General features: G+C 50.6%; 2 protein-coding genes across 5 annotated transcripts; both read left to right on the forward strand.

Moving 5' to 3' along the window:
- Positions 1-5236: 5236 nt before the first annotated feature.
- RBM18 (RNA binding motif protein 18) lies at positions 5237-20721 on the forward strand (the record flags this gene model as incomplete). Of its 3 annotated transcripts, none has more annotated exons than XM_084237160.1 (5): positions 5237-5349; positions 11546-11672; positions 15255-15341; positions 17021-17106; positions 20562-20721. In XM_084237160.1, 5 exons carry the CDS (start codon positions 5237-5239, stop codon positions 20719-20721), a joined length of 573 nt encoding a protein of 190 aa, XP_084093286.1. The 3 variants fall into 3 exon arrangements, with proteins under 3 accessions (XP_084093286.1, XP_084093287.1, XP_084093288.1); XM_084237161.1 differs by having other exon boundaries at positions 11546-11582; XM_084237162.1 differs by lacking the exon at positions 11546-11672 and having other exon boundaries at positions 5317-5349.
- A 12147-nt stretch (positions 20722-32868) lies between these two features.
- On the forward strand, positions 32869-53900 carry LHX6 (LIM homeobox 6; the record flags this gene model as incomplete). Of its 2 annotated transcripts, XM_084236574.1 has the most annotated exons (10): positions 32869-32952; positions 34088-34159; positions 34552-34734; positions 35102-35223; positions 43343-43563; positions 45897-45997; positions 46209-46304; positions 46491-46665; positions 49727-49830; positions 53821-53841. In XM_084236574.1, the coding sequence occupies 10 exons, from the start codon at positions 32869-32871 to the stop codon at positions 53839-53841; spliced, it is 1179 nt and encodes a 392-aa protein (XP_084092700.1). The 2 variants fall into 2 exon arrangements, with proteins under 2 accessions (XP_084092700.1, XP_084092701.1); XM_084236575.1 differs by lacking the exon at positions 49727-49830 and having other exon boundaries at positions 53821-53900.
- Between the last annotated feature and the right edge of the window lie 3977 nt (positions 53901-57877).

Raw genomic sequence — 57877 nt, forward strand, 5'->3', positions numbered from 1 at the left:
CTACCATCCATATTTTACGAAAGTAAACTGATCACTTCCTTAAATACTCCAGTTCTGGCATCTTCAGTCATACCAATGAATCTGCTTGGCTCTTCCCCACCTTTCTAACAAACTACTGCAGCTCCAATTTTTCTTTCAGATTTCAGCTTAAGCATCACATCTTCAAAGGATGCCTTCCTTCCTTTGCCTTCTCCTTCAGCCCAACTTGGCCTAGTGTCCTAGTCCACTTTTCTAACCGCCCATACCTTTTCAGAGCACTTATTTTAACAATGCCAGTTAATATTTGTAATCTGTGCGGCTATTTTGATTATTGCCTAATTCTCTCCAAAAAATGAGCACTAATCTGTGGTTGTCTGGATCACTGCTAAATCCCCAGTGCCTAAGCACAATCCCATAATACTAATGGTGCTGAATAAATGTGATGAACCTGTGAATGAAAGTCCAGAAAAATTAAGTGCTTGCTCAAGGTCATCCTGCTTCCAGATTTGGAATCTAAGCTCAGATAGTAGGTCCTGGGTTCTACTTCCCAGCACCACTTCCACTGTCTCTTGGTTCACCAGATATTCACTTAGAGATGGAATAGCATGTCCTCTAAATTTTGTGCAATAAAAAGTATTTGTGGCGGGCCTCCCTAGTGGCACAAGGGGTTAAGCACCGCACTATGAATCAATCCACAGCCTCTGCAGCACAAGAGTTCGATAAGCGGCAGGCCAGGGAGAAACCCACATGGCCTCTCCTGCCTCGTCCACTGCTCCCCTCAGCAGTGTATTTTAGTCAGCCTGCCTGTTCTGCTCCCCACTCTGTCTCTGGTGGATCCTCTCACCACCCCCCCACCACCTGCATCTCTGGCCTGTACCTCAGCTCTTGTATGGGTAAATAAATCAACCTTTAAAAAAAAAAAGTATTTGTGGCATCTGACTTTACACAGAGCCATATTCCTGACACAGCCAAAGACCTCCCAGGATGATAGACTTTAACAGGTGGAGAAAGGGCTTTTGCCTAAGAGCTAGGAGGTGTGGGTTACAATATCCCTATCTCATCACTCCCAGTCAGTCACCTTTGGGTTCACAACCACTTCCTACTGAAAAAGCATGTGCGGCAGCTCTACCACTGACTTGTGACTTAAATCATTTCTCCTACCCGGGTTTTTTTCCCCACCCCAGCTATAAAATGAAGGGCCAAACAAAATTTTCATTCTTTCCAACTGCAAAGCTCTCCAGGATGCTGGGAAATGCAAACATGAGGTCAAAGGGAAAAAGGGCACCAAACTTCGAGAAGACCTGGGAATGAGTTCTGGCTCCAGCACTGCTTAGAGACGGGACCTCGGGTCAAACTCTCTGCACCTCAATCTCACCTGCAAAATGTACGTGACAACACTATTTGTTAGGGTTACCGGAAGACTGAATGAGATAAGGACTGCGAATTCACTGTGTAAAAGAGAAAGGATATTGAAATGACAACTGTTTTGCCACTGGACGGCACAGACAGAGGTTGAATAATAAGGTTTGAGGATGGAAACTCCGTCCACTGCTCGCCGTGAGACCCTAGCAATTATTCGTCCAAGCTTTCGTTTCTTCATCATGGTGGCTCAATAGTCCCATGCCCGTGGGATGGCTCTGCAAATTAAGTGTTCCTGCCAAGTACTGCGCCACTAAAGCAGCGGCTACTATTTATTGCTCGCAGCCCTAACCCCCCCCACGCGAGGTTCCCAGTGGCGGGGACGACCCCGACCCCGCCCCCACCCCCACCCCGAGACACGCTCCGGGGCGACGGGCCCCGCCCCATCTGAAAGGTCAAGCCGGACTCGACTGGGGCGCGTCGGGGGACGGCGATCAGGCCCCCAGAAGCGCGCCCCGGACGTCCCTGCGTGGAGCTCTCCGGCACCCCGGGCCCAGCGCGCCCGATGGCCGGCCCCACACCACTCACCCGCTACCGCTCAGGGTACTGGGGAAAGATTCGTGCGACCGCGACGGAGCGACGTCGTGACGTCACGGGGTGGCGCGGCGGCGCGGGCGTAGTGCGTCACGGCGGCCTGGCTGCGGCGGCGTTGAGGCGGACGCGTCAGGAAGGCCGTGGGGCCGCGGAGTCGGGGCCTGCCGTGGGGCATGAGCCGAGGGGACGACGCCGGAGTCACGAGGTGAGTCCGGCCGCGAAGCGCCCCGGCCCCTCGGGGCGGCCCCGCGAGCGACGGCGGCCCAGGCCGCCCCGGCGAGACGGCCTCCCAGGCCCCGCCCCGGATTGTCCGGCCGCTGGCCCGGAAATAACAATCCGGGTTTTGACCCTTCGCGGCTGGGAATTCTCGGCCCGGAGTCGGGAGGCCGGGGTTCCGGGCCGGACCGGCCGTTACCGTTCGCTTGTGGGCACAAATGCCTTTGCTTGTCCGGGCTTCGGTGCCCCCAGATGACGGCCCCTGGCGCCCCGGGTCGTTGCGGTGCAGCTGGGAGGGTAGATGTAAAAGCGATTTTGCAGCTGGTACGCTGCGAGGTTATCACCGTTGCAAGCCCGAGGGACTTGTGCTGTGCAAGCCTTTTTGCTCTCTTATTACACTTTGCTGCTCCTCAAAAAGCCCTGTGCTGAGCTCTTCCAAATATTGTCTGATTTAAGCCTCGTAACGACCAGGGTGCGGGGGAGGGGTTCAGGATATTTCTGTCCTTTCTGGAAAGGAAGATGAGACTTAGCTCCCTGGAGAAATGGCTCTTCATTCATTCATTCATTCTGTGCATATTGAATACCAGTCTTGAGCTAGTCACAGGACTAGTGAGTGTTCAAGATGCACAAGGCCCTGCTCTCTAGGAGTTTACATTCTAGGAGGCCAACAAGATAGAAGAGTACGCGACACATTGAAATTAGAATGATGTAGAAAGAAAAACTGACTGTGATGGAAACCAACAAGGTGCTGCTTTCTTAGAGAAAGCTTTTAAGGGATCATGACTTACTAAATTCATGCAGTAACTGGGTGCAGAAGTCAGGATTTGCAGCCAAACCTTCTGGCCCCATGACCTACACGCTTCCCACTAAAAATGGCACCTTCCCATAATATTGGTATTATTGCAGTTTTGGGGCAAGAGAAAACAGAAGATTCTATCATTCGAGTCCCATCTCAAATATCATCTCCTTTATAGACCGTCTCTCCACTAATTCTAAAATGGTCCAGTCAAGCCCCCAAATCACCTTGCTTAATAATGTTCACAGCACTAATCAGTAATTTTGTTTATTTCTTTGCTTTTGTGTGGTCCCACTTCCAAATAGATAAATATCTTTAGGACAGAAGCTTTTACTTGTTCATTCATCTGTCCCCAGTTCCTCCACCCCAGTGCTTAGAATACAGAATTCAGTTCAAAAAAATTTTTGAGGGGGCCTCCCTGGTGGTACAAGGGGTTAAGTCATAGCACCGTGAAGCTATTCACAGCCACAAGTTTGATCCCTGGTGGTCCAGGGAGCTGACCCACATATGGCGCAGCAGACCTCTGCTGTCTTGCCCGCTGCTCCCCTCAGCAGTGTGTTTCAGTCAGTCTGCTTTTGTTCCCCACTCTGTCTCTGGTGAATCCTCTCACCCCTCCCCCCCCAACTCTGGCCTGTACCCCAGTTCTCGTATGCATAAATAAATAAACCTTTAAACAGTTTTCTTTTTAATTATCTGTAGGAAAGTAGGAGGAAAGCAGGGAGAGGACAAAATGTTTCTTCTCCCTTGTTTTCACTCCTTTCTCTCTTGAGGTAAGAGCTAGGGCTTACTCATTTCTTTATTTTTAGTACAGAGCCCAGCATTTAGCAGTTAGTAGTTATTTTGTCACACGTTACTGAACAGGTTGAACACGTGAGTGAGAATAATGCCCATATGTGGAGGCAGACACATGCTAGACTTTATAGGCTGACCTGAGATGAATAAGAGGTAATGGCAGTGTTCAATAGTGTCAGGTGTGGTTATTACCACTCAGTTCCTGCAGCACTGACCTCTGAGTGTTTTGGGTTACATAGGACACATGTTTTCTCTGGCAGGGAGTTCTGAAATCAGGCACAGCCTGCCATTTTCTGAACCCTTCAGCCTTTTCTTTCTCTACCATACTATATATTTATTAAGGCTTTGTTTTACATCTGTCTTCTTATTTTTGGTTCTTTCAGCAACCCCAAATTGATATGGTTTATTATATATGAAAAATATATTTTGTAGAGATGAGGAAACAGAAGCTTAGAGAAAAGTAACTTCCAGTAGAAATCCCAAAATAAGAAACTGGGTCTTGTGACCACACAGTTTTGTTCTTTCCATTACTATTTCCATCATAACCCTCATCTTCCTTTTATGTCTGTGAGATGAATCATTTCAGGGTCTGAGACTAGTAATAATTGAAGCTAACATTAATTGGAAGCTTCTTAGGTACCATACATTGTCCTTAATGCATAAGATGTGTTAACTCACTTAATCTGTACTACTCTAAAAGGCATTACCCCCATTTTAAAGGTGAGAAAACTGAGACATAGAGTGGTTAAGTCACTTGCCCAAGATTACATTGATGGTAAATGGTGGATCTGGGATGACTAAGAAGGAAATTAGTTTCTTCTTCCCAGTCTGTCTCAAAATATTAAACATGATAATAGTTAACATTTATCGATTACTGTTGTCAGATGCAGTGTGTAATGCTTTCTCATCCATTATCTTTGATTTCACAATAGTCCTATAGAGTAGGAACTGTCATCTCCACTTATATCTGAGGAAACATACCTAGAAAGTTCACATAACTCACCACGTCACAACCTTCATCCAAGCCCAGTTCTGACTCCAAAGTCTATGGTCTTAAATTTCCTTTATTACCCTCTTCGATGAGAAAAAACAGGTATATGCTGTTCTTCCTCACCCATCCCCTTCATTGCCATTAAGACTCTGGTAGTTTCCATAACTTATTTTGGGTGACAGTTGAACGTGTCATGTAGTAATAGAAACTTTGGACTCCTGCCCAGTTAGCCTCTGGCTTCAGAAGAGGGAAGCTAGTTTCTACACACGTAACCACACCCCTTTCACCTTAAATGGAAGCTTTTGGGTTCTGGCTGCCAGAGAAGCTGCCCCAAGGGGACTCGTGCTAGAGCCCTGGTTGTGGAATAACTGCAGCCTTTGAGGGACTGCCCAGAGCATGCCCTCCTTGAATAAATGTTTGTTGAATCAAATTTGAAGTTTCTCATTCACACAGTGCTGTTCTTCTCCTGCCTGAATACTTACATTTTCTTTAGCATTTCATAGAGATTGATGGAAGCAGAAACCAAAACTCTTCCCCTGGAGAACGCATCCATCCTTTCAGAGGGTTCCCTACAGGAAGGGCACCGGTTATGGATTGGCAATTTGGACCCCAAAATCACCGAGTAAGTCTCAGTCATCTTAATTTATTATTTACAAAATTGGGATGTTTGTGATGATGATGTTCAGACAATTTGAAGGGGTGTAGGATATGTTTTGGCCCTTTCATTATGTTTTAATTATCTTTGAAGGAGATGTGATGATATTGGCTTGCTATCTTGTCACTTTTCTTACTTGAGGACTCTTCTACTGCAGGCACGCAGACTTAGCTGTCCTTTAAAACAAACACATTTTTTTCCTGCTTGCCAAAGATGTTCTGTGTGGTATTTGCAACTATTTGATTCCTTGTATTCCATGACTATAGGAAATTATTTTCACAATCAGCCTTGAGTGTCTCTTCCTCAAATTGAAGGAACAAGCAGAAGTCTTAGTACCTTTGCAGACAGAGAGCTGCCACTTGACTGTAATTCATGTCAAGCAGTCATGGGAGGGTCATTCCTAAAAGCAGTCATAGAGATCATCCTGGTCCCTTTGATTTTCATTTATTCATTAAATGATCTGAGCGCCTGCCGTGTGCCAAATGCCATGCTATGTTGTTTTCAAACTTTAAGTCTGAGGAACCTTATCTTAAAGTAATTGAAAACTATAAATAAAATAAAAACCCAGAGCTATTCTGATTAAGGTGGGGAAGAGTACATCTAGAAGCTTCTGGCAACTGCCACCCTTTCTTTGGCAATCACTTAGAGGCTCCATGCAGTATATTTGAACACTTTTGTTATGATCAGCTCTCTTATCCTACAATAGAAACTGAGGTCCAGGAGACCGAAAAACTATCAATAGTTGAATTGCTCTGACTCCCCTCTCGCCATCATGGCCATTACGATAGAAAGGAACTTCTTAGCAGAGGGAATTAAGAGGATTTTCCTCCCTCCATTGTGGAAAAGGTGACTGGAGAGTTAAGATTAAGTGAATTAAGCTGTTTGCAGGGGTGGGGGAATGCGGATCGGGTGTGGATGGAGGGATCAGTGTTTAAAGCAATCATGGAGCAGATCAGCAGTCCTAGAAGGTACACCCTTTGGAATAGGATTACAGGCGAAGGGAGAGGAAACAGGTAACCTACTTGATTAAGTCTGGAATGAGAGGAAATATATGTAAGGAGTTGGGGTTGGAGAGAGGAGAAGGAATGTAAATCAAGGAAACAAGATTGTGATGGAAAGTTTAGTTCCTTTGGCCTGCTCAAGCTCAAATTACTGTTGATATTTAAGAAGTGTTGCCCCCCCCCCACCCCATATCATGTTATCTTGATGACAGGCCCTAGAATATAGACAGTGCATTTAGTTTGGTTCTCTTTATGATTCATGATTTTGGTGATGAATGTGTGATTCTGTCCAACCTCTCAATTAATGTCTATTGATCAGAATAACTACTTCCATCGTCTAAAATTCAAGCTGTGAGAGGAGGCTCCCAAGAGTGGTTTCCATCCCCACCTCTGCTTATCTTAATGGAAATCTGGAGGGTGGAAACACTTCTTTGGGCTCCAATTCCCTGCGATGAGACTCTTGTTCTAATTATGTCCCATACTTGACAGGAGAGTTCAAATAGACATCTTGCACCTCAGCGTATGTCATAAGAGTATGTGAATGTTTTCTTCAGCTAGAGCTGTTAGTGGGAACCCTGAATCAGCTTCCCCACTGATAACCCTGTGCTCTTTACATCGCATCACAGAGTGAGCTGCGCACCAGGGCCTTGACGGCCTCCCATGTCTGTCTCACCAGAGTGCATTTTCATTTTCTCCTGTGGAGTCCTTATCTTAAAACATTTCCTTTTTTAAGCAAAACTAATTAAGTAGTAACTAATTAAACAACTAAGTAGTAGCAAACTAAATAGCAATATAACTGTCAGTCATAACCTTTGGTCAGCATGAGATTTCCTTGGAACAAAGCAACCTAACATTCTAGTAGGGTAGTTCTTATTTTGTGAAAATATGTGTTTTCCTTCCAATTTTTCAATTTCTGGATCCCTTTCTTCTCTATTAGGTAACTATGGGCCCAGACTAATTACTGAGATAGAGTAATGGCCAAACATTGAAGGATTTTTTGATATAATTTATGTGAACATTTAGTACCTGGCTTGAAGTCCAATCTTAAGGTATTATTTGAACCTAGATCTCTAAACTTCTAATGACTCTTGATAGAAGTTTGCCAATCACCCTCCAGTTTTCGTGATTAAACTAACACCCACCTACACATTGCTGCCAGTTCCTGCTGTTTCACCGTCATGTACTCATTACCCTCCTATTCCTGATCTGCTGTATAAGCTGATTTGAATGCCCCTCCTGATTTGAATGTTCTCACCTCTGGCTAGAAGACAAATTGTGCTACCTACTGTCATGAGTGGTTACTGGAATATGTAAAACAGTGGCAATTTTTAAAACATTAATTTCATAATTAACTCTAGTAATCTTGTGCGTGTATGCCTAGCTTTAATGCTGAAGTTATAGTAGAATTATTCCTCAGTCTCCTCTTAACAGAATATGCATTGCTGATATCTAGCACTCTGATATTTTGCTCCTTGCTTATTTGTGTTCACTTTGTAATTGCAATAGTGACCATTTTGTAACTAACAATGTCTGAATATTTGGATGACTGAGTAGGTCTTAGAGACTTGGGTTTAGGGGAATGGTGACATACTCTAATTTGTGCTGATAGCAGCTTGCAAACATGACATTGAAAGTGATAGCTGAATAGATAGAATTCCATTAGATTAAGGTATGTCTTTAAATCTATTCAGCCACACTTGAATTTCATGCAGAGGAGTTTATTGTGGGTGTTTAGCAGGAACTTCACTTCATAAAAGTAATGTCTTATTAGGGAAATCAAACATCCAATCCATAGGATGATATATAGGGGCAAAGACTAAAATGAAGAATAACTAGGAGAGACTGCCGTCATCACCACCTGCCATTAATACCACCTAGATAGACACCGTAAATTTGCAGACCTATGGGTGAGTCTGAGATGAAGAAGGTGACTGAAGAATGGAGAGTTAAAGGTGACCCAAATGTTTCTGCCTAAGAAATGTAAAAAAAATCATGTCCACACTGACCGTGGGGTAGCTGGAAAAAGACGGTTTGCTTGGGGCGGGGAGGGAGGCCAGTTAAAGGGTCAGTTTTGAGGTTTATTCAGTGAACTGAAAAGCAGTGGAAAGCCGTCCAGGTGGGAATGGCCTTCTGATGTGGCTTTCTGGGTACACTGTAACGCAGGGAAGAACAGATGCATGAGCCGACCCTGAAAGTACCCGTTTCGCTTTTAGCCCATTTCTTATTTTTCCTTCATTGCCTGTGCTTCTTTTCATGCCTTGGTTTCCATGAAATAACTTTTCTTATTTGCTCTCTTAAATTTGAATCACAATGTGATAACAAAGAGCACATAGACCCTAAAGTTACCTGTGGTACTAATTTCTGTAAGTTTATAAAAAGAATTTTCTCTAAAATTGTGCAATGAAAATAATCTTAAATGTCATTTCATTGGCTTCCCATTGCCTGCGGCATCAAATTAAAATTCCCTTACTAAGCAAACATCCTTCACAATCTGCCCCCTGCTGCCTTTCAGCCTCTTATGCCCACACCCACACTATTCCAGTGGATCAGACTTTCTCACCTTTATGTCTTTGCACTTACACTGAGGCGCTCCCTCAGTGTATCCCTCAGATACACCCTTTCAAGAAACTTTTCTTAACCACCACCTTCCCTGCACAATTGGCCCTCTTCATCTGTGTGCTCTTGTTCATGCCTCTGTGTGCAAGTATCGCACTGTTTTGTAATTGTATGATTACAAGTCTCTGCTCTCTAACCAAAATGTGAAGTCCTTGAAGGCAGGGACCTAGTTGTATTCGTCTGGATAGCCAGATACCTGATAAAACTCCTGCCACTTAGTGGGGTTATGTTTTGACACTTGGATAGATGAGTTATTTTTTTTCTGCCATTAGACAGGAAGGCCATTTTAAAGACCCATTTCGTAAAGCACTGATTAAGTTGCAGAAATATGTGCGGAACTGGTACACTAACTCTCTAGCTCCCCGGGGGCTGCAAGGCCCACATTGCATTGAGTGAAGCAAGGCTCTGATGAGTGGTGAGCTCTCCACTACTTCAGCAGCAGATGAAAGTGTTTGCAGATGTGAAAGCAAGATTCTCCAGGCTTTTTTCACTATCAGAGCTTGCAGTCCCCATCTCCAGGAAGCAAAATAGTAAACATTTCATTCCTTTTGTTTCGGTGTTCCGATAATTTCAAGAAATTATCAAACAAGAAAAGAAATGCCGGAGAAGTTGAAAGACACAGACCTAAGCAGATGTTCTTGGAATCTTAAGGTCGCACTTCTGGGCAGAACGCATTTGTTAGCTTTTCAAAGAATAATCTGTTGGCTTTTTTTTCCTGAGTAAATTAAAATTCATTTCCTAGGAAATGCCGATCGCCTTACCTTCCTGCTATCAAGCAGAATGGAACTAATGAAAAGATGACCAGCCTGCAGGGCTCTAGATCATTTTGGGTTTTTTTTTTTTTTAAATGGGTTTGACCCCACCATTCATGGCAGCGGGTGCTGCACTGTTGAGGTTTGAATGGGCATAGGAAGTGGGAGCTGCAGCTGTGAATTAAAGACTCTGGGAAACACTCTTCTAACCCATCTGTCAGTGCATTTGAGAGTCACCCTAGTTGTAAGCCTGTTCAGAAAATCAGGTGAAACCACAGGTTTGCACTTCACGTGCTCCGTTTCCCCTGATGGTCACCCCCTACATTCTCACTGGCAATTAAGGTCTCCTGCTGAGGGAGCTGATAATTTTGAAATGGGTCTAAAGACCAGATTTAGAGCCACAACGTGCTCTGGGACCCTTGCCTCCTGCTCCAGTCCAAGACCTGCGTTATGTCTTCTTGCTCCACCGTGTCAGGCACGTGATCCAGGGTAATGGACTTGCTTGCTAATGTACATCAGTATCAAATTTAGCATAGCTTATGATCCATCTCATATCTTCTGCCTCCCAAAGGAGATTCTTACTCAAGAATAAAATCTTGATGAGTTTCTTCTAGAAAACAATGTGAATATAAATGTGGCTGTAATGACAGCTTTACTGACTCCCTATGGGGTAGAATTCCCAGTAATAACAGATTTAGCATGTGGGCTGATACCTTTTTAGTATCACAGGGACAGCATTGTTTAGAGAAAGCCTTGACTCCATTTGAATAGTGCGGAGGATGCCAGGAGGAAGGCCAAAGGAAAAGGAAACAGGAGAACTGTTGGTTTGTCTCACCCTTACATCAGATGACAGGAAGTCAGGATTGAGATTGGCCACAGCAACCTGTTAAGGCCACATCTGTTTGAATAACTTGAAAGCTCTATAGAAACCAAATAAGTTTTAGAGCAAGGACTCTAAGAAGACAAGGGTAGAGTGGCAGCAAGAGCTGGGAATGAGCTCCAGCTAGGAGTAAATTTCTTCCTTGGCTGTCTGTATTCTTTATTCCATTATATTCCAGAATACAAGCTGTGTTAAGGCAACTGAGGATGCTTAACTATCTGTGGCTGGATGATTTATATGACTGGCCGCGTCCCCTGCCCTGTGCGGAACCAGCCACAGTCTGCTGAGGTTCCACATTGTCGTCACGTCCAGTCACGTCTCAGATTGAAACTCTCAAGCACTTGTGGAAGTGCCCCTTGCTGTGGTTCAGTGTTGGGCAGTTTCTCTCAAGTGCAGGTTGGGGCTAACTAACTGAAATCTAATAGGGGAATTTTCCAGTGATGTTGCTTTGCTTGTGTGAATATGTGTGTGTTGTTACTTTGTTTTTGAGAGAGGATAGGCTTTGACTTTGGGAGTGTGGGTGTGTGTTTCTGATGGAGTTACAGTTACTCACAAATACTATGTCATTGCCAAGAAATTAAAAATAAATAAATCGACACTATTTTTGAGCTTTTCTCCAAAAGAAAAACAAATGGTGCTTGTGGGCCAGACAGCTGTTTGTTAGGTGTGGTTTTTTGTTTGGTATTTTTGTGCTGGACAGACGCATAGCCATGACAATTCTAGTTCCCATTCCAAATAGAGGCAAACAACTCTCTTTGCCAAATAAACTTAACATAGCGATTCAGAGGAAGGCGGAGGGTGAGGGCACTAGATTCTCTCCCTGGGGTAAATTATCTCCTGCTTTTATCTGGCACTTCAGCTAAGTGACACACCAACTTCCCAGGGCATGCTCACAGGCTGTTCTCTCTCCACAGATACCACCTCCTCAAGCTCCTCCAGAAGTTCGGCACAGTAAAGCAGTTTGACTTCCTCTTTCACAAGTCAGGTGCTTTGGAGGGACAGCCTCGAGGGTACTGTTTCGTTAACTTTGAAACTAAGCAGGTAATTGGGCTCCCCCACCAGCCTTCACACTGCCTAGCACTCTCTCGCATCCCTATTTGTGCATCTCTCCAGGTGACTAGAGTCGCAGTTTCTTGTGGGCAAGAGCCGTGTCTTACCGTCTCTCCGTGCCCGGCCCCGAGTCTGAGAGGACGTCCTCAGGCACACATGCACTCGTGAGCAGCTTTCGAAACCTGCTTTTCTGGGCTCGCCGGCTAAGGCAGCTGACCTACTTTTTGACCAAATGCTTGGGATGCCCACATGAAGCACATGGCCATCCTCCTCCCTGCTCTGTTTTGTTTTTCCCCTCAGTGGCTGGCCAACAAAGCCTCTTTTCTTTCCGTAGTTCTGCCCCATGGTACAGAAGGCCTCCCTCTCTGTGGTGAACCACCCACAAACTCTTTTTAAAGATTTTTTTTTTTTAATGTACCCTTCTCAGTGTCTCACAACAAATGCATATGGATTTAAATATATGTGGAGAGGGCATCCCCGGTGGCGCAGCGGTTGAGCGCTGGCTTGCGAAGCTGCCCGCAGCCTCTGCAGTGCTGGTTCGATCCCCGGCTGCTCCCCGGCCACTGGAGGAGGGTCCCACATGGCGCTCAGACCTCTCCTGCCGCCCACTGCTCCCCTCAGCAGTGTACTTCATCACTCTGCCTGCTCTGCTCTCCGCTCTGGCTCTGGTGAATTCTCTCACCCTCCCGTGCCTCTGACTGTACCCAGTGCTTGTATAAATAAATAAATGAATCCATTTATTTAAATAAATAAATAAATAAATATATGTAGAGGTTGAGGACCTTTGGCTTCAACTGTGATATATACATGTATTATCTCGTATTAAAATTTAGCCCTTATAATAGACATGCATTGATAAGTTGAATTTGAATGATGTGGAGATACTGCTTAGTATTCTGTAACTTTATTAGTCATTTGTAAAAAGCATTGCCTCATATATTATTAATAATTGTATTTGGATGTTTTTCTTATGAAAGAAATACATGCTTTTGGGAGGGGGGTGGGCCTCCCCTGATGGCGCAGCGGTTGAGCGCTGGGCTGCGAAGCTGCCTACAGCCTCTGCTGCGCTGGTTCGATCCCCAGCCGCTGGCGAGGGTACCATATGGCACACAGACCTCTCCTGCCACGTCCTCTGCTCCCCTCAGCAGTGTATTTCAGTCAGTCTGCCTTTTCTGCTCCCCGCTCTGGCTCTGATGGATTCTCTCACCCTTCCACGCTTCTGACTGTACCCAGTGCTCATATAAATAAAATTAAAAAAAAAAAAAAAGATTTAAAAAAAAAAGAAAAAACAAGAAGAAATACATGCTTTTTATAGATTAAAATGTAGATGAGTACGTCAGTTGATATAATTACTTAATATTTAGATAATATGTTTTAGTTGATATAATCACTTAATATTTAGATATATGTTTTTCTGATCTCTTCTGCACATTTACACAGACATAAACACGTGCAGTTTACAGTACACAAACAGAATCATGTTATCATGTTTACCACTCAAAGTATAAAATTTTTCTATCATCTGGTATTCATCAAGGGAATGCTCTATGTCATTGTGACCTCACCAGTGTACTGTGTATGACTGTGTGTATATATGCATGTGTGTGTGTAAAAATTCATTGATGTGTGCAGCTTTAAAATTTATGCATTTTATTACATGTAACTTTAAACAAATCAACATAATTTTTGATGCCTGTATAATATTTCATTATATGAATATGTGCCAAGTTACTTGACTAATCCCCAGCTGTTAGCTCATTTCGTTTGTCCCCATTGACTTACAAGCACACACACTAGTGAATCTCTTTATAGCTCTGTGTCCAGACTCACTGCATTCATGGAAATGGTGGACATCAGCAAAAGCCATGCATGTTTTCTCTTCATACAACTACCAGATAGCCTTTGAGAAATGATGTTGGTGGAGTCTGTTTGGGAATATCCTTGTCCTTACCACTGCTAGCAATTTTTATTTCTAACTTTTACAAATGTGGTATGGTAGGTGATAAGTTGCACATTGTTATTCTGATAAGTTGCACATTGTTGTTTAAATATCTCAGAGGGAACTGAAAGAATGCCCCATAAGGTTAGCATTTTGAAAACTCTTATTCTTCCTTAATGAGAGCGTGTGATGAGGATTCTAAAACCAGTGGTCATGTTGGGGCTGGGTATTGGCTCAGAGACACTGGACTAGCTATCACAAAGCCTAACTTCTGCCTCTGACCCCTTTATTAACTTTATATAAGTCTCTTAACCTCTTTTGGTTTCAGTTTTCATTTAAAAAGTGGGTTAAAAATACATCCTCTCTTTCTTTACCTTATAGGAAATTGAGAGAATAAACAAGGGCACATATGAAAACACCAATGTCATTTCATAATATTCTTAAATATATGGTCTTTGAAATAACATACAAAGATAGAAAATTATTTTTAAAACATTTGTGCCCTGCTCGCATCTGACTACTGCTGATTCTACGGAATTTGTAGAGTGTGCCCCATAGGCACTGATTTTTCCAGTGAAACTTAGAAGAAGAATAAAATCTATCCCTCTCACTTTATGTGCAGTAGCGAGACAGGGGTGCCAGTGGCTTTGCCAGTGTCAGTCCCATAGTGTGGACTCAATAAATAAATTGTTGAATGTCATGATGGCAAGCTCCAAAGGAGTAAGAGATTTCTATGAAACTAGACTAGAATGCTGGGGTTACGCAGCAGTCTCACATAGACGCTCCTTGTTCCTCTTCCTGTTCCTTAAGGGCTTCTTCACCCCCAGCCAACGTGGGCTCCACTTGGCTGACTGCCTCATGGATACAAATGGAGCAGAGAAGGTTTGGCAGGATGGAAAAGTACAGCCAGGTTTCCTGGGAAGGTCCTGGAGTGACTGTTATCCAGCTTCAGGAATTCCTTTCAACCCTGTGGCTCCCGTGTCTGATGGGGGAAAGGGTCAGGGAATTTTTGGCCCTGGAAACCAGGTGCACAGATTGGCTCACACAGATACCTTGCTCGCAGCCTCTTTGACTCACTCCTGCTTTTTCCGGTCTAGTTTCCTTCACTCCCATATCCTTTGAAGCTACTACTGTTTCTTAACTTTGAATCCAGGGAGTATAAGCCCGAGTCCAGGATATAGTTCTAGGGTTCCTGAGAGGAATGCAGTTTCTTGACACAGGAAGTGCTACCCTAAGAACTGTATGTGGAGAGGTGTCACCTAAGAAAAACAGTACCTTTAGCTAACTGGCTGAGTGCTGACCATGCGCTCTCTGAGTCCTCACATCTACCAGAGAGGCACAAGTAATAGTATCCACATTTTACAGGTAAAAAAGGTGCTATTCAGAGAGACTGATCTCCCCCATAGTTCACTGTCACCCCCAGTCAGGGACAGGCAGGCTCTGAATTCTTATTTGACTTAAAAACTCTTATCCTTTTTGTTAGTCACGCTTTCTTACTGTAAACCCTTTTTGCCAGTTCTTTACCAAAAGCTGGTTGAAAATTCAACCCTGAAAAGCATTGAGGACCTAGGAGACTACATATGGCTAGGTAGGCATTTGATTATTTCACTGACATCAGTCTCTTTCCCGGACAGGAAGCTGAACAAGCTATCCAGTGTCTCAATGGCAAACTGGCTCTGTCGAAGAAGCTGGTGGTGCGGTGGGCACATGCTCAAGTCAAGGTGAGTCTAGTGGGCTAGAAAGGCAACGTCAAGCTCATGCTAAATGAGTTTCCCAAAAGACAGTTGTTGTCCACTTCCCCATTTGCATCTCAGCCTCCACATCTGGAACAGCCAGGCTTAGGTCTCCTACTTGTATTTACCATGTGTGTTGCCAGATTTTTCTTTTGAGAAACATCTCAGGAGGGATTAAGTTCCTCGGTTGTTTGTCTCCACATACCCACAGATTCTGTTTTTGATTGATTTTTCCATGTGGCTGATGTGTATATGCAGACCGCTCCCGCGCGCGCGCGCTCTCTCTCTCTCTCTTTTTTTTTTTTTTTGGTGTGGGGGTTCTTTGGAGGAAAAAATGTATTTATTTTTAAAATTAGTTGCTTTAGGCATTATTAGACTCTTCCCAGCCTCAATTCTGTGGAGGGTTTGAATATGTTTATTCTAAATGCTTGGGAAATGGGTAGTTTGTATGAGTGCTTAAAGCAATGGCATCTCCTTACTCCAGAGATTTTGAGCGTTATTTGTGGAACCTGCAGTGCCTGTGTTGTCTCCAATGCCGGAGAAGTGGCAAACTGCCTTGTTCATCTTGTAGTTGGTCTCTTGGGAGAATGCACTGGAAAGACTATGACCATTAAAAAAGAATTGAATGACGTTCTGTTATGCCCAGCACAGAGGTGGTGATGTGTGTGGACTGGAGCAGTCCCGGGCATTGATTCTCTTCCTTCTGTGGTGGGGTTTTGACAGACCTACCTGTGAAAAGATTGTGACAGTTAAAATTGGAGCTTCGATCTTTAGTCATAGGAGCTTGGTTTTTGCTCAGATACTCTGCCCAGCACACTTCCCAGTAGAGTCTCACAGAAATCAGGCACTGGCACACAGCCTCCACGCTGAAACAGACACTGTTTCAGCTCCTTACGAGTGTTCAGGCAATCGCAGAGCTGTCTCAGTTTCTAGGATACGTTGCTTTAACAATAGAAACAACAAGGAGAATTACTAAATGCGTTTTTACTCAAGGAAATCAAATCTCACTTGCCATACTGTCATGTTCTTGTTCTGCACCTCCCTGAGAAGACTGGCAAGAGAAATCATCCTCCTTCCTGTCTCTCATGTGAGAGCTGCTCTGCCTCGCCATTCTCTTCTACAAGTCTTTTTGATCAGTCTTCTGACTTATTTAATATTATATTTACTTTTTCCAGGAAGTGTATAATTATCTGACACCAAATTAAACAGTTCTTTTGTGGTAGAATGTTGTCAATATCAGTAGCTGAAAGCTTTTACTACTTTTATTCTCCACTCAGACCTGTCAAGAGTTGATTGTTACGCTTGGTATCTTGTGAAAATCTAGCAAAATTTTAAGTGTTTTGGATAAAGCAAAATAAATATTGTAAGCGGTGATATATGATAGTGAAAATAAGCATGTGAGGGGGCAGTCCTGCTGGGTATTTGTACATTCCGTGAATTTGGAAGTTGAAGTTATTTCCCTGCAGATTAAGGAGGGCTAATGATTAAGTGGGAAGCTTCTAAACTTTTTCTAAATGTATAGGCCAAAATTCTGGAGTTCTGCATTCATCCCCAATGTAAAGCAGTCCTAAAATGTCTGTTAATACACTCACAATAGATTGTGGGGCACTGTAGTAACGTGCTGGTTTTCACTGAGGTGAAGTAATTCCCCTTTTTCTTATTTTCAGAGATACGATCATAACAAGAATGATAAGATCCTTCCAATCAGTCTCGAGCCATCCTCAAGCACTGAGCCTGCTCAGTCCAATCTAAGGTAAGATGGTGTCCCGTGGACAGACTGTTATTCACGGAATTGTGCCATTTCTTCCAGAACTTCATTCCTAAATCTAGAAAATTTGCAGGCTCTTGATTTAGAGTAGAATCTACTAAGTAAGTGAATCTACTGACTTTGACATATTGAGAGAGAGGTGTTCAGTTAATCCCCCAGAATGTGTACATTTCCTGCCCTGCCCCAAGGATCATACACTACCCATTTGTAGAATTTGTTGATTCAAAAAAGGCTGGATATACTTATGTACCTACTGCCCAACAGCCATCGTGCTGAGCACTGGACTACAAAGGTAAGTCACGCACAGTCCTTGTCCTGACAACAAGCACTTCAGTAAGGTGTTGAGTTTCTTTAGGTTTGTCATTATACACTTAATTCCTCCCAGAGTCTGAGTTTCTTAATGTAAAATTTCAGTTTGCAACACTTTAATTCTGTGTACGATTTCAGCAACTATAACAGTTTTGGTTCTAATATATACAAATGGTCAGTCACTTCTTTGGAGTTAATTCAAAACAGAAGGAACTACGGGTTGGGTAGAGAAAGGGGAAGTTAAGTGGATGTTTGAGCAGAAGTAGAGGGTTTTTGGTTTTTTAGGTTTTTTTGTTTTGCATTGCCTAGGGAGAAAATTTAACAATAGCCAGAGTTTTTTGAGCTTACTATGAAGCAGGCATTGTGTTAAATACTCCGCATGCTCCTTGTCATTTAATAATCATAAAAATACTGGTAAAAATATTGTTACCCTCGTTTTATATATGTGGAAACTGAAGCTAGGAAAGGTAAAACTTCTTTTTTTTTTTTTTTTTTAATTTTTATATTCCCTGTACAATTGCATCCCCCTTATTTTGACCCCAAACCCTCCTAGGAAAGGTAAAATTTCTTTGCCAAGATTACACAGGTAGCAGAATCCAGATTCAAAGCCAGGATTACTGTGCAGCAGTCTTTCAGTTACTGCTTCAGAATGGGCAAGCGAGGCTGTAAATGCAGGAATACACTTCTGCAGCCTGTTCCAGGGGAGGAAAGAAATCAGCTCTCAGCTGCAAACTCAGGAAAGCTGAGCCTGTTTGATGGAGGGACAGACAGAAAAAGAAAAATCCCCTCATGTATTATCTGGACCAACAAAACCGAGCATCTCATTACAAGCATCTCATTAAATTGCAAGCAGCCATAATCCCGAAAAGTTTTTAGGAGTGATAAAACTAGTAAATTAAATTTTATTTTATAGTTCATTGAATTTCATGTCATTGATATTTCTTAGTTTTGTGCTGCTTTATTGCTTTGTAGTCCTGGAAAAAAATTTTTTTTAATTATAATGACTTTTGTAGGTTCACTGGGAACTTAAGTCCACTATGCTGTTTTCCCCATACCGGGAACCTTTTTGATCCCAGATTGGTTTCCATAAGTCAGACTTCACTTACATTGTTTCTGATACTTGCAGTAGTCTACTAGGGGTGATCACCCACAAAGGACGATGCCTTTGTGCTTGATGATCTTCATGTTTCTTCGTTTCCATGTTTTCTCTTTTTACAGATAGTCTGGTGTTTCCAATTCATTTTTTAATCCAGAGAACCTCAGTTTGTAGCTTTCTATTATTATCTCTGGCTCACTAGGCAAGGTTGTTTCCCTGTGACTCGCGTAGAATGAACCAGTGGCTGGCCACTAATGGAAGAGGTGTGGGGGTGCATCTGGTCATGCCTCACTGTTCACTTCTACTGTAACTTAATTTCTTTAATTTTACATTGCCTGTGTAAAACTGAGTATTTGCCGCAGATGTGTATACTTTGTGGGATCTGTAAAAGACTGTGTCTGTATTCCCTTGCAAGTTTCTCTCCCTGCCTAGAGACTGTTGACAGCATCAAAAAGGGAAAAGAAAGGGGGTCGTCAGCCAGAAAGCAGCCTTTGCCTGAGAGCTGTGCACTGCCCTTGATCAGGAGGGAACTCCTCTCAGCTTCCACAGTGTCTCCTCACCCTGCTCCGTAATACAGGGCTGCTCAGCTTTCAACCTGGTGGAGGGGGAGAGAGAGCTTGGGCGTTGATGATAAACAAACGGGACTTGAATCTTGGCTCCACAACTTGTTAGCTGTATGCACCTAGGGCAGATCTCTACCTCTCTACATTTGTGTCTTCATCTATAAAATGTGGGTGATGACACTTAACAAGATTGTTGCAAGGATTAGGAACAATGTAAGTGAAGTGCTAGACACAGTCCCCAGCTCTTATAAGCACCCTATAAATGTTGGCCTATATAAACACATGTGTGTCAGTGAAAAAGAGAATATAGAATTTCCAGGGTGTTTTTGCCACTATTCTTCAGTGATTCAAAGGGTGGTAGAGTGAAAAGTTAATAGCCTAGGCTTTGGAGTCAGAGTGTTTTCAGATCTCAAATGCACCCCTTACTAGCTGTGTTAGCTGTGTCCTGGACAGCTTTCTGTCCCTCAGCTCCTTCATCTGCAAAATAAGGCTATAATCTACCTTACTTTGATGTTTTCAATCCTACATGAATTTTTTCCCTCAGTTTTCTAAAATACACATGAAATATACTAACCATTTTTAAGTGTACAGCTCAGCGATACTAAATACATTCATATTGTCCGACACCACTACCATCCACCTCCATGGTGCTTTTCGTCTTGTAAAACTGAAACTCTGTGCCCATTAAACAATAGCTCCTCTTTCCTACCTCCCCCAGCCTAGGCACCATCTTTCTACTTTCTATCTCTGTGATTTTGGCTACTCTTGGTACCTCATATAAGTGAAATGCGGTATTTGTCCTTTTGTGACTGATTGATGTCCCTTAGCATAGTGTCCTTGTGTTTCATCCACGTGTAGCATGTCAGGATTTACATCCTTTTTTAAGGCTGAATGTTTTTAAAATGTGACACTCTGTTTTGCTCACTCACTAAACCATTATTGACGCCTATTATGAATGAGGCTGCTGTGAACATGGGTATGCAGATCGCTCTGTAGACTCTGCTTTTAAGTCCTACATGGGTTACTTGTGAGTGCTCCTATCCACCAGGCACAGGTGCTGGACAGTGTTTGTGTCTGAGAATTAAATGTAACAAAATGTGAACTACTTGCACAGTGTTTGGACTTCCAATAAAAACTTACGCTGTTGTGTGTTGCTTAATTACATCTCGGTCTTCAACAGCGGAGAGAGTGGTCCCAATAGGCCGCACGTTGTCCTAGGTGTGTCGTGGGCTACACCACCTGAGTTTGTGCAAAGCACACTGTGACATCCTCACAGCCGTGAAGTCACCTGCCTGCATGTTTTGTGGAACATAGGCCTGTCATTAAGTAACACATGAAATGTTTGAATGTTCATATTTGAAGATCTGTTGCTGCTTCGGTATGCATCAGAGGCATGAGAAAGGTGAAAAACACAAGTATTTATTTTCTGAATGCAACAAGCCCACTCTGATCTTCTGCCCTCCTTTTTCCAGCGTCACTGCAAAAATAAAAGCCATTGAAGCAAAACTGAAGATGATGGCAGAAAATCCTGATGCAGAGTATCCAGCAGCTCCTGTTTATTCCTACTTTAAGCCACCGGATAAAAAGAGGACTACTCCTTATTCTAGAACCGCTTGGAAATCTCGAAGATGATGGTTTACTGTTGCAGCAACAGCAAATTGATCTTCACACCTAAAACCCTCTGCCTTGTACTTTGTAGATGTGAGCGGTACTATCCACAGCACAATCACATGGTAGAGTTTGGCGACATAACCTTTTTGGATGTTCTTATGGATGTTTCTTCCCTGAAGTATGTGTGGAATTGAGCATCTTCCAGAATAAATAGGATTGTATCCAAAATTGTGATTTGAACACTGGGATGCTCTAGCTGGCTGATTTGTTTGGATTCGTAACTCCAGAAACATTGTATAATGTGCCAGAGAGAAAGGCAAACATAAAACACGTTATTTAAATCAGGAAACTAAAAAAAACTGAGCATTTTTCTGTGCTCAAGTGTCTTTACAACATAGGAAAAAAGTGTGAGATGGAGGGAAGTGAAAGACGAATCGTGTTTGGAGTTGTTGTTCCAGAATTTACCATAGAAATCCCTCCAATTGGACTAAAAAGGGAAAGTTCTTGGCAAAACCGAGCTGGTTCTTTGAGCAAATGTTGTGGTAATCTGTTTAAGAATCATGCTTATTGATTCAGAATTCCAATTAGGAAAACGTGGTGTATATCTTTAAATTGTTTGTGTCAACAAAACTATAGAATCAAATTTAGCATTTTATACCACAACAGAAGATCTGTTTGGAAACCCAGCTTTCATTTTATAGTGATCATTTTTTTTTTTAAATCTAAATAATCCTGCCTTCTATAATACCAAATGTTATTAACGTGGGACTTTTAAAATTGCTCTTATTGCATGAGGTTGTTTTATAGCATGAGAGTGTTCTATTTGGAATTGTATCATGGCCAATCTAAATAGAAAAGCAAATTTTCTTTAACAGCCTAGATGTTGCTACATCGATCGCTGTCACACATACTATTTTCTGACCATTGTGTAGGGGTCTGAGTAGAAGCTGAACTGTCTTGGGCAGGGTGAGGAGGGGGCACACGAGAGACGCGGAAGCCAGTGGGACAGGCACTGCTCTGGGACGAAGAATATGATGACCTCGTGGCTGGTGTAGTTTTACAAGGATTGAAAGACAGCATGAGTTTAAATGATTCTTCATTCCTGGAACGTACTTCTCCCCCATTTTTGCTATTTGGGACTTTCCAAATGTAACACTAGAGAGGAAAAAAAAAAATGAGTCCTCAGGTTCGGGAATGTTTCTGTGTCAGCAGTGTTGGTCACAGTGGTGCCATGTCCAGGCGCTGTTGCGTGGGTAGCACCATCCTGCGGCACCTGGCCCGCCTCACCCTTGCCCCAGCGGCCATTCTTAGTGATCGCACCCTGTCCGCCACTACCTTTCCTAGCAAGAGGAACATTTCAGTAAAGTCACTTAAGTCTTCCTATGAGCATCAGTTTGAAGCGCTTGAACAAAAACCATCGCCTAGTAAGGCTTCAGAATTTACACAGCTGGTTCAAAGAAATTCTTACAGCTTTCCCAAGGTAAATCTTTTTAGATATCTTTAGATATTAAATACGTTCTGCGTTTATTAGTGATGATGTCTGTAATAAAAGTAACTCTTCTTCCATGTGGGGGATAGTTCAGGGAAGGTGGGAGCATTATCTCCCATTTTTCTGGTGACTTCTTAGAGTATAGAATTCACCCTTTTATCCTTAAGTCCTCAAAGGGTTATGGTGAAGTAGGACTTCCTTAATGCAAAATAGTCTTCTATTTTTAATAGGAATTTAGAAAATACTTAACTTTGAATTACATAGAGTTGTTTCCTTTAGAAACCAGAGCTATTTATTTGTATTTAAAGCAATGTTTATTATTTGTACCAATTCTTACTCCTCTGTGTGAATAAATGCAAGACAGTGTCCGTGTGATTGTGTCCTCTTATCCGTTTCCTGGAGCAAAGACTGCAGCTCCCCGCTAGGACTCGGACTGTGTGTCCTGGTGGGTGCTGTTTCTAAGAGCCTCTGTGGAAGGTTCTGGCTAGAGGTGGCCTCAGAGGCAGCGTGCGCCACCCTCTACCACCTGCTTCTGTTGTTAGACAGGAGGAACGAGGCTCACTTCTCACTGCACATCTTAACTATTTGGAAAAAAGTTGTCAAGGGAAAGTGTCTGAAAGTACCTTACTGTCCCTCTTTCAGAGTAGCAGTTTCAAAGGAATAATGTGCTGAGAGCAGTCTGATGAAGATCTGTACAATGTAGGTCAGCCTGGTCCACTCTGTTACAAAGTTACCTGTACTTTGCTTACTGCTCCTGCTAAAATTCTGTGACTTGTCACTTTGATTTACACGGGAATGGAGAATTGAAGGAAATATTCAGGGGGAATGTGTGGACTGTCTTCTTAGTCTCAGCTCCTTTTTTATCCTTTTTATGTGCAAAATGTAACCCTAACCAGTTCATTTCTGTCCCATCTCAGTATTGGGAAAGTCACATAAGATGTGACTGAACAGTGATAAGCGGTATTTGGAAAATGAAGGAGAATAGAAGTGTGACAGGGCTGTGATTTTAAAAAGGTCAGGAGGCAACTTGATCATTGACCTTTGACCAGAGTCATGGGCTCTGGGGACGCGCCCCTGTACAGGGCTTGGTGGCAGAAGAGTTCCCTTTGTCTTCAAGGGGCAGCAAGGCCAGGGCGGCGGGGGAACAGTCAACACAGGGGTAACAGTCAGTGAGTCAGATTGGCAGGCATAGGTCATTTAGGGCTGTGGAGTCCTGTGGATTTTATTCCAGGTGGAATAAGTCACTGAAAAGGGAATGACGCACTCAGATTTTTAAAGCATCGTTTTGGCTACTGAGAAGACACCAGTGGAGGCAGGGAGGTAACAAGGAAGGTTACTGCAATAGTCCAGGCCAGATAACATTGGCTGACCAAAAATGGTAGTGTGGAAGGTGCTGAGAGGCGGGTGGATTCAAGATGCGTTTTGAAGGTAGAGTTGACAGGATTTGCTGAAGGACTGGATAGGAGCAGGAGAGAAAAAAAAAAAGGATAAATATGATGGGATCAAATCTATTTTAGGAACTTAATGATTACATACAGGAAATACTTAACATCTAATTTATAAAGCAAGACTTAATCTTGTTCTTTTATATAGTAGTATTAAAAAGTCCCAGATATAGTTGCTGATTCAGAAATTAACTGAATCTATCTTAATAAAAAGAGACAGGACTCTACAATATTTGGCTAAAATGCTTTTCCTGTTGATTCTTGACATGCTTTGAAACATCTTATGTGATGTGAGGCAGGCAGCCTCACAGCGCTGTGCTTAACCACCTGCGCCACCAGGGAGGCCCCCAACTTAACTTTTTTTTCACTAAAATGTAAGTTCCATGTAAGCAGAAAGTTTTATTTGCTGCTTCAGCCCAGCATTTACAACAATGCCTGGTAATAGATGCTCAATAATTGTTGGTGCCTCCCTGGTGGCCTAAGGGGTTAAGTCTCAGCACTATCAAGCTGTCAGCAGCCACTGCAGCACGAGTTCCATCCTCCGCCAGGGAGCTACCCACAAGGCGCAGCAGACTTCTGTCTCATTCCCTGCTCCCCTCAGCAGTGTATTTCAGTAGATCTGCCTGTTCTGCCCTCCTCTCTGTCTCTGGTGAGTCCTCTCATCCCCTACACCTCTAGCCTACACCCCAGCTATTGTATGCATAAATAAAATAAATCTTTAAGAAAGGGACTTGGCCACTTCTGCATAATGAGTAGAGAAGCATCGGTAGAACCCAGACAACCTGCCAACAGAGTGGGGTTCATGTGCCAACACTGCCTGTGCCCTGTGCAGCCCACAGCTAGGAATGCTTTTTACATTTTTACATGATAGAAGAAAAATACTATCTGAGACACACAAAAATGATCTGAATTTCAAATCTCAGTGTCCAAAAGTAAGTTTTTATTAGAACACAGCTATGCCCGTTCATTTACATATCATCTGTGGCTGTTCCCACTGCAGAAACAGCTGAGTAGCTGGACAAAGACTGACTATGACTTAAAGCCTGAAATATTTACCATCTAGCCCTTCACAGTGTTGTGCCGACCCCTGCTCTAAAGTCTAGTCCAGTTGTGGAAATGTCTTTCTAAATAAAAGTTCTGGTATTAACTGCAGAGAATAGAAGCAAAGGAGGGGTGAGAGCTGGTGTGCAGCTGGCATTATCCATTCCTTGTTCACATCTGTCTTACACCAGGGATGGGCATCCGGCTACCCACGTCTAGCATCACGGTACGGAGAACAACTAGGCAAGTGCAGATTTAATCCCCTCGTACATGAGAGGTCCAAAGAGCTTGGCAGCAGGTGTGTCTGCATGAGCAGGTTAGGACTCAGTTCAAGGGACCGAGAGAACCCCAGTTCCTGCTCCACCACACGTGGCCGAAAAGCCCAGGTGTTGAGAAATCTGCGTTTTCCTCTGGGTCAGCTTCACTCACAGGCAAGCTCTCCTTAGCGGTCTCTGGAGAGAGACTTAAATCCTAGGTTTAAAAAGAAAAAAAAAAGACTTAAATTTTAAGTGGGAAAAAAAAACCAAAAACCAGCAAATCAGACAATTTACCCGAGGACCTGGTGCTGCCCTTCCTCCTTGTTCACTCCTACTCAACCCAGACTCCTGATGACACTGAATGGCATTTTATTTTATTTTTTTTTAAGATTTATTTATTTTTATACAAGAATTGGAGTACAGGCCAGAGATGCAGGGGGTGAGAGGACCCACCAGAGACAGAGTGGGGAACAGAACAGGCAGATCTACTGAAATACACTGCTGAGGGGAGCAGCGGGTAAGTCAGGAGAGGTCTGTCCTGCCATGTGGGTTTCTCCCTGGCTGGCCGGGAATCGAACTCGTGCTGCAGTGGGCTGCGGATTTCTTCATAGGTTGCATCTTAACCCCTGCGCCACCAGGGAGGTAATGGCATTTTATTTTTAATATGCTCTGGGGCCCTCCTGAGCAGGAGTAACAGTAGTAATTCCGCCTGAAAAATAAAAACACGTGAAGTTTTCCTCTCCTGAAAACAGTCCGCTCTCCGTTGAGAAGCTTGCAGCCAAGTGGGTGACATCATGAACGGGGACGTCATTCATTCCTCAGCCATGTACTGAGCACACGCCCAAGGCCAGGCAGGAGGGCACAGGGGTGGGGGGGGGGGGTCGGCCAGGGAGGTGGGGGCAAGCCTGTGCCCTCTGACGTGCCGCCTTGGAGGGAGGTTCAGGAGCTGCAGAAACGCAGAAGGTGAGCACCTGCCCACGCTGGAAACGGAGATGCGGGTGTAGATGATTTCCCAGAGGAAGCAGCACCTGAGCCGAGTGCTGAAAGCTGTTGAAACACAAGCCAGGCAGATGGTTAGATGGTTTGAGTAAAGTGTAAGAGGAAGAACACAGCCCAGGGATGAGGGAGCTCGTCATCAGCGGGGCTTAGGCATGTCCAAAGACCTAACCTGTAGGGGAAGCCGGGTGCAGGGGCTCTCCGCCCCGATCTGCATTCTCCCCCTGACCAGACTCCACCGCTTGTGCACCCCCAACACGGCGCCATCCCTAGACCCCTGTCAATGAACGTAGATGTTCCTTCTACCCAGGAAGCCCCTTATGCACACCCTCATCCCATTTGTCTAACAGACATCTTCCTACAATCCTCATCGCCCCCCCCGACCCCGCCCAGGCAGTTCATTGCTTCTGCTTCTTAAATAACTGATGTGTGTGTGTGAGGATTGTACCTGTGTGCACACCCACCCACAAAGACACACACACGCTTTATAATTTCAAAAATCATCCTCATGGAAAATAAAAATCCTCGGGGACAAGTTGCTTGCCCTGAGCTGGACAAGACAAGCCAACTCTCTTCTGCACGGAGCCGATCCTGGAAGCTGTAAAATCTCAGCTGTCGTGGTGTCAGCTGTCTTCCCTGCACCCACGTCCCTGAGCCGCCTCCCTCTCACCCCAGCCTCTCTCCTGAGCTACATACAAAACCAGCCCGCTCTGGCATCTCTACCCCACATGCCCCCAGCACGTTGAATCAAAACCGGGTTCCTTTCTCCCCTTGCCACCCCCCACACCCCTTGTGGTGTTCCATCTCTTTGGGAACAACGTAATGAAGACAAACTGACTAAAAAATGAGAAACCTGAGCGTTATCTTTGACATTTTCCATGCCCACATCCAGGATCCTAAGTGATGTTTACATATTAAAGCTACACATGATGTCATATCAAATTATACATATATAATGTCATATGTGTGCATGTTCATATAATCATGTAATATCTGCGTATCTGATGATATTATGATATAAATTCTGTGATATAAAATATCATTGCCATGTATTTTCTGTAACTTTAATATGTAGAGTTGGTTATTTAGGGGATGGGGTGTTAGTTCCATGTGTACCTATGTCACACACGGCTGTATAACGAGCATATTTACATGCATGCTCGTGTGTGTATAATATAATCATGTATAGAATAGTAAAGTGATATAAAATAAATAACTTTGCATTATATTCCTTCTTTCCATCCTTCTTCTCCCTGCAGGTTCCTCACCACCTTGCGCTTAGATCAGAAGACTCATCTCTTCAAACCTATCCCCAAGCCGCGTTTAAATCGTCCTTCCAACTCCCCAAACGGACCATGTCATCTTCGGGCTTAGAAGCCTTTGCTGGATCCTTATAGTTTATAATCTGGAGTTGAAGTTCCTTAGCATGCTCTACAAGACCTACCCTGGCTAACCTATTTTTTTTTTTACCTGTCCTCTGATGGGAAAGGTGAATAATAGAGACTTGCTTCAAATAGTGTGTTCAGGGCAGCACCCCACTTGGCCTCCTGTGCTGCCATGTCCCCCCCCTTTCTAATGGGGTGGCTGAGGGCTCGCTGGATGCCAGGCCAGTGCTAAGCTCTGAACTTGGAGAAGCAGCTTGTTCTCTATCGCAGAACTTGGCACGGGGTTCTCTTCCAATGCCTGCTTAACGATTGAGCAAATGGAGGCTCATAGTTTGTCCCCTGTCTGAGGTCCCACTCCCGTGTCTAATGATCAGCATAAACTCCGGCTACCAACGCTAGAGTCGAGGCCTGCACCACGGCGCCTTTCCGCACCTGCGGAGCCTGGGTGCCGCTGCCTGAGCCCTGGTGGCTGGTAGACCCAGAGCTTCAAGATGAATCCAAACGCCTCAGTACTCAGCACTCAGCTTTCCAGCATCCAGCGCCTACCTACCTCCTCAGCCTCATTTTCTGACAGTGCCCCAGTAAGTCACTAACGGGGCACCCATTCTCCATCCTGAAGGAGCTCCCCTCAGGCCTGCCCTGCATCTCACTCATCCTTCAGGTCTTCACCCAAAGTCACCTCCTTTGGGACCCCTTTCCTGATACCTGGCCCACGAGCCAGGTCAAGGGCTCCTCCTCCCTGCTCCTCCTGCGTCTGTGTTCCCCTCAGCCAGCACCTGGCCCACTGTGCTGCTAGGGCTGGCTCCTGTGGGCAGAGACCAGGACTGCTGACTCTGTATTCTCTGTGCCTGCCAGGGAGCTTGGCAAGAAGGAATCTGAATAGACGGTGGATGTCAGGACTGGACAGATCTGTGGGTGGCTCTAACAGCCACATTTGCAACGTACTTTGAGGTCTAAGGTCCTTTCACTGTAATTGTCTCATTTATTCCTCCAAGACCGATCATCTCCCCGTAGGTTCAGATAAATGACTTTTCCAAGCTCACCCTCCAGGAAGGGACTGGGCTGGGATTTGACTCCATGTCTCCCTGACTCCAGGGCTAGTGTCCTCTCCCTCCCTCTGACCCTGACCCCCGATTCTAACACTGTGCACATGGTACCCATGAGGACACCGAGGCCCGGAGAGGGCAACCGCCTGCCCAAGGTCACACTGTCCTTACCCCATCCTGTGCCCTTTCCGCTGTTCAAACAGGAAGGTGACGAGGTGAGGATGGGGTCCCGGGCTGCTGCCTGGCCCTGCCCACGGCCTCCTTCCCGTTTGTCACGAGCTGAATGTTTAAATCTTGTGCTTAGCATTTACTCTGAAATGACTTTCATCTGATTTCCCCCTTTGCTCACCAATTTAGCTGTCAGAGTAAATAAATGTGATGCCGGGTCTCCAGCCTCCCCCAGCTCACATTACCCTCCTAGAGTTACTCCCCGGCGGGGTAGATCCACTGCTGGGGGTGCTCCCCAGAATTATCCAGTTACTAATGAAGCCTCTGTGTAAACCCAAACTGGGCCTGGGCTCAGGTGGGGGAGGATGGCAAAACTCACCTGGAAGGATGAGACAGCCACACCCTATTTTAGGGGCCAGGAGGACTGAGCACTGGAGGACATTGTCCGGGCTGAACGCTGCTGGCACCGCACGCGTAGGGACGTACGATATACATGTGAGATACTTAGATGGGGCCGGGAATAGAGGCAACCTTTTTTTTTTCTCTCTCTCTAAAGATTTATTTATTTATGCATACAAAAACTGGGGTACAAGCAGAGGTGTGGGGTGTGAGAGGATTCACCAGAGACAGAGTGGGGAACAGAACAGGCAGACTGACTGAAATACACTGCTGAGGGGAGCAGCGGGCGAGACAGGAGAGGTCTGCTGTCCATGTGGATAGCTCCCTGGCCGGGGATCGATCTCGTGCTGCAGAGGCTGTGGATTGTTTCATAGGTTGCGCTCAACCCCTTGCGCCACCAGGGAGGCCCGAGGAAACATTTTTAAAACAGTAGATTTTAATATCTGGTTAATTGTCACCAGTTTTCTGGGCCATAAGTACTGCTCTTTTGTTTCTGTTTTTGCAAGTAAGGAAGCTGAGGCTCCAGGAGGCTAAGTGACTTGCCCGAAGTCTCCTGTAGGGAGCAACGGAGTATCCTGATGAAATGTACCAAACTTGCTAATCCTGATTTTGCCAAAGTCGCTCCTATCTGGACTCTCCTTCCTGAAGGGTCCAGAGTTGTAAAAAGAGAAATCTCTTTTCCAAAGTGATTTCACTTCTATCCTCTTTGAAGTCAGGCAAGCGCTGGGTTGGAATAATGACTGCAACTTCCTTAGGTAAGTTATTCCGGAGAATATTTGATAATTTGGTTGATTTATGCCCTGCCTTCCTCCATTAAAAATTTGATGTGGGCACCTATTAAAATAGCAACTGGGAAACACATCCAGGCCATACTGTGATGACAGCTAATATTTATTGGCTGCTTTCTGTGTGCCAGGCATGGTTCTAAGCCCTTCTACGTAGATCATTTCTTTATTGACACAAACACAGAAAATGGACAGACTCTATTGGATCCGCACTTTACAGGTGAGGAAATCAAAGTGAAATGAGTGGCTCAGTAATTTGTCCAGGGTCACCCAGGCGATCAGGGGCAGTGCCAAGACTGGCACCCAGGGAGTCTGGCTTCAGAGTCTTTGTGCTGCACTACTGGGTTTAATGTCTCTTATTCCAGTTTTGATTTTCCGAGCACTTAATCAGAACTCAGGAGAAGTATTATAGAATAGGTTAAGACTTTGGGTTCTGGATCTACATGCTAGAGCTTGAAATGAGACTCCTGTAACTTATTTCTTCAACTGTAAAGTAAATATAATAACACAGCCTTTTTGAAGGGTTGCAGTGAGGGTTAAAGAAGATAAGGCATGTAAGAGAGTGCTTGGCACAATAAATGGTAGCTTATTGTTATCGCTTAGTGTTGCTTCACTTTCTTCTATATTATAGGATTGTCCGCCCCTGAATCTTTGCTGTCCTCTCTTTACCTGGAATACTTTCTTCTTGCCCCTGCATGCATCTAATTTCTCCTGCTTTTTAGTTTCAGTTCAAGCCTCTTCTGCACCTCTTGCCCAAGGAGTTTTGCAAAGTCTGTACCATCCTGGGAGTCTTCTTTCCCAGAGTCCTTCTGTATGCACACACCTGACACAAATATTATGAGACACACACATAATGTTTAATGACGCCCTGCTTCCTCCCACCAGCCAGTGGAAAGGGAGAAAAAAAGGAGGTAAAAGTGTCTTATTATTATTCCCATTTTGCAGATGAGAAATTAATTTAGCCCCTCGCGGTGAGACCTGGAGTCCTATCAGGCCCCTTGACAGATAATATGCAAAGTGTGTGTGTGTGTGTGTGTGTGTGCGCGTAGAAGGAGAGTGTGGACATGCTCATGTGTGTATCCTAGAAATCAAGAGTATGTGTTCTGATGTCAGATGAATCTGGTTTTGAGTTCTTGGCTCTGGCAATTGTTAGCCATGTGGGATCATTTTTGGACATATCACTTGACCTCTCTGCACCTCAGTGTCTTCATCAGTAAAATGGGTACAATAAGAAACACTACCTTATAAGGTAACTTAATGAAAAGAAAATAAGACATGATGATAACATGCTAAGCCTGTCGCGGATTAAAGTTCCCAGGATGTGCAAAAGAGGAATTGGAGAAGGAGGTGTGTGGTCACAGATATGTGTGCTGGGGCACGTGTGTGTACACATGAGTGTCTGTGCACACTTCTCACCTGCATTCACGCTGCAAACTGTGCTTTTAGTATCAAAGAGCAGGATTCAGAGAGAAAGTTTTTACTCTGAATTTCTGTGTCTAAGAACAATACATGGCTGGAATGCAAGGGGTGGGGAGATGCCACGGCTGGGACAGGCTTGTTTCTGGGAACCTCTGTGTCTCGAAAGGACCAGATGTTATCTTTCTGAAAAATAGGTGTGGGTCTTTCCACTACATGGGTGTGCAATATCCTTGCCTACCTGTGTACCTGACACAGTGCCTGTGTGTGCACACCCGAGGCTGTGACTATTGAGAACCTTGGGTGGGTCTGCAGAGGTGTGGATGCTGTTTCTGCCTATAAATGGTTATTTTGACATCTGCAGGGATGTGTGTGCATGTCTGTGGGTGTGTGAGAGAGAACATGAGGCTTTACATGGGCCTGGAGCTCTGGGGGAGTCCGTGTTCTCTAGTGTGGCTGTGTGAGCAAGTGTAAGAGCAGTTGTGTGGGGTGTTTACATTTGTAAATGAGGGCAATTATGGAGATGATGGCATGTGTGGCGAGATGGAGGTGGGGTGTCGTGGTGTCTATAGGGCTGGCTCAAAGTCTGAGCGTGCATATTTGTTTTTACAAGAGGATGTATATTTACATGTGTCTCTCTAGGCTCAGTTTGTGGGTGGAGACAGGGACCGAGGCCGCGAGTGTCCGCTTGTGTGTACACGTTGTAGGGTGTCAGTGCGTCTAAGCCTGTCTTTGAGGTTGAGGGTTTCGTGTCTGTGTGTCCCGGGACTGCGTCTTCTGTCTAAATGTCTAGGCCTCCCTGCTTTCCCCACCTCTCTCACCACCAGCCGGACCCTCAAGAAGACCAGATGGGCATTAAACTGAAAGGCTCAGCAAATCCTGAGGGGAAGAGGGACTGACCCAAGCAATCCCTCCCAGGGGAATTCAGGGGTACAACCTCCCCCTTCCAGGAATACGTCCCCCCACTCTAACCCCATGCGGTCCCCAGGAGCTGCCGCACTCTGGTGATGGAGCAGAGCGGTACCTGTGCAGGTGTGTGGAAGTATGTGTGGCTACCTTGTGCCTGTGCCTGGTGCAAACAGGTAATTATTTACACCAGGAGGGACACCCGTGTTCGGAAGTCCGCCGGCGAGAGTATCATGTGTGCTTTTCGATGGCGCCCACCTCTGTGACCACCGGTACCTGCGCGGGGGCCCGGGGAGTCCAGGGCCCGGGGTGCCCCTGAAGGGGGGCAGCGCCCAGGGCCGCGCGGACCCGCGCCTGCCGCGCCCCTGCCTGCCGGCGCGTCCCTGCGCCTCCTCGGCGAGCCGCCCGGGCCCCCGCGTGTCTCCGTCTCTGCGCGCGCGTCTCTGGGTCGCTCCGCGCCGCGCGTTCTCTCCCCCGGCGGGGAGGGGACGGGTCACACATGACTCATCTCGAGCCGAGCGGGGCTCCAGCGGCAGGGCGGCCGCCGCAGCTGGCGCGGGAGGAGGGCGGAGAGGAGGGCGAGCGGGAGGAGGAGGGGGCGGGGGCCTCTCCAAGTTTGTCGGGACCTTCTTGCGAGGCGGCGGCTGCAGCGAGGGAGGCCGGGGCTGCGCGCGAGCCGCGGGCGGGGACGGGGACTGGGACGGGGACCGGGCCCGGGTCGGCCGGGCGGGCGCCTGCGCTCGGCTCCGGCTCCTGCTCCAGCCCGTGCGCCCGCCGCGGCCGTGGCCCCCCTCGGCGCGGCTCCCCGCGCTGCGCGCCCGCCGCGCCCCGGCCCATGTACTGGAAGCATGAGAGCGCCGCCCCGGCGCTGCCCGAGGGCTGCCGGCTGCCGGCCGAGGGCGGCCCCGCCGCCGACCAGGTGAGCGCGCGGGCGCCGGGATCCGCGCGGGCCGGGGCCGGGGCCGGGGCCGGGACCCAGCCGGGCCGGGCCGGGCCGGGCCGGGCCGGGGGGCGGCGGCCGCGCGGGGAGGGTGCGGGGGGCGCCGCGGGCGTGTGTGTGCGAGGGTGGGAGCGCGCGCGGGCGCGCGGGGGGGTCGTGGAAAGCGGGAACACATTATGCAAATGTTGGAGGAATTTCTCAAAAAAGCGATTTAGCAAAGACACAGGCGAATCAAGAGGCGCGCGGCGGGCATTGTCCGCCTGAATAGGCGCTGATAGAGCGCGGCGCGGGGCGCGTGCGGGCGCGGCGCGGGGAGCCCGGCGCGGGGCCGGTCCCAGGGGTGCCGGGGCCGCCTCGGGCACGACCGTTCTCGCTTCCTGGCCCCACTTCGCCCCCCACTTCGCCCCCATTTTGCTCGGGGTTTCCCTCACGCCGGCCCCCGAAGGGCGCCCGGCTCCGTGTCCACATCGCCGCGTCGGGGTCGCCGCGCGCGCGGGGCAGGCAGGGCTGATGCTCCCGGCGCTCGGGGTTTTATTTTCCTCCAGCGCCCTCCCACCCCCATCTCCTTTTTATTTTCTTTCTTTCTCTCTTTTCTCCTTTTTGCATTTTGTGCAAGGGAAGGGAAGCGAGCAAGGGGGGCGGGTGGAGGAAGAAAAAATTCGATTTTTAATTACTACCATTAAAAAATCAAATTTGCAATTCTTTGGGCGGCCTGATGGATCTCACTGATTGACAGTTGGAATTGACACTCTGGCTACCTCTTATCTTGGGCATTCACGACAATTTCTAATTGCAGGTAGTTTGTGTGTGTGCGCGTGTTTTTTTTCCCCCTCCGAGGCTTGGATTGCAAGGGAACTAAGCGATTACTTCAAGAGCCACGGGTTAAGTGCAGGGAGAGGGGGAGAGAGAGGGAAAAAATCCAATCCAAATTCAAATTGCTTCATTAGAGAGACACCGCTTTTGTGGGGAAGGGCTTTAAATGCCCACTACAAAGTTAGGACTCATTGTTCCGCGCGGGTTTATATAACAGGCGCGGGGAGGCGCTGGGCTCAGGCTGCGCCGAGCCAGTTCTGCAGCCGCCGCCGTCTGCGTTCTGTTCCCTCCCCTCCCCCAGGTGATGGCCCAGCCAGGGTCCGGCTGCAAAGCGACCACCCGCTGCCTTGAAGGGACCGCGCCGCCCGCCATGGTGAGTTCGCTCGGCCCTGCCTTGCGCCCCTGGTCTCCTGGCGGCCCGGCCCTGGGGACCTGGCCCGGCTCTCTGGCCCCAAACCTACGTCCGTGAGCTGGGGGGGGGCTCCCAGAGGGAGCCGCCCCTCTCTGAGTTTTGGGGTCTTCTGGCAGGGAATGTGGTCTTCGGCCGCTCCCAGCATCCAGGACGCTCAGGTGAAAAGTCGGAGCCGTCCCTTGCTCTCCAACGGGCCCTGTCATTCTAGTCCTCTCGCCCAGGGCGCGGCGTCTCCGGGGATTTCGTTGTCAACGGGTGCGCCGGGTTCGCAGATTTGCATCCGCCAGGCAGGCACCCGGCCCGGCGCCCACCGCAGCTCTGCTCTGCTCTTCTCTCCCCCGCGCGCGCCGCAGGCTCAGTCCGACGCCGAGGCCCTGGCAGGCGCTCTGGACAAGGACGAGGGTCGGGCCTCTCCGTGCACGCCTAGCACACCCTCGGTCTGCTCACCGCCCTCTGCTGCTTCCTCCGTGCCGTCGGCCGGCAAAAACATCTGCTCCAGCTGCGGCCTGGAGATCCTGGACCGGTATCTGCTCAAGGTGAGACAGGCCGGGGGTGGCGTGCGTGCTGGCGGGGTGTGGGGTGCAGCCCAGAGGTCTGCAGGGAGGCAACACCCGCGCCAGGTCCACGTATCCGAATGCTGGCTGAGCCCCCGCATGGGCGCGCGGCTTGAGCAAGTCTTAGCTTCTCTATGCGCCCCCCCCCCGTTCCCGTCTGGAAAATGGCAAGAGTTTATTTTCTTCCACCCCCCTGAGCCTCAGTGTTACAGAAGAAAAGTAGGAAAGTCACACACACCTTCTGAGCGCCAGCGCCTCTGTCTGCAAATGGGGCCGGGAGGCTGGGGCCCCCCCCCCCGCGCGAGGAGAGGCCGGCTCTGAAACGCGCCCCCCTCCGCCCCCTCCCCAGGTCAACAACCTCATCTGGCACGTGCGGTGCCTGGAGTGCTCCGTGTGCCGGACGTCGCTGAGGCAGCAGAACAGCTGCTACATCAAGAACAAGGAAATCTTCTGCAAGATGGACTACTTCAGGTAGGCTGCGGCCGCCCGGCCCGCAGTGTCGCCGCAGGCAGGCCCTGGCGCGCGAGGAGGCGCCTTTCCGGCGCGTGGTCCCGGGCGCACCCCCGGCTCTCCGCGCCACGGACGAGGAGCTCCAGGCCGCGCGCGGGGCCGGCGCAGGTCCCGGCCCGCGATCCGCCTCCGTTTCCGGCCACCCTGTCGCTTTCGGTCGCGTCTCCTGCTCCGTCTCGGGTCCTGCCCGAACCTCAGGTTCCGGTTCCGACCTCAAGCGCCTCGGTTGAGTTGGCGAACCGGGCCCTGGCCTCACCCCACTCGGATCCCAGCCGCGATTTGGCTGCATCTCCTGGGCGCTCAGGCTCTGGTGCCAGCCCTGCTCTGACCCCAGCCCTGACTCTGCGTCGTCTCTCCCAGGCCAAGCTGTGGGAGCTGCGCTCCAGGTTCTTGTCCTGGCTCCGACCCAGGCTTCATTCCCAGCTCGGGGCTCGTCTGTCCCCAAGCACTCACTTGGCATTGGCCTCAGAGCCAATCCCCTGTCTCACTCCGTCTCTGGCTCAGCTCAGACACTGGTGTCGCTCGAGGGTCCTGGCGGTCTGGGGTCCTGTTCCGGCCCAGGCCGAGCCCCGTCGTCATTCCGGGCCCAGCTTCATCCTCTCTGAGTCTGGGCCCTCCGGGCAGCTGAGGCAGGCACTGAGATGGGACAGGCAGGCAGGACCCTGAATGGCGCTTCGGAGAGCCAGCATGGGTCAGGCAGCTCTCTGCAGCAGGGCGGCCCTCCCTCCAGAGCGCCCCAGCTCCTAAGCACGTGGCTCCGGCCTGACTGGGTCACAGTGTGGAGGTCACTTCGAGGTCAGAGGCACAGTGGATGCCGCTTGATCCTGACCGGGCAAAGTTAGCCAGGTCTACCAAGTCTAAGGAGAATGGGGTGGGATGGGTTCCTGGGAGGGATGTCTGGTTCCCGAAGACTTTCTCAGGAAGTGGAGAAAGCACCTCTGCTCTGCCCCCGCCACAGACATCCTTTCCATCCGCGCCTGGGGCAAGGTCATGGCTTCATTTTCCTGGGAAGACCCTAGACTCAGAAAGATGCCCTGAGAGTCAGGAATGTGGTGGAAGGCCATGCCGGCCCCCCGCCCCTGGCACTGAGCCTCCCAGGATTAGAAATGAGAGGACGCGTGTCTAGGGGGACGCCTGCAGCCTTAGGCTGGGGTCCTCAGGAGCCAGGGTGGGCAGGGTTGGAGAAGTGACTTCTGCTGTGCATGGTTGTGAAAAGGTCTGCATGGGGGGGAGGTTACCTGGGGGCCTGGACTCAGCCTTCGAGGAGAGTGCGAGGAGAGTGCGTGTTTCTGTGTTGTCTGGATCTGGGGGAATTCATCACCCAGCTGGGTCAGGGGTGTGCAGACAGCCGGTGTGCCCCTTAATGACAAGCTTTTGTCTCTTAGTTCATGTGGGAGCCTGTGTGTCTACATGTGAGCGTTGGGACTTTGTGTGTCCGTGCGCGCGCGCGCAAGGCGGTCAGGACAAGATTGTATCTGGACAGGGACCAGGAGGTGAGAGGCTAGGGAGTCTGAAATCCCATCATTCCCCGCGCCCACCCTCTCCTCTCCTCCGAGGGGGCATTCCTGCTTAAGGCCTCAACCCAGGGTGGGATGTGAATGTGGATTTCTGGATGTGGACTGCTGGCGTGTGGATGTCAGAGGGGATTATCATTGTGTAACCAGCATGTGACGTCTCCCCCCACTGTCTCCTCTGACTGTGGGAAGGAAATGGAGGATAGAGACCCTGTCTCACCACCTCCCTCTTCTAGGCCCGACTTCAGTTTTTAACAACCAGCCAGCTGCTGATTAGGGGCTTCTTGGGCGCATCAGCTAGCGGGACAGGGCTCCTGCCTGGACAAACCAGTAGGAAGGTATCTCCTGTAAGGCAGGGCTGCCCCCCCCCCTTGCTGGCAATCTTGGTGACAATGGGCCTGACAAACCCGTGAGCTACATGCTTCTCAAGCCGGGCAGGACCTGGACGCTGTGCTTTACTAGACCTGGAAGGATTAGGCAAAACTTGGGTTCTGACTCCACTGTTCAGAGTCTCCACTCTTCACTGCATTGGGTGGACAACTTTGTGGGCGAAAGTAGACCGGGCTCCGCTGGGCCAACACTGAATCACTGTGTGACCTTGGGCAAGTCACTGCATCTCTCTGCCCTCGGGGCAGCCAAGCGTTCAGTGGAGGAAGGAAGGCTCAGCAGAGGCTCCTGAAATAGCAGGGGACTGACCGGGCACCGCAGAGGGATGCCAGGCACGACCCCCGGATGGCATTTCCTCCAGCAGTTTCAAAAGGGTTGGGTGGGTCATTTCTGAGCTGCAGGTTCTTAGCACTACTCCTTTTCCAGTGACAAGAGCTCCCAAAGCAAAACTAAAAGAGGTTTTTTTTTTCTTGGTGTAGGAAATGAGGGGAGTCAAAACACACATTCCCCTAGATGAGGGAGGAATCCTGGCCCTTCTGAGCACCCTCCCTCTCCCTCGCCCCACCCAGGGCTCCCTGCAGGGAGCCCCACCTGTAACAAAAATAATAAAACCCACAAAAAGGGAAAGAAAAAAACCAGTGAAGCCCAGATGGGGACAACTGTGTCCTAGGGGGGCTGCTGTCAGGGGCTCTCCTGGCGGTGTGGGAGGCCAGGGAGGAGCCAGCCACTGAGAGTCTCTAGGTCTCTGTCTCCTGCGGCCTGGGGTGGAGCCTCTGGTGGCGTAGGGACTGGCACTCTCTGCCGGAAGAGAAGTCAAGATCACCCGGTGGGAGGGGGTGGGAAGCAGTGAGCTAGCTCTCACGGAGGGGAGCTGGGTGCTGCCAGGGGGTGTCTGTGGGCCTCTGGTCTCAGGTCCAGGGAAGGGTTTCTCCTCCTCCTTCCTATGCCCCAGCTCTCGCCTCTGGGACAGCATCCCATGGGGCTCCCTTCAGTGTCCCCTGGCAGTGTCCTCGGGAAGCCTGGGCAGGGAGCTCCCTGCAGCGAAGGTCCCATGCAGAGCCTGGGGACAGTCTAGAGGTCTAGCGCTGCCCCTGGCTCCTTGGCATCGTCGGAGGGGCTGGCCTTCCACCAGCTGTGTGCCCTTTGAAAGGCTGCTGGACCTCTCTGACTCAGTTTCTCCAACTCTCCCTCCAATTATGCGTTCCACCAAATTCCCAACTTCCCGCACTCTCTGAGTCCGAGCAGAAAAAAATTATCACCACCAGGGAAATATGAGGCTGCTTTTAACTCCCTCACTTTTCTGTTAAGACCACTTTTCTTTCCGTTTTCTTCCAAGAAGTGGAGAAAAGTCCTGGGGAGGGGTGTGGGGAGCGGCATTCCTTTTGGGGGCATATCTCCAGTTCATGTCTCCACTGCCCTCAGCAACCACAACCACAGGTAATTTCCTCCCACCCACCAACCACCCCCGGGGGGCATGGGCTGGTCTGCAGGGCCTGCTGGCTCCCTTGCTCTCCTGAAGCACCATGTCCAGCACATAGTTGGGAAGGCTGTGTCCCAGGAGAGGGGGAAGTGACAAGCCCAGGGCCAGATCGGGGAGGAAGGGAGGGGGGAGTGAGAGAGATAGAGAGAGAGACAGAGAGAGAGACAGAGAAAAGAGGAGAGACAGAGAAAGAGACAGAGTTTGTTTGCAAGAGGGGCTGGCTAGGGTGAGGCCCCCTGTCAGCAGAACTGTGTTAACTCTTTCCTTGCTTCATTCATTTAATCCTCAGATCCACCCTGCACATGTACTACTTGCAGAACACCCACATTATAGAAGGGGAAACTGAGGATTCTAGAAGGGGAAGCTTGCAGCCCGGGCCTGGCTCCTTGACAGCCAGATTGTCAGAGCCCCTCAGTGCAGGGTGGGGTCTGGAGCTGGCAAAAGCAGGCTCTGCTGGCCCCGGACTCCCTGCCCACACTGGTTGCCTTCACATAGGGAGCAGTCCTGTGCGGGCCCTGGGAGTGCTAGGGCAGGGGTAACCTTCTCATAGGCCCAAGACTTGAGCCACTTTGCCAAGATCAGGCCACCTTGGCCCTTGGCCTTTTGACCAGGGGGGTGGGGAGTAAAGAGTTAACTACCTCTCCTCTTGATGGTGCTTGGGGTTCAGAGAGTGCCCAGGGCTGGGCCAAGGACCCTTGAGGTTTTTGTGCCCTGCTGGTTAAGGCAAACCTTCAGCTTTCTCTCCTCTACCCTTGAGCAAAAGCTCTGACCTAAGTGGGGAGAAACACCCCCCCCCCAAGAGTGAGAGTCCTAGGGGACCCTCAGAGCTAGGAAGCGGGCCCCCCACCGCGGCAGAACACGGCCCAGCAACCGCCAGCTGTTGGGGGACAGATGTTGGGGGAGCTGAGAGCGGGTTTCAGGGGGAGGGGCCTCGACCGGGACCTCCGAGGCAGGGCGTTTTAACCTCTTAATTGCTGGTTCTGTTTTTTTTCTGACTTCCCCTAAGGTTTTGCCTAGAGAGGAACAGCTGGCTGAGAAGGCTCCGCCTCCAGTGCCCCCCGAGAGTGCCCTGAACTCAGAATCTAAGTGAGCTCTGGTTTGAGTTTCGGCACCAGCTCGCTCGTTCCCTAACTGCTGGCCTTCCCAGCCCCAATGTCCGTTTCCTCATACAGAAAGGGGGGCTGCATAACGGGGTAGGGATTATAATGAAACTCCGATGGGCTCTTCCGTTGCGATTCATTCTTCCAACGTGAGATGACTCCCCGGGATCCAGGGCTGGAGGCCAGGCAGGTGCGCCCACTGGTCCCTGGCGCGCGGCTCCTCCCGCACAGCCTGGGCGCGGGACACTCCTGCTCCTTTCCCGGGGAGGCAGCGCAAGGAGGTGTGCAGCGCCCAGCCCAGCCCCGCCGGTTCTTCTTGTCCAGAAGCAGGGGTCTCTGCCTCACACCTCTGCACCCCCAAAGCACCTTTGCCCCCAGAGTCCGAGGAGAGGAGCACCTAAGCTTGGGGTGGGGATTGTGACGCCCCCTAATCCCTTTGGCGCTGCCTTTGCAGCTCTCGAACTCCCCTTTCTGGAAGTTTCGTTGTTTTTGCTGCCGATTTCGTTGCTTCCGGAATCTGGAATCGGCGGCTCTGGCTTTGCAGCCCGCCTGGGAAGGATTGTTGGTTTATCGGAGCCTCGATCTATAAACCCCCTTGTGACCCTTGTTTGTGCCACTCACCCCTGGCTTGAGCAAGAGACAAGTTTCTGCTGCAGCCAAACTGCTTTCAAGACTGCCTAATGACGCCCCTCCAGACCACCGTTCACCCAAAGATCAGCAAGAGGACGGTTTCCGTTGACTGGGTTGAACTGTGGCGAGCACAGGGAGATCCTAGGGCTGGGGACAAACCCTGACATTTGGGGTGGCCTGCGGAGGGTATGAAGTTCCTGAGAGGTGACTGGTGGCGCCCTCCTCGGAGCGAGAGAATGGAGCACTGTGAGCGGCCAGCCTAGGCTCAGAAGAACGTAGCCGGGTGTCAGGGACTCGTGGGGTGAGATCAGGGGTGCGTGGGAGTCTTGGGTGTCTCCCTGGCACACACACACAAAAAGGAATCCCGCAGAGCCAAGCACTTGAGGACTCAGGACCCGGACTACCCTCTGGTGCTGCACAGACCTTGCTGTGGAGACCACAGACCAGACCCGCAGCCCTGTCACATGGGTTGTTGAAGGCCAGGACCTTCCCCTCCCGGGCACTTGACTCCTTGATAACCACTTCCCACCTTCGGGAGAGTCTGGATCTCAGATCTGTGTGGGGTTTTCCAGAACCCAGGGCCCCAAGTGTGAACGGGACTGGGTCAGACCAAGCTCCTTTCCTGTGCATGCAACCAGGACTCAGTTCTACTCATTTATGTGCGGCTGCTTCTGCAGGTTCTAGGTCTTTCTGTGCCTGGGAGGGGACCTCAACTCTGAACCCACCCTCTGTGTGGTCCTGTGCACGTGACTTGCCCACTCTGAACCTCTGATTCCACTTGTGCAAAGTGGGTACACGAAGCCCAACATGAGGGGTGAAATGAAGGGGTTGCAGGTCACTGTACTAGGCGGTCACTTCTTCCTCCTGGAGGCCAGAAAGGACCCCCCAATCTGGATACTACTCTTGGGGTGGGGGGCAGAACCCAGGGTGCACCAGGGTTGGAGTGGGCTGGGGTGGCCAAAGTGATTTCCTGTCCCCTTTACTGAGGGATTGCAAACGCAAGCACCGACTATCTAAGACTCTTCCCTGAGGAAGCCAAGTATCCCAGGTCGGGAATGCTTCTGTTTAGGAGGGTGGTTGGCCTGGCTAAGACACACACCCTGACTGCCAGAGACAGGGTGCCCTTTAGCTCCTAGTCTAAGAGTGGCTGGCGGTACGTCTGGGAGCTGGGGCTGCTCAAGCAGCAGTTGCTTGCATTTCCCAAGGCAGGCGGGACTGTAACCAGCACGCTGGCCAGGAAGGTTCCTGCACACACTGACAGACAGTTCTGCAGGCTCCTGGGGTAGGGATGCAAGTGCGCTGGCCCTGGCCACACAGAGGCCAATCTTCTTGGTCCTCTCCCAGGAATCTGAGACGTGGAAGGGCGCACCAAGAAATCTGCCTTTACCAAACCAATGTGATCAATGCAGAGAGGGCGGTGCTGGGGGCCAGGGACACCAGGGAGGGGGCATGGGAGTGGCAACCGCCAGTGCAAACGCCGTGAGTGGGAAAGTGCTGCGGGGGTGCAGGCACGAACAGCTGGGACTGACCTTCCCCTCCGGCTGACCGGGGCTCTTGCTTGGGTAGGTGGTGGAGGAGCTTAAGGAAGGCTGGGAAGGAGATGCGTCTGAGAGGGTGTGTTCCGTTGGATTTTGTAAACTCCAAGGATCGTGGATCAGATGGTGGCAGTAGAATGGAGCCAGCGCAGGATTTTAAGCGGGGCAAGAGCAGGAGTAATGTGCGTGCGGCAAACTCTGCCAGTGGTGCTGGTGGCAGAGCCGGTGGTGGGCACAGGAAGACCAGGGGGAGGCTGGCAGTGAGGGGTGAGGGGTGTGCGCTTGGAGCCTGGCCTGGAAGGGCAGCCTTGACCCTGGAGAGCAGGAGATGGACCCCCGGGAACTTAGGAAAGGGACACACAGCACCTGGTGAGTGCTTGGCTGTGGGACTGAGCGAGGAGGGGGCGGTGTGTATGATTTGGGTTCTAAGTTTGAGGTATTGCTTGAGGCATGGCCCCAGTCCCAGAAATAGGGTGTGCACCAGAGGAAACCGAGGCTCGGAGGATTGGGCTCAGGGTTCCCTCACTTAAAGAACACACCTTCACCTTCGGTGCTCAGGGGTCAGGCTTGGGCTGACTTCTGGACAGGGGGAGGGCCTCTGGGGGTGGCACCCCAATAGCCGGGCCACTAAAAGGGAGGGAAGTGGGGAAGAGAGGAAAGATTAAGGGGAAGGGAGCAGTTGATAGGGGGTCCTTTAAAAAAAAAATCTTTTTAACATTTGCTGCTTGAATATCATGCGGCTCCAGAGTCTGGAACTAGCTGTGTGCTCTAAAGACTGCAAAGCACTTAACCCATCTGTGTAGTTATTGTTGTTGTTATCTCATTCTGCTGAAGGCAAGGAAAAGACTCAGAGTTAAACAATTTGCCAGAATCACAAAACTAGTAAGTGCATATCCGTGATTCCAAGAAATTCGGAGCCTCTTTTCTGCTGTGGTACAGTTTACCGGGCTCGGCAGTCAGACTGGCTCCGGTTTCTGTCCTTGCAAGCTGTGTGACCTTGTGCAAGTTACCTTACCTCTCTGATCTCCATTTTCCTTATCTGCAAAATGGAGATTATTTGGGATAATCAACAAAAAACATTGGAATCTTGCCGGCCACATGATAAGTGCTAAACCATTTGTCTGTTATTGTTTTCCCCAACACATATTAATAAGCAGACCAATGTTACATATAAATATGAGCGATCGTTGCAGAAAAATTAGAAATCTCAGAAAAGCATCAAGAAGAAAAGAAAAACCACTTGCCACCTCCCCTTCTAGGTGGGCACTTGATTGGGGGAGAGGGGTGTGAATCTGGGCAAAGGGAAATTAGAAAGAGAGAGAGAGAGAGAGAGAGAGAGAGAGCTTGTGGGTCCTGGCAGCCCACCGGGGCTTGGAGGCAGGGAGAAGGAGCTTATTTAAATTTGCCACCCTCTTCCCTGCCCACGCTCTCTAGCCGATTTGGGACCAAGTGCGCGCGCTGCGGCCGACAGATCTACGCCAGTGACTGGGTTCGGCGGGCGCGCGGCAATGCCTACCATCTGGCCTGCTTCGCCTGCTTCTCCTGCAAGCGCCAGCTGTCCACGGGCGAGGAGTTTGGCCTGGTGGAGGAGAAGGTGTTGTGCCGCATCCACTATGACACCATGATCGAGAACCTCAAGAGGGCCGCAGAGAACGGTACCAACCCTCCCCGCCCAGCACCCAGCCAGCACCCCTGCCCCCAGCCCTCTCCCAAGCGTCCCTGCCCCCAGTGCCTTATCACCTGGAGACAGTGTGGGAGTGGAGCCGCCGGCCGGCCGCCAGCAAGGAGCAAGCCCTTCTGGCTCTGCCTTTTGCTTGGGAAGTCACTGCTGGTCCCTGGAAACGGTTTCCCCGTCTGTAGAAAACGGGGCTAATAAGACCTCTCAAAGATAGAGGAGCCCAGGTGTTGTAAATCCAGGACTAAGCTGCAGGGATGATTCAGCGGCCTACCCCTCCTGTTGGTCTGGGGGGCTCATCAGCCCCTGCTCCTTGGAATCAGGCTTGGGCCAGTCTTGGGGGGATGCTGTGACCCTGTTCTCCCAAATCCCACCCCAGCAGCTCCAAGCCAGAAGTATGGGGGTGGGGTGTCATCCTGGCCTTTGGGTCTGGAGACCCCAGCTATTTCGGCATGGCCAGCCTCTATGGCCTCAGTTTTTCCTCTATGGCCTCAGTTTCCCTATCTGTGCAAGATGGATGTTGGGTTAGGATGATCCTCAAAACTCCTCTTGTGATCCCACAAGACATATGAGCCCAGGGTCCTGGTCTTCTAGGGAGTGTGAGGGCACACGTGGTTTGGGGGCTGGATGGGAAGAATGGAGGCTGGAATACAACCCAAGGCTGGGCCCCTTTCCGTAATTTTCTTGTCCAGGCCTGTGGAAGCTGCTACCTTTCTGTAACATGGATTGTTTTATGTGATCCTTACAACAACCCACTGGGGTAGATGGTGTCTCCCCATGTTAGAGATGAGGCAGAGGTCATCTTCAGTATGTGACTTGCCAAAGGTTAGACTAGTCGGTCTGGACTGCCTGACTCCAGAGCCCAGGCTCATAGCCACCATGCCCTACCACCCTATTGCCAAGCTCCAGAGTATTTAAATCAGAGCTCCCTGAGCGGGAAGCTGCTGGGATGTAGCTGTCTTTTTGAGTTTCATTTTCCCATTGAAGAAAACAGGCACTCCAGTCCTTTTCCTCTCTGTTCTTCTAGAGCCACTAACACCATAAAGTGCCAGCCCCACCCCTGGGGCCCCAAGACCCCAAGGGTGTGCCTAGGTAGGGAGCAAGTGAAGCAGGGGTGCTATGGAGATTTCTGCAGTGGGGGCAAGCCAGTAGTGGCACTTGGGATGGAGACCCAGGAGGCAGGGCTCCCCACACTTTGGGGGGTCAGTGAACCCAGGCTCCTTCTCAGTTGGATCAACCAGGACCACCCAATAGCTTTCGCAGTGACACCCAACCCCAGATTCCTACCATGTACAGAACTTGATGGCTCAGCCTCTGATCTCCGTTACAGATCAGCCCTCAGTTTTGATCACGTTTATACTTTTGAAACTTAAACACACACGTTTATCACAGGAAAATGAGACACGGTAATTAAGAAAAAGAAAGAAAGAAAATAGAAGAAAATAAAGGTCACTCCAAATGCCACCACCTCTCTATATTTTGGTGTATATGTATAGTGTAGATGTGTTGGGTTGTTTTTTTTCCTATTTAAAAATAACAATAAATGGTGAGCAGTGGTGGAGTACTGATGATTTTTAGTTTCTTCATTGTGCTCATCTGAATTTTCTGAGCTTTTGAGTAGAAGCAGGTATTACTTTTGTATTCTGAAAAAATGAGATCTTAAAAAACTAAAATGGAAATGGAATTGTATGTTGGCAAAAGAAATAGAAATGGAAACTAACTATCCAACAGTTAACAAAATTAAACCTGAGAGAAATAAAGGGACTTAGGATTATTGTAAAAAATCTCAAAAGTTAGAGAAATATTGAAGATACAGCCTCCAGCATCCTCTCCCTCCCGGGTAACCCTAGCTGACAACCTTAATGCAGATCCTTCCAGACTTGTCCGTCCCACCCCTTTACAACGTTGGGCTCCGGGTTCTGGAAACTGCTGGCTTCTCAGCGACGCCAGCCTTTGCTCCCCGAGATTCAGCTGTCAGCAGCGGGGAGCCCTGTTGGGAGCCCTGGCCTTGGTCAGCGTGAGGTCGAGGTGCCCTGGAGTTCTCTGAACTTCTCTTTCCTCTGCCACGAAGCGAGGATAATGTCCTCCGTCCTCGGGGATGTGAGTACAGGGAGAAGTCCGCCTCTGAGCAGACTCTCAGAAACAAAAGCCCCTCCCCAAAGACCGAGCTCGGGGACTAGGACCGGGGGATCCCCGCTTCCAGCCAACTGCGCTCCTGACCCTTCCAGGGACCAGCTCCCCCCACCCCCGGCCTTTCCAGGCAGCCACTAGAAGAGATGGGGACGCGTGGTCAGCCGCTTCTGTCGCCCCCAGGGAACGGCCTCACGCTGGAGGGGGCGGTGCCCTCGGAGCAGGACAGCCAGCCCAAGCCCGCCAAGCGCGCGCGGACGTCCTTCACCGCCGAGCAGCTGCAGGTACCTGGCGGGCGGCGCGGGGCCGGGCGGGGGCGGGGCCTCGGGGGTGGGCGGGGCTCTGGGCCCTCTTGGCCCCGCCCCTCCGCCGGTCCCGCGGGAGGAGGGGCGGGGCTGCAGCCGTGTGGGCGTGGCCTCCGCGCCGGCGCGTCTGATTGGACCCGGGTCCCGGCGACCCCGGCGCGGGGCCTCACGCCCCTCCCGGCGCGGGCAGGTGATGCAGGCGCAGTTCGCGCAGGACAACAACCCCGACGCGCAGACCCTGCAGAAGCTCGCGGACATGACGGGCCTCAGCCGGAGAGTCATCCAGGTGCGACGGGAGCGCCGCGGGGGGCGGGGCCGCGGGGCGGGGCGGGGCCTCGAGGGGGCGGCGCCCGGGTCCGGCCCACGTGGCCGCGGCTGCCCGGCTGCGACGCGGCGGCGGCTCCTCCTGAGTCCGGCCCCCGCGGCGCGTCCACCCGCCCCGCGCGGCTGAGCTCCGAGGCTGTCGTTCCAGGTGTGGTTTCAAAACTGCCGGGCGCGCCATAAAAAGCACACGCCGCAGCACCCCGTGCCGCCCTCCGGGGCGCCGCCGTCCCGCCTGCCCTCAGCCCTCTCCGACGACATCCACTACTCCCCGTTCAGCAGCCCCGAGCGGGCGCGCATGGTCACCCTGCACGGCTACATCGAGAGTAAGTGACCGCGAGGACCCCCGGCCCCCCGGCCCTGGGGGGGGCAGGGGTGGGCGGCGGGCTGGGGAGGAGGGCGTGGACGCTCCTTGTCCCTCGAACCACGGTCCCTTGGCGCAGGCCAGCTGCAGGGCCCGTCCAGACGTGCTTTCCAGGCACCCACCTCCGCCCCGGCCGGGGGACTAGGGAGACAGCAAGATGGACACGGTCTTGTCCTGGTAGAGCCCGCGTCCCGGTGGGGGAGGCGACAGGCTGAGACCCAAGGATGGGGAGCAGGTGCTGAGCTGTAGGAGTAGGGACAGTGACATAAGAATGGCAGGCGGCGCTGGCCGCACATGTGGGCAGGCCTTGGCGGGAGAAGCCTCCTGGTGAGGATGGGTTAGTTTCACAGGTCAGGGTGACCGTGTAGCCAGGGCTGAAAGGCCCTGGGCAAACCACCTGATCTACTTGAACTTCAGTTTCCTGATCTGTAAACTGGGATGTTCGTAGTGCCTAGCTCCCAGGGTTGGCGATTCCATGCATGTATTCGGTAAATACGTTCTGCGTGGCCTGTGTCCTAAGCACTCAGATGCGACAGAGAAGACAGTAGACCAAGCGTGTGTGCTCCACGGGCCACAGTCCAGGAGATGGGTGGGGAGACAATAAACTGATCAAGGAGGGAGGCTGGCATGTCAGTGGGCACCCAGCACCCTGGGGGGTGTGTGGAATGTGGGTCTTCCTGGTGTGACCTTTGAGCAGGAACCTGGAGGAGAGAGGAAGTGGCTTTGTGCATTTCTGGGGGATGAGCATTCAGTGACTCTGCTATTGAGCAGGTGCTTGTCACAGATTTTTCCCTCTTTGAGTTGATTTTCTCCTTTGATTGTTTCCTCAAGACTGGGCGTGACTAGGAAAGTAGAATTGGCCACTCCTTACTCACAAACTCAAATCCTTCCTTCTCCTGCTCCAAGTAAAAGGGAGAGAAGGGAGGTCAGAGAGAGCTGTGGCTTACTGAGCTCCTGCTGGGTGTCATCGTGCAAATTGTGTTTCTAAACACCAGAGGCCACCGTGCCGTGGAGCACAGTAAGTGAGCGTGAGCAGCATTCCTTAATGATCAAGACCGTCAGTCTTTAAGCCCCATTTCTGCCGCTCACTGGCGGTGTGATGTTGGACTAGCTTCCTCCTCTGTGAAAGGAAGACCATCCGAATACCTATCTCAGGGCAGTGTTGCGAGTGTCAGGGGAGGTCATTGGCTTCGAGTCTCCAGCGTTTGGTCAGTTCTGGGTCGGTCGTAGCTGCTGTGTGTGGTGGGGCTGGTGCTGTTTGCCTGTGCTGGGACAGCAGAGTCCTGCCTCGCTGCCAGTTGGAGGCCACGTCTCTGTACTATTCTGTTTCTGAGCTATCTGCTCAGTAGGAGGGACTTTTTCTCCCTTTCCTCACTGAACAGTGGCTTGTGTTCAGGCTGCAAAGAGCCCATTAAACATCTAGTTTATCTGCTAGAGGCTACAGGGGCCAGGCCTCTCTTGGTAGCAGGGGTCTGGAAACCAGCTCGCACTTGCTGTGAAGTTGGGCTGGATCTGGCTGAGCCCAGTGGGAGGGAGGCCATGGTCTCCAGGGTCATGCCAGGACTCTGCCTACATACTAGGTTGACCACGCCCAGGTCTATCTTTGAGGGCTAGACTAGCGACTGAGGGGCCCTTTGCTCTTCCCCCTTGAGGTGGACCAGCTTGGGGCAGGAGAGCAATTGGACCTGTCATATCCTGCTGAGACTGAGGTCGCCTGAGGGTTAGGATTTGCAGTAAAGTGAGGGGGTCTTGCTTTTTTCGAAGCCTTTGAGCTGGGAAGTTGATGAAAATTTTAGAACCAGAAAGAAATTTTTTTTGCTTCGCTGTTTACTTATGTCACTGGATCCTGAGTTGTCTGGAACCTTAGAGTTTGGATTTTGATAAGGAACTTTTGGAACCAGACCCCAGGAAAATGCACAGACACACATAGCTTTCTGTGTAATCTTAGGCCGTTCCTGAACCCCGGGAGGCACCCCAGGTGAAGAACCCCCAATGGGTCTGATGGCAGATTACTGGGGCTTTGGTGGTGGGTGTGGTGAAATAACATGCAATTGTTGAGGGTAAACCTATAGCCCTGAGCCGTACACCGTGGTGTAATTCAACATTAGAGCAATAAATATAATAAAAATCAACCAAAGTAAGTGTAAATGGGTTAATAAAAAATTGTCATCTAATAAAAAAACTCATACAGCTGCTATTATTCTGCAAATGAAGGGGCTGTAACTCAGAACGACACTTGTCCAAGTTATGTATCAATTATAAGCCCCTCTGTCACCAGAGAGAGGAAGTGTAGGGGGGAGAGAAGGGCCGTGGTCTTTTCCACGACAGTGGTAAAGAGGCTGCAACATGAGAGATTTGGGTCAGACACAAAGGGGACCTTGTCCAGCAGTTTTAGATGTTGGGAAAGGATAGGAGATTTGTCGAACAGGCCCAGAGCACACCTGCTCGATGCCATGCCTCATTCTAGCCACTGGAAAGCCCCACAGATCTCCAGTCTAGAAAACAGAAAAATCCCTGCTCTCCCGGGATCTTGCCTTCTCGTTGGCAAAGACAGGCAATCTCAGTAAGCCATAAAAATACACCCTGAGCCAGGTGGTGGGAAGTGCCAAGGAGGGAAAATGAAGCTGGGCAGCAGGCCGGGAGGGCGGGCTGGCTACTGGTGTGGTTGCCGTGTACTCGGCACGGGCAGGGCGAGCAACCCAAGCATGCTGGCACCCAGTGCAGAGCCCTTGAAGGTGTGGGCGTAAAGCCTCGGTGAGACCCGGGAGCCAAGGTGAAGGGGGCTAAAGCCTTGCTTGTAGGAGATGGGCAGCCCGGATGCGTTTATGAGGGTTTGTTTATCAGAGAGCTGGACGGTGTCAGAACTCTGCGAAGACTGGCAGTGACACCATCGCCAGCCCTGTGGAAGTTCTGTCCGGGGCCACCCCTCTGGTCGGTGGCAGAGGTGGTCGCAGGGTTTCACGGGGCAGGTGGGGTCCTGGTGAGACCGAGGCGTGGGCTCCAAGGCATCCTCTCGTCCGCAGGTCAGGTACAGTGCGGGCAGGTGCACTGCCGGCTGCCTTACACCGCGCCCCCCGTCCACCTCAAAGCCGACATGGATGGGCCGCTCTCCAATCGGGGCGAGAAGGTAAACGCAGCCAGGAGGGCTGTGGGCGGGTCGGGGCCATTGTGCTGGGCGTGGGTGCTAGTGCTCCTCATCGCGAGCAGCGCCAGGCCCCGTCGGAGCAGAGCCTCTCTGCCCAGCACACTCGAGCCCCACTGCACTCCTGGGCAGTCTCTCCGGCGGCCCCACATTCTGCTGCCGGGTGATGCCAAAGGCCTCTTTGCAGCCCCAATAGGGGGTGGTGGTGGTCTCTTGCTCAGATTGGTGAATCGAGTTATTTTGTGCCCATCGTGTGCTTCCTCGGCCCCCTCGCTCTCACGCCTTTCCATTTCTGTCTGTTGGAAGCGAGTCTGCAGCTGGGGGCGGGGGCCAGGGTAGCAGGTCACAGATGGCCTTGGTCTCCTTTGTGAGTCCTGGCCTCCAGCTGTCTAAAGCATTAGGACCGAATGTCCAGAAGGGGCCTCGGCCTCACCCCTCCAGGCTGGGAAGCTGTTTCCCGGCACTGGGACCCTCTCCTCAGTCTTTCTACAACTCATAACGCGGTTGAAAGAGGATGCAGTTGCTGCGGGGTCGGGGGGGGGGGGCTGCAGGGGAGTAGCCCCCACCTCCCTCTCAGCTCCAAGCCACCTCTTCATTAACCTTGAAAGCCAGGGCTCTAAGACAGCCTCTCATTTTAGAAATAGGGAAATTGAGGTCCAGGTAGCGCCAGGGCACATGGGCTGAAGGAGCAGCTGTGCATCTATTCATTCACTTAATCCTTTATCAGCCCACATCTGCTGTTCCGACTCACGTGTCCGCAGCCCCGAGTCAGTTTCCAGGAGCACAGAGATGAGGACAGCTTGGTCCGTGCCCGTGAGGAGAGTCCAGGGGGACGGCACAGGCCGCCGTGGCTCTCCAGGATCCTGGGCCATTTAACATGACAGGCACACACACAGGCTTGGGGGCAAAAGCAGTGAGAGATGGGCTCGGGCTGCCAGGTAGAGGAGTCCCGACTTTGTCCCGGGGTCTGGAGAGCTCCTTCAGAGGCATCACTGTAGAGAGGTCCTCAGGTAGGCCCAGCAGGGGTGTGGGCCATGAAGAGAAGGCCAGGGCCTTGGGGCTGGACGCGTCCTCGGGTGCCATCCAGTCTGATAGAGCGGGGGTCTTGGTATGCTTCAGAATCACGGGGTGGGCGGGGGGCGTGTGAAGATCCAGAGCCTCTCCATCAAGAGCTGGCAGGAGGCCAGGGGTGGGGCCTGGTTTCTGGGCGAGTAATGCCCAGTCCGTGGGATTCTGGTGGGCAGCCAGGGGCAGGGGCTCCAGGACAGCCCCTCTTACTGCACTTCCTGTTGCACACCTACTGTGTGCTGGGCTCAGTGGGAAAGCCTATCGTGCAGGGGTGCCGGCCCTAGCGGAACAGATGCGTTTGTGAGTAAATGATAGCACTCAACGCAGCGTCCTGTGGAACCCCGGGGTGGGCGAGCACGCCCTGGGACGCGTGCAGCCTCACAGTGAGAGCAGGTGTGGGTTGAGCAACTGCCCTGTTCATAGCAGGTGCTTTACGCACCCTGTCTGACACCTTCCAAACCCTGCATGGGCGTAAGGATCGCTTCCTTCTGGGAAAGACAAGGAAGCTAGCTGAGGCTCAGAAGGACATGACTTGTCCGGGGCGGCAGCAAGTCTGCTAGATGCTGAAGCCTGCACAGTTCAGTACTCACTTCATTCTGTGCAGCACTTTATAGTTCCCATGGTGCCCTCTCTGGCCTCCCCCCTCACACCTTCCCTGGGAGGAGGACTGTGAGGACTCTGCCTCACACCTGCAGAAGCCGAGGCTCAGACCGAGCAGTGAGGCCAGGGCTCTCACCATGGGCATGGGTGGGTCCAGCCGAGGGTTGCCCCTGGCCCAGGGGCTGCATGGCAGTTGGCACGGTCCTGCCCTCAAGGACCATGTAGCTGAGAACAGTAGGCGAGCGGCCACCCCCGAGGGTGACAGGACCGCTGCAGGGAGGGCTGCAGCCTTGAGCACCTGGAAAAGCGAGTGATGAGCTCTAGGGGAGAAGCAAGGGACGAGAAGGGATTCCATGTGGAGAGAAGAGCATGTTTGGAGGCGAGGGGAGAGCTGGGGGGAGCTGGGGGCAAGGACCTTAGAGTGTTTCATGTGGCCGAGTCCCAGCACATGGGTGATGCTGACAGATGTCAAATAAGCATGGGCTGGGACCACTGAACCCTGCGGGGCCGTGGGCGTTATCTGGAGGGCAGAAGGGAGCCTGGGGCCTTGCGAGGGCTGGGCGCAGCCCCTGGAGATGAGCCCTTGTCTCCCAGATGCTCAGCTAAGCTTGCGGTTGTGTCTGGCTCAGCGAGAAGGGTGAGCCGGCCGGGCCAGGCAGTGTTGGTATGGAAGACTTCTGGCCCTGCCTTTTGCTACTGAGCCAGAATTCTCTCTTGTTGGGCCATGTCTCTAAGTTCACATCCAGCAGCTCCGCAGAAGTCTCTCTCCCTCCTTCAGGACCTTCCTCCTTCCCACTGCCACTGCCAGGGCTTCCTGCCATCTCTAAGGGGACCTTTTCTGTCCACAACTGGCCAAGTCCCTGGGGCCCAGTGGGCTGTCTGTGGTCAGCGCAGGCCTGTATGGGCATTCTCCCCGTTCCTCCAAGCCTGAGCCAGCCTAGCTATGGGGAGCCTCGTGCTCTGGGGTGGGCCCTGAGCCCCCTCATCAAGATCAGCCTGGCCTGGCCAAGAGAACGGCTCTTAGCATTCGGGGCAGCACCCTCGCCTTCCACCCCATCATAGTTTGGCCACATGCGCCTGTAGTCTCCAGAACCACATTTCTTCCTGTCTTTGTCTCCTAACCCCATGCTTTCAGAGCTTGGAAGGCAGAAATCAGGGCCAGGTGCTCACTGATGAGGAGAGACTGAAGCCCTTCCCTCTTGAGAGTGTTATTCTTAAGAGCCCAAAGCTGGGCATCCCCAGGTCTGGGAGAACATGCCTGAAGAAGGGAGAGGCCAGGCTGTGGGCACTCTGGAGTCAGGCCAACTCTGAGTCCCAGCTCTGCCCCTGCTCACGGTGAGTCCTGGGAACACAATTAGCTTCTCTGAGCTCAGCACTTGCATCAGCAAAATGGGCATCATAATAGTTCCCACCACTGAGAGTAAATGCAGTAACATCTGCAAGTTGCCCAGCTCAGGGCCTGGTCGCAGAAGGTGCCTGTGCGGGCTGGTTATTCTTATTACCGTCACAGAGATAGTCGTCGCGGCTTTCCTCATGGGCTCCAATCTGGGCAAGGGACATTCTGATCTGGAAACAGAACAGCCATAGGGCTGTACCCACTTGATGTCCCGGCACCCCGTGAAGCATCCTCCTGACACTTTACTAGGAAAAGGCACATCTCATTGACCAGACAGCCGGTCAGCCTTGACCTGGGCCTCAGGGGACTGGCATGGCGGCTGCAATGAGAGCTCAGCTGGGCATGCTAGTTGGAAGGGGAGAGGGGAAGGGGCAGACAGTCTGATGGTTCATGGTGTGTCAGACCTGACACGTATGAGCCTCCTGCCTGGGCTTTGTGAAGACTTGGGGCAGTTGAAGTTCCGGGCCCGTGGCCTGGTGTCTAGGCCCCCAGGGCACTGCTGTCGTGGTGGCCCTGGACTGCGGAGGCGTTGCGATAACGACACCTGGCTCTGCAGCCAGGCCTGGGTCCAGCAGGCCCACCACTTCCCAGCTCTGTGATCTGTACCCTCTGAGACTCCGAACCTGCACAGTGGACGCCTCCTGCGTGGCGTGACTGGAGGCTCTGTGGCCAGGGCCAGCATCTCACTCAGCCTCCCCATTTTTAGGAAGAGGTTTCATCGCCCCTTTTTTTCAGCTAAGGAAACGGGCTCTAGGGATGAAGTTGCCTGTGGCACATAAGTGGCAGAGCTGGGATTTGAACTCAGGTCTGGACTCTGAGCCACCCTCGTTTTCCATGGCTTTGAGGACTTTGAGGGGCTGCCTGATGGGGCAGCACCCCAACTCAGTCACCTCCCCGCCCTCCTGTTGCAGGTCATCCTTTTTCAGTACTAACGCTGCCGGCTCTTCCGCATCCGCCCGCGGGCGCCCCACAGCTGCCCCTCAGCCGCTGAAATCCAGTGTCCGAGCCACCTCCAGGGATCCACCCGCTCCACCTTCGCCCCTCGTCCGCCATCCTGCCCGAAGCCAGCCGGGCCCCCGGGCCTGGCCTTCCCCTCTTCTGCTGAGACTCAAACCCGCCAGGAGCACCACAGAGAGTCCCCCTCTCGGAAGGCAGACTCCCCGAAGCTGGGAATCAGAGTGAAAACAACGGCCTGAATTTTCCACTTAGACGGAGTCGTCTTCAACTTCAGCTGATTCCAATAGCAAAAGGCCGAGCTGAATTGTGCGATGCCAACAGCCTTCACATTTACAGGTTTTCTTTCTGCCCACATTGGCCTTTATTTACTACTTCCTTGGAACCATCTCTGAATTCTGAATAGCCGGCAACCCCCCCAATGTTATCCACTCTGTTGCTTTTGTCTGGAAAACTCTACAGTGTTTGTGGGATGTCCCCAAAGGAGAGCTATGTTCTAATTTTATCATTTCCATCTGTCTGGTTATGTCAAGTTAATTCAGAGAGAGAAGAGACACTGACCAACCCTGAGGGGCCCAATAGGGCAGAAATGGAGGCCTGCCCAGACCAAGAGGTGGGGGGATAGGTGGGGCCTGGAAGTGGGGTGGGGACAAAGGCCCCCCCTTTGGTTTAGAGATCAAGAAGGACAGGGCTCATTGGACTGGGAAAGACACTAGCCATTTTAGGGAGAGGAAAGAGAAAATCAGGATGGGGAGGGGAGGCCCTAGTCCCACCTGCCATCCAGCATCTACTATGCGGAGACATAGCAGAGATGGTGTTGGACAAGGTGATGACGTTTTTGGACGTCTGGGCTGGTTAGGATCAGGGACCGTTGTGGGCTACTTGTTGACTCCTGATAGTGGTGCTTAGGCGAGGTCTTCTTGGGGGGGACTATCTTGGGGAGCTGGGAATGGAGCCCTAGGAAATGTCAATGAGAATGTTCATTCTGGACCCCTCGTTGAGTGGAGAGAGGGTGTCTGCTGCCTAGTGAGTGTGCAGGTCTCCAGCGCCGCACTGGGCTTCCCACCAAACCTGCCCCAGCTGGCCCCACCCTCTCCCGAGAACAGTGGCCAAACAGCTGTGTTCACATCCACACTAGCCTGCTGCAACTCCTCCATCCCAAACAAAAGGGCTTGGGCTACACAAGACCATGATTTATGTTTTCAGGGGATGCCCCGTTGTCCTAAGCTTATCTTGTCACTTTAGAAAAACTTGATGTCCTGATGCATTTCCCACTAGGGGCTGCTAGAAAGCGCTTTAGCCCAAATCCTCCTTCCTGCTTTGGTTAACCCGATCTGTTGCTTCTGGAAGGAGACTCTAGGACTGGGAAAGCAAGTTCATGGTACATATGTATCGGCTGTCCCTCTTTTGCCCATGGCAGACATCACAAATCAAATGCAGCACTCTTTCTCTCTGAGTCTTGGTAAAGTTTCAGAATTCAAATGCTTGCAGCGGGCACTTAAAAGGAAAACCTGTGCGCCATCTTTGCTCTGGGACCCAGAGGAGGGCAAGACCTGGGCGCAGCCCAAGAAGGGAACCTGCTTACTGTCCCTCCCGAAGATGGCTCTAGCTGGCTCCAGGCAAAGAGAAGGCTCTACTCAGCATGTGGTCAGTACCGCTCAGTTCAGAACTCATCCAGTGAATAAGGTCACCCGGCCCGGCACTGGGTGCTGATGTTAACAGGAGCCACTTGGCCTGATCCCTGGCTTTGGGAAGCTCTAATCTCTCCTTTGATTTTTGCTCCCAATGATCCAATGTGCAACCATGTGGTAAGTGAGCAGCCGAGCCCTGCCCGGGGTCACCCAGTGCCCACTCTGCCTTGAGCCTCCCCCCAGGGTCTGTTCCTCACGTGGATCACATGGTCGTAGCATGTTGCAGTTCAGACTTGTCTCCACTAGCCTGTTAGAGCAGCCTGGGAACGCACAGGCCATCAAGACTATTTATTTAAATACAAAACAAAAGGGGGAACACACACACGGAAAAAAAATTGTAAGCACTTTTTTGTAAAACCAATGTCTTTTGTTACATACCTTTCATGTTGTGCTTTGTAAATGTCTTATTTGTGTAATAAATAAAGTTAATGCAAGTAGAAGTGCTGGCACTTACATCCAGAACATGCTGGAATTTCATTTCTTTCCTGCACCCTGGCTAAGAACTCAGCCCCTGGCGTCTGGAATATGTGGGCTGCTGGACAGTGCAGTGCTTGTTGGTCAGTGAACTGAGTGTCACAAATTTCGTCTAGGCTGCGTGGGGCCGCCCTCTCGGAGCGCACACTCCCTGCTGGGTCCCGGGCTGGCTCTTGGCCAGCTAGAAGGCCCAGCGGGTCTGCCCGAGATCACACCACAGAGGGACCCTTCTAATGTGCTGAGAGGCAGGCATGGGGCAGGGTGGGGGCACTGGAGTTGGATCCTGGCAGATGAGTTCACCGAAGGGGCGCAAAAGAGGTGGTGCTGGGGGGTCAGGGAGGAGGCACAGAGGAGCTTGTTTGGGAGACGGGGGAGATCTGATCCTGTGAAGAGAAAGGCATGTGTGGGACAGGAAACAGGGCTGCAGCCACAGCCAAGTCTGGGTCTTACGCTGGCCTTGCTGGGTGCCAGAGCCGCCACATCACCTCAGGGGAGAGTGCATCACTGTGCTGGTGGGCGAACTTAGTGGCAGGACAGTTTGTTCAAACCAAAGCTGGAGGGAGAGGAGGGGAGCTGCTCTGTCAGATGCAGAGGCCCCTCCAGCCGCCCCCTTGTCTCCCCACCGCACCCCCTGGCCCTGCAGAGTTGCTCGGAACTTCAGCTCAGGGTGTATGTGGTCAATGCCCCTGCAGGTCCCTTCTTAGTAGTTTTTTCCTGTCCCACTCGACCCCCTGTCTGTGCCCTCCTGCTCTTCTAATCCACTTATTACATGTTGATTCAGCTATATGTGTATCTTTGAAAATAGTCTCAGCTGCGGGTATGTGTGTGCGTTTCTTTACATGAATATACTTTCTGTTTTCAGAACAGTTTGGAAACCCTTGATGGAGCTCAACTCTATCTTTCTCCCAAAGTGACTTTGCTTGGAAGGGAGAGGTGACCCCCAAGATCCCTCCATGGCACAGACGAATGGGTCCCAGTCTCCCTTTGACTGGTTCTGTCCCCGCATGCCACCCATGGGTCCTTAGGTCTGCCCCTGCAGACCTTGGGCGGGCCCTCCCAGGCCTGCCTCCCTCTGCGGCAGCTCTTGTGAACCAAGGGCCTAAGTACAGGGCGGTGGGGGTGGGGTCTGCAGGACTCAGCAGCCTCTTAGGAGGAACAGTGATGCAAAGATCTAGGCTGCTCGCAGTCCAAGTGTGGCCCTGAAACAGTTACTCTTCTGGTTTTCAGCTGACACCAGTGAGCTCTGGCAGCAGTTTTGAGGAACAATTATTCTGCAGGCACAGTTAAAGTATTCTTTAAAGCGAGCACAGAGTAACCTGCTAAGAGCGTGCTCCTTGTACCGTCTACCTCATTCAACCCTCACGGCTCCCTTATGCTTTTAAGCATCATTATATCCTTTTTACACACGAGGACACTGAAGCTCAGAGAAGTGACTCATCCAAGGTCACATGATACTGTGGTCAAGCTGGTATTTGAGCACAGCTGTATATGATGCCAGAACCTGCTCTTTCTGTGGCACCACCCTGACTGTGCATGGGGGTGAGCTCAAACGGGGGAGCTGCCAGGGGAGAGGGTTCTTAGGTAGTCAGCTCTGTCCTACAGCTGTGAGTCTGGGCACGGCCACCCCATCCTACTGCCCTGCGAGCCCAAGACTGGTGAGGCAGGAACTTGATATAGGTCAAACAAACAAACGAACAAACACATAGCTGGACTTTGTCCTCAGAAGGACTTGGATTCAAATGCTGCGTGACCTAGGGCCAGCCACTCAACCTCTCTGAATCCCACATTCTTCCACCGAGGATGGGGACAAGGCAATGCTTAGCCCTCCCTTTCAAGCCACGGGGAGGAA

The sequence above is a fragment of the Talpa europaea genome (assembly GCF_964194135.1).
Source record: "Talpa europaea genome assembly, chromosome: 7".
NCBI classification, from domain to species: domain Eukaryota; kingdom Metazoa; phylum Chordata; class Mammalia; order Eulipotyphla; family Talpidae; genus Talpa; species Talpa europaea.